At 42.3% G+C, this 60,453-nt stretch overlaps 1 protein-coding gene across 3 annotated transcripts; it reads right to left on the bottom strand.

Moving 5' to 3' along the window:
* Positions 1-26,526: 26,526 nt before the first annotated feature.
* Positions 26,527-58,566, bottom strand: LOC109896269 (sodium-coupled neutral amino acid transporter 4-like). 3 transcript variants are annotated; one of them, XM_031797440.1, is made up of 16 exons: positions 58,447-58,566; positions 44,827-45,051; positions 44,308-44,404; positions 43,907-44,022; positions 42,426-42,499; positions 42,218-42,310; positions 42,055-42,136; positions 41,808-41,890; positions 41,602-41,660; positions 39,204-39,452; positions 38,857-38,936; positions 38,646-38,746; positions 38,272-38,396; positions 31,257-31,401; positions 30,902-30,999; positions 26,527-30,540 (listed from the first exon to the last, which is right to left on the bottom strand). In XM_031797440.1, the coding sequence occupies exons 2-16, from the start codon at positions 44,937-44,939 to the stop codon at positions 30,436-30,438; spliced, it is 1,620 nt and encodes a 539-aa protein (XP_031653300.1). In that variant the 5' UTR covers positions 44,940-45,051; positions 58,447-58,566; the 3' UTR covers positions 26,527-30,435. The 3 variants fall into 3 exon arrangements, with proteins under 3 accessions (XP_031653300.1, XP_020346126.2, XP_031653301.1); XM_020490537.2 differs by lacking the exon at positions 58,447-58,566 and adding an exon at positions 48,591-48,712; XM_031797441.1 differs by lacking the exons at positions 44,308-44,404; positions 58,447-58,566 and having other exon boundaries at positions 44,827-44,940.
* Positions 58,567-60,453: the final 1,887 nt, after the last annotated feature.

Here is a 60,453-nt window from a genome sequence, read left to right as displayed (position 1 = left end):
TCCCCAGCCTCGCCATGGCCCCATGCTACATTAAAACATAATTAAGCTGATGCGTCCAGATACAGGCCGTGGGGCAGGCACCTCAGGAGTGGAAATTATCTTAAATTAATGTAACTTTTGACTGATACACAAGAGTGTGAAGTCTAAATGTTGTCAATGTCTGTCTATGGATTTGGATGGAATGCACCCAATTATATATTTCTATAGGACACTGTAGTTTAAATTATCATTTGGTTTGTCAACTCTGTACCCTGTTACTTTCCCAAATACCTGTATGAGTAGCTTAAAGCATTACTACCTCCTTAAAATTCTGCTGAGCATTCTAGCATTGTAGTGTGTTACTAAACCGAAAGCCTACTGTCAGCTGATTGGCTACAAGAGGTGTAGAGATATTTTATTTATCAACCATTTCCTGTTCACTTTCTCGGAAAGGAAGCGACCAACTTGAAAGCAAAGGACCAAAAAGGCATAGCAAAGGAGAACTACTTTAAGATTGTGCCTCTTTGTCTCTGCAATGCTAATATCACCGCAATAATTACATCCTGTTTCTTATATATACAGTTGAAGTCGGAAGTTTAAATACACTTCAACCACTCCACAAATATCTTGTTAACAAACTATTGCTTTGACAAGTCGGTTAGGACATCTACTTTGTGCATGACACAAGTAATTTTTCCAACAACGGTTTACAGAGAGATTATTTCATTTATAATTCACTGTATCACAATTCCAGTGGGTCAGAAGTTTACATACACTAAGTTGACTGTGCCTTTAAACAGCTTGGAAAATTCCAGAAAATTATGTCATGGCTTTAGAAGCTTCTGATAGGCCAATTGACATAATTTGAGTCAATTGGAGGTGTAACTGGGGATGTATTTCAAGGCCTACCTTCAAACCCAGTGACTCTTTGTTTGACATCATGGGAAATTCAAAAGAAACCAGCCAAGACCTCAAAAAATGTATTGTAGACCTCCACAAGTCTGGTTCATCCTTGGGAGCAATTTCCAAACACCTGAAGGTACCACGTTCATCTGTACAAACAATAGTACGCAAGTATAAACACCATGGGACAACGCAGCCGTCATACCGCTCAGGAAGGAGACGTGTTCTGAATGTACTTGAATGTACATTCAGAACACGAATGAATGTACTTTGGTGCGAAAAGTGCAAATAAATCCCAGAACAACAGCAAAGGACCTAGTGAAGATGCCCTAAAACCGCCCTAATAAAGCCAGACTACGGGTTGCAACCTCACATGGGGACAAAGATCGTACCTTTTGGAGAGATGTCCTCTGGTCTGATGAAACAAAAATAGAACTGTTTGGCCATAATGACCATTCTTATGTTTCGAGGAAAAAGGGGGTGGCTTGCAAGCCGAAGAACCTTGTCCCAACCGTGAAGCATGGGGGTGGCAGCATCATGTTATGGGAGTGCACTGCTACAGGAGGGACTGGTGCACTTCACAAAATAGATCGCATCATGAGGTAGGAAAATTATGTGGATATATTGAAGCAACATCTCAAGACATCAGTCAGGAAGTTAAAGCTTGGTCGCAAATGGCTATTGCAAATGCAAAATGACCCCAAGTATGCTTCCAAAGTTGTGGTAAAATGGCTTAAGGACAACAAAGTCAAGGTATTGGAGGGGCCATCACAAAGCCCTGACCTCAATCCCATAGAAAATTTGTGGGCAAAGGAGGCCTACAAACCTGACTCAGTTACACCAGCTATGTCAGGAGGAATGGGACAAAATGACCCAACTTATTGTGGGAAGCTTGTGGAAGGCTACCCGAAACGTTTGACCCAAGTTAACAATTTAAAGGCAATGATATCAAATACTAATTGAGTGTATGTAAACTTCTGACCCACTGGGAATGTGATGAAAGAAATAAAAGCTGAAATAAATCATTCTCTCTACTATTATTCTGACATTTCACATTCTTAAAATAAAGTGGTGATCCTAACTGACCTAAGACAGGGAATTGTTACTAGGATTAAATGTCATGAATTTAGAAAAAATTAGTTTAAATGTATTTGAATAAGGTGTATGTAAACTTCCAACTTCAACTGTATATACTGTATATGAGTTTATATATATATATATATATATATATATATATATATATATATATATATATATATATATATATACAGTATATCACAAAAGTGAGTACACCCCTCACATTTTTGTAAATATTTTAGTGTATCTTTTCATGTGACAACACTGAAGAAATGACACTTTGCTACAATGTACAATAGTGAGTGTACAGCTTGTATAACAGTGTAAATTTGCTGTCCTCTCAAAATAACTCAACACACAGCCATTAAAGTCTAAACTGCTGGCAACAAAAGTGAGTATACCCCTAGGTGAAAATGTCCAAATTGGGCCCAAAGTGTCAATATTTTGTGTGGCCACCATCATTTTCCAGCACTGCCTTAGCCCTCTTGGGCATGGAGTTCACCAGAGCTTCACAGGTTGCCACTGGAGTCCTCTTCCACTCCTCCATGACGACATCATGGAGCTGGTGGATGTTAGAGACCTTGCACTCCTCCACCTTCCGTTTGAGGATGCCCCACAGATGCTCAATAGGGTTTGGGTCTGGAGACATACTTGGCCAGTCCATCACCTTTACCCTCAGCTTCTTTAGCAAGGCAGTGGTCGTCTTGGAGGTGTGTTTAGGGTCGTTATCATGTTGGAATACTGCCCTGCAGCCGAGTCTCCGAAGGGAGGGGGATCATGCTCTGCTTCAGTATGTCACAGTACATGTTGGCATTCATGGTTCCCTCAATGAACTGTAGCTCCCCAGTGCCGGCAGCACTCATGCAGCCCCAGACCATGACACTCCAACCACCATGCTTGACTGTAGGCAAGACACACTTGTCTTTGTACTCCTCACCTGGTTGCCGCCACACAAGCTTGACACCATCTGAACCAAATAAGTTTATCTTGGTCTCATCAGACCACAGGACATGGTTCCAGTAATCCATGTCCTTAGTCTGCTTGTCTTCAGCAAACTGTTTGCGTGCTTTCTTGTGCATCATCTTTAAAAGAGGCTTCCTTCTGGGACGGCAGCCATGCAGACCAATTTGATGCAGTGTACGGCGTATGGTCTGAGCACTGACAGGCTGACCCCCACCCCTTCAACCTCTGCAGCAATGCTGGCAGCACTCATACGTCTATTTCCCAAAGACAACCTCTGGATATGACGCTGAGCACAAGCACTCAACCTCTTTGGTCGACCATGGCGAGGCCTGTTCTGAGTGGAACCTGTCCAGTTAAACCGCTGTATGGTCTTGGCCACCGTGCTGCAGCTCAGTTTCAGGGTCTTGGCAATCTTCTTATAGCCCAGGCCATCTTTATGTAGTGCAACAATTCAGCAAAAAAAGAAACGTCCCTTTTTCAGGACCCTGTCTTTAAAAGATAATTTGTAAAAATCAAAATATCTTCACAGATCTTCATTGTAAAGGGTTTAACACTGTTTCTCATGCTTGTTCAATGAACCGTAAACAATTAATGAACATGCAACTGTGGAACGGTCGTTAAGACACTAAGAGCTTACAAACGGTATGCAATTAAGCTCACAGTTATGAAAACTTAGGACACTAAAGAGGCCTTTCTACTGACTCTGAAAAACACCAAAAGAAAGATGCCCAGGGTCCCTGCTCATCTGCATGAACGTGCAAGGAGGCATGAGGACTGCAGATGTGGCCAGTGCAATAAATTGCAATGTCCGTACTGTGAGACGCCTAAGACAGCGCTACAGGGAGAGAGGACGGACAGCTGGTCGTCCTCGTAGTGGTCTACGAATAGTGATTTCTTTGCAGCAATTCAACCATGAAGGCTTGATTCAAACAGTCTCCTCTGAACAGTTGATGTTGAGATGTGTCTGTTACTTGAACTCTGTGAAGAATTTATTTGGGCAGCAGTTTCTGAGGCTGGTAACTCTAATGAATTTTTACTCTGCAGCAGAGGTGACTCTGGGTCTTCCTTTTCTGTGGCGGTCCTCATGAGAGCCAGTTTCATCATAGCACTTGATGGTTTTTGCGACTGCACTGAAGAATAGGGCTATCTTCTATATACCACCCCTACCTTGTCACAACACAACCAATTGGCTCAACTGCATTAAGAAGGAAATAAATTCCACAAATTAACTTTTAACAAGGCACACCTGTTAATTGAAATGCATTCCAGGTGACTACCTCATGAAGCTGGTTGAGAGAATGCCAAGTGTGTGCAAAGCTATCATCAAGGCAAAGGGTGGCTACTTTGAAGAATCTAAAATCTAAAATATTTGGTTATATTTGGTTAAAATATTTGGTCACTTTTTTTGGTTACTACCTGATTCCATATGTGGTATTTCATAGTTTTGATGTCTTCACTATTATCCTACAATGTTAAAAATAGTACAAAATAAATTAAAGCCTTGAATTAATAGGTGTGTCAAAACGTTTGACTGGTACTGTATATATATATATATATATACAGTATATTTTTTTATAATATGGATTTATATGAATGATTACACATTAATATCGTATAAATAAAACTGAAACTGTTAAAAGTATCTGCACGAAGTGCAAATATAGTATATTACTGTAAGATATGCTTTTGGTTTCATTTCATTCAGGAACATATTCGTGTCTGCTTGCAAGCTGAAAATATTTGTCTGTGCACGTTTAGTCTACCTGCCCCTCACCCAGGCGACTGTACTGATGTTACAAGCTTGATTCAGAAGATAGGCAAAGGGATTTTTTATTAGCAAGAGAAGAATGGTTTTACTTTTCAGTGCTAGTTAAGGATAATATGTGTCTAGTTATCACGTTTCACATAGGATTTATTAACTACCAAAAGGTAAGTGTATTTAAATATGCTGCTGCTCTGCACACACAAGCTTTTAGCTAGCTAGCTAGATCAAATGACATTCAACGTTCCTCCATAAAAACAGCTCCTCCCAGGTATAATTCTGTGGACCTAATTCAGATAATGCATGTCATAACAAGATGCCCGGCGCTTCAAGCCTCCTCCTCAACCCTTTCTCACTCTCTCCCCATCTGCAAAATTTCAGTTGCATCTTGCGCCATAAATTAGGCTACACTTGTCTGTCCATCACACATGTAAATAACTAGCTTGCCTGCTCTATCCGCACTTATTTGTGAAGTAATTGAATGAACTAAATGTAAAAAACTTGCTTTCACAGGTTGAAAAGGAACAGACAGGAAGCAGTTCAGGGGTTTGAACCAGTTCAGAACTTTCATTTGCTGCTTGGAATAGTAGAACGAAACGAAAAAAATGGTGGTTCTGTTCAGAACGAATCGATTGGGAAATCATTTTGGTTCCAACCCCTGGTTCACACAGAGCAAAATGGCATATCATTTATGTGCCACTTGTTGCAATGTTTGTTACCCTCATGGCAGCCAGTAGGGGTAGAACAGCCTTAAACCAGTCACACCCATGTCCAGGCCAAAGATAATTTCCCCATTGTCTTGGCAGAGGGCCCATTTCGTTATCATTTATCCACAAGGATACTAGATAAATAGTTATTCTCAATGCATCCGACGCATCCCCCTTTCCCCCCTATCTACACACGTATACACACTCACTGGCTTCGAAGTCCGATTGCTAACCTTGGCACATAGCTCGCTAGCATGAGAGCCCCCCCCTTCTCTGTTTCATAAAGACTTTTCATTTTCCCTGGGTTTAAATGAAGGATTTTCCTACTCCAAGCCTTTATCCACCTTCCCAAAACTCAGATTCTGAGAAGGTTCATCTAAGTAAGGGATATTTCAATTTGGATGCCTTTTGAAAGTAAATTAAAAACGAAAAAATCTGCCTGTCAGGTAAAGGGCATTTGTTGTGTCCAGAGGCAGTTTCAGGAGATTTACTGACATTTTTCATGGGTCACCACGTTTATGGGGTAACTGAGGATGTTACCACATAGTTGGTAGAGCAACTGAGAGCAGCTGAGGTTCCTTTACACTGCACACATCAAATAAAATACAATTTTATTGGTCACATACACATGGTTAGCAGATGTTAATCAAATCAAATCAAATCAAATCAAATTTATTTATATAGCCCTTCGTACATCAGCTGATATCTCAAAGTGCTGTACAGAAACCCAGCCTAAAACCCCAAACAGCAAGCAATGCAGGTGTAGAAGCACGGTGGCTAGGAAAAACTCCCTAGAAAGGCCAATACCTAGGAAGAAACCTAGAGAGGAACCAGGCTATGTGGGGTGGCCAGTCCTCTTCTGGCTGTGCCGGGTGGAGATTATAACAGAACATGGCCAAGATGTTCAAATGTTCATAAATGACCAGCATGGTCGAATAATAATAAGGCAGAACAGTTGAAACTGGAGCAGCAGCACAGTCAGGTGGAAGTTGAAACTGGAGCAGCAGCATGGCCAGGTGGAGCTGTGCGAGTGTAGCTAAATGCTTGTGCTTCTAGTTCCGACCATGCAGTAATATCTAACAAGTAATCTAACAATTTCACAACAACTACCTTAAACACACAAGTGTAAGGAATGAATAAGAATATTTACATATAAATATATAGATGAGCGATGGCCGAACGGCATAGGCAAAATGCAGTAGATGGTATAGAGTACAGTATATACATATGAGATGAGTAATGTAGGGTATACATTATATAAAGTGGCATTGTTTAAAGTGACTAGTGATACATTTATTACATCCAATTTTTAATTATTAAAGTGGATAGAGATTTGAGTCAGTATGTTGGCAGCAGCCACTCAATGTTAGTGATGGCTGTTTAACAGTCTGATGGCCTTGAGATAGAAGCTGTTTTTCAGTCTCTCAGTCCCAGCTTTGATGCACCTGTACCGACCTCACCTTCTGGATGATAACGGGGTGAACAGGCAGTGGCTCGGGTGGTTGTTGTCCTTGATTCACTTTTTGGCCTTCCTGTGACATTGGGTGGTGTAGGTGTCTTGGAGGGCAGGTAGTTTGCCCCCTGTAATGCGTTGTGCAGACCTCAGCCTTGCGGTTGTGGGAGGAGCAGTTGCCGTACCAGGCGGTGATACAGCCCGACAAGATGCTCTCGATTGTGCATCTGTAAAAGCTTGTGAGTGTTTTTGGTGACAAGCCAAATGTATTCAGACTCTTGAGGTTGAAAAGGCACTGTTGTGCCTTCTTCACCACACTGTCTGTGTGGGTGGACCCTTTCAGTTTGTCCGTGATGTGTACGCTGAGGAACTTTCCACCTTCTCCACTACTGTCCCGTCGATGTGGATAGGGGGGTGCTCCCCTGCTGTTTCCTGAAGTCCACGATCATCTGTTCAAAGACAGTTTTTTATCTACTTAATGCTGCAATATGTAACTTTTAGGGCGACCTGACCAAATTCACATAGAAATGGGAATTATAGATTTGTCATTCTCATTGATAGCTGGTAAAAGAAGTGGTAGATCTGTTCTATGTGCGCTATTTCTATGCTTCTCATTTTTACGTCTTTTCATTTCGGTTTTGTACACCAGCTTCAAACAGCTGAAAATGCAATATTTTTGGTTATTGAAAATATGTTTCACAGATGGTACAATGATTCTCTACACTATACTTGCTTGTTTTGTTACATAAACTGAAATTAGGCAAACTATTTGAATTTTAGCAACCAGGAAATGGCAGGGCAATTCCTGCATGGTGCACCTTTAAATAAGCTGGCCAATGAAACTGCTATTGCCTTTGAGGACACTGGAATGTACCCTTCAGTGTGAGGTCACATGTGAGGTCACAAAACTCTGCCCTAGTCAGTCTTGGAGTCCATTTAAGGACAATGGCAACAATAGTCTCATGGTCTGGCCATTTAGACCACACAACACACATACACTCCTGCTCTTTAAAGGCCCACTGCAGTGGAAAGTAAACTTTTCTGTAAAAATATGTCTTGACCTTGTCTATGATGTTGCACAATAGTTTGGAAATAATCATTTTAATGGATATGAGTTTTATTTTGTTTTCAAGTTGCCTTAAAAAGTTAAAGGTCATGTGTTATATCAAATGAAATGATATTGCTTTTCTAAAAATAAAGCTTACAACATGCAGTACATGCCAAGTAAGTGACTCATAAACATTTGCGATTTGAGTTTGATATATTCAAATGCATTCTCAGTGGTCCTAATGGTAGGAGACTGTTCCTTGTGTAACCGATGTGAAATGGCTAGCTAGTTAGCGGTGGTGCACGCTAATAGCGTTTCAATCGGTGATGTCACTTGCTCTGAGACCTTGAAGTAGTGGTTCTGCAAGGGACGCTGCTTTTGTGGAGCGATGGGTAACGATGCTTCGTGGGTGTCAGTTGTCTGTGTGTGCAGAGGGTCCCTGGTTCGAGCCCGGGTAGAGGCCAGGAGAGGGACGGAAGCTTTACTGTTACACTTGGAAGGCAGTATGAACCATGACTGGACACAGCAGTGAAATAAATATCATTGTTGGTGGCACCACATTAGGGACAAATTCTGTGGAACCTGATGACGTCATCCCATGAGTTATCTCAAAAGTAATTAAAGCCAGGGAAACAGATTGTAACAGATCTTTACTGAACAGTTAGTGCAAAACATCTGTAAAACATCCTAACTGAAAGATGAGACAAAATGACTTAAAAGTAAACGCTGAGTTCATATCTACTAATGAATCTATGTAACGTAACTTATCCATTCAAATCAAAATTGAAAATGTTCATATATAAAAAATACATTTTTATGGGATTGTATTCCTTTTCTACAACAGACATAGCATTGATTTAATTTGCAGGTGACCGAAGCAATGCTTTCCAAAACATGAACATTTCAGGGATGAGGTGATGTTGGGCATTTAGGATGTACTACCTTGAACACCGTTTGTCAAGTTTAGAGGGGAGAAAATAGGTTAGTGAGTGCCATTCCACATTGGACACACAAAGGGCTAGTAGCCATCAGACTGAAAGGCAAACATGTCGCCAAAGAGGAAGTGAGTTTTGTTTTGGTATCACACACACACACACACACACACACACACACACACACACACACACACACACACACACACACACACACACACACACACACACACACACACACACACACACACACACACACACACACGCCAGTTGATCCTGATCGGACATGATGTCTGTGCCGGCCAGGAGACACTGCGTAAACATTGCCTACATCAACACTGTCACAAAGAGTGGAAAACCAAAGCATGAGGGGGACCCACAACACCAACACTACTGTACTTTCTGTCATGTGGGATGACGGCTAAAATGAAGGGAGAATCATTTGACGCAGTGGAAAAGTTTTATTTTACAGAATGGACCATCAACTGGTTGTCGATACCTAACAGCAATACAGTAAAGAGTTTTAAAAACAATGTGTAGTATATTTATAATGTTAAGGTCTGTACATTAGGTCATGGACATTATAGAACACATTTAGACTTTTTGACTGTTGATTTCAGGGCTAAGCATCCTACATTCAATATTCATTTCCATCCTGTCCAATTTCTATGCTAATAGCTTTCATTTGCTTCCACCCATCTTATCTCTCCCAGCATGTGACCTAAACTAGGGTGATTTGAAAAGGTATACTTATGCAAGTTATTATTATTTTTTTTACAGTGGTTACTACAGTATCAGTTATGTTTGTGGACTGTCATGGTTTGCAACATGGTCTAGACCCTCACGTGGACATATATTAGGTTTTCGTCACAGTACAGGACAGTGTCCAGTCTGAAAAGTCTGACATCAATCTTCTACATGAATAATTCAATTCAGTCTCCCAGCGGCTACATCGTCCGTAGCATCTTTTTGATATGAAGCATTACCTTGGTAATCCTCTTAGTGGTGGGAAAGTGGTTTAGAGGTGCATTCTTTATAACAGCAGCACAAATGGGGGGGATCACTGCCCCGAGGGGCCTGGGTTCAGGGTAGGCCACTCCCTCTAAGGCTCTTCAAAACTTTCCATGAAGATTTCCTGGGATGGGATTGCCCGCCTGCATTGCAGTGAACCCGCTGACATCTCTGCACAGTGTGTGATGTGATGGGATGGAGAGGTCGGGGGAGGGAGCGAGGGGAGGTGGGGGCCGAGGTGATTGGGGGTGGTTTGGGTTCAATCTGGATGGGAAACTCAGGGAAATGGTGTTGCCGCGGGAATGCAGGGCTGTTTGAGCCATGCGGGCTGAGAGGATTAAGGGGATCAAGAGCGGGAAAGGTGGCCAGATACACACATACACATGCGTATACATACACACTAATCAGGGCACGTCAGTCACAACATTCTCTGCAGCCCACGCTGGGACACGATGAAAGACAGAGAGACAGAGAGAGATTTACAATGAGCATTGGTGTAGTGAGGGCTATACGCCGTTTACCCACTATTTTCCAGTGGGAATTGCATATTACTTCATAATCCCCACTGATGCGTATCAAAGTAGTATAGCGAAGGTATACACCATTTCAATTATGTAGTACAATAGCGAAATCATGCACAAAGTAGCCTACACAATCGCAAAGTATGTGAATATAGGCTATTCACATGCACGTTGCACATATTGCTAGTTTTAGCGGAATATCAGGCAGCAAGAGCACATAGCTCTCAACTGCTTGTTGACGCATGGAGCAGCTCACAGAATTGTAAGACATCAGTAGCCAGTTATGGACTTTAAACGTCACATCTTTAAAAAGTGTAATTTTGAGAAAACATAAAACAACTATAGGAAAATGTTTGGCAAAGTTAGAGTATACCCACTTCTCCAAGCACCACTATACCACTGACAATAACAGTCACCACACTCAATAACAGACAGACAGACAGACAGACAGACGGACGGACGGACGGACGGACGGACGGACGGACGGACGGACGGACGGACGGACGGACGGACGGACGGACGGACGGACGGACGGACGGACGGACGGACGGACGGACGGACGGACAGACAGACAGACAGACAGACAGACAGACAGACAGACAGACAGACAGACAGAGGCATTCAATGAGAGACAGAGAGACAGGCTTAAGATGACACTAGAAAGACAAGCTTAAGATGACACTAGAAAGACAGGCTTAAGATGACACTAGAAAGACAGGCTTAAGATGGCACTAGAAAGACAGGCTTAAGATGCCACTAGAAAGACAGGCTTAAGATGCCACTAGAAAGACAGGCTTAAGATGACACTAGAAAGACAGGCTTAAGATGCCACTAGAAAGACAGGCTTAAGATGACACTAGAAAGACAGGCTTAAGATGACACTAGAAAGACAGGCTTAAGATGACACTAGAAAGACAGGCTTAAGATGCCACTAGAAAGACAGGCTTAAGATGACACTAGAAAGACAGGCTTAAGATGACACTAGAAAGACAGGCTTAAGATGACACTAGAAAGACAGGCTTAAAATGACACTAGAAAGACAAGGTTGAGACAACACTAGAAAGACAAGGTTAAGATGCCACTAGAAAGACAGGCTTAAGACGACACTAGAAAGACAAGGTTAAGATGCCACTAGAAAGACAGGCTTAAGACGACACTAGAAAGACAAGGTTAAGACGACACTAGAAAGACAAGGTTAAGACGCCACTAGAAAGACAAGGTTGAGACGACACTAGAAAGACAAGGTTAAGACGCCACTAGAAAGACAAGGTTGAGACGACACTAGAAAGACAAGGTTAAGATGCCACTAGAAAGACAGGCTTAAGATGACACTAGAAAGACAGGCTTAAGATGACACTAGAAAGACAAGGTTAAGACGACACTAGAAAGACAGGCTTAAGATGACACTAGAAAGACAGGCTTAAGATGACACTATGAAGACAAGCTTAAGATAAGACTCAATTAAACCACTAATACATTGGCCTAACTCTTTGTAAGTGTTAGAGAAAGTACTCTGAGACTTACAAAGATCCAACAGCATACGCGGAGGTAATTAGACACACAAGTGGTACACTCAACAAGTGGTAGAGCATGAAAGAAACATCAACAGAGACACTGAGACAAGGCTGTGAAGAAGACATGCAGACTCGGTCTCCTTAAAGATGAGTGCACTGTTTTCCCTCTGCCACAGCAAGGGCAGTCAAAGTTCCTGTCTTCCAGTCGTTGTTGTGTGATTTTGGTCGCTTTGCTCAACGGCATTGTGCACCATGCCGGAAGTGCTGTGAAATACCATCTCCATGACCATTTCCTGTGGAGGACAGGACGTTAAGGGGACAGACATAAGGCATTATGACACAGTTTCCTGTCTGACATAGTGTCAGCATTGGAGAAGATAAGGAAATATGTTCCCAGTGTAGACTGTTTAAACCTCCCAGTGTAGACTGTTTCAACCTCCCAGTGTAGACTGTTTCAACCTCCCAGTGTAGACTGTTTCAACCTCCCAGTGTAGACTGTTTCAACCTCCCAGTGTAGACTGTTTCAACCTCCCAGTGTAGACTGCTTTAACCTCCCAGTGTAGACTGTTTAAACCTCCCAGTGTAGACTGTTTAAACCTCCCAGTGTAGACTGTTTAAACCTCACAGTGTAGACTGTTTAAACCTCCCAGTGTAGACTGTTTAAACTTCACAGTGTAGACTGTTTAAACCTCCCAGTGTAGAATGTTTGAATCTCCCAGTGTAGACTGTTTGAATCTCCCAGTGTAGACTGTTTGAACCTCCCAGTGTAGACTGTTTAAACCTCCCAGTGTAGACTGTTTAAACCTCCCAGTGTAGACTGTTTAAACCTCCCAGTGTAGACTGTTTAAACCTCCCAGTGTAGACTGTTTAAACCTCCCAGTGTAGACTGTTTAAACCTCTCAGTGTAGACTGTTTAAACCTCCCAGTGTAGACTGTTGAAACCTCCCAGTGTAGACTGTTTGAACCTCCCAGTGTAGACTGTTTGAACCTCCCAGTGTAGACTGTTTGAACCTCCCAGTGGAGACTGTTTCAACCTCCTAGTGTCTTCAGGTTGACCCATATAAGACATGTTCCCATATTTGTTGTTTCTTCTTCTCCTTGGTTTCTGACCTTTATGGTTTTCAACAGGTGATTCTGTGGACTTTACTCACAAGGCCATCACACTAGGAGCTCCTGACACACACAGACACTACACCCCGCCTCCTTTCCAGATGCCAGGTGGGACCTAAACCCACTTTCAGCCATATTTAAACTCTAATATAGCTATGTTATCCGCTTCTTTTTTTCCATTTTATTGTAGAAAGACTGATGAGCACGATACAGTAAAATTCAATGCAGAAATGTAATTGACAAAAGGGCCCAGGATTAAGAAAAAGAGGATTATGACTGCACTTTCATGGCTTACCATAGCTAGCATCTTTGAACTTCTACAGTGGACCACACTTTGATAAGAGTTTTGTTGGAATTTCATGATTGTTTCTTTACTCGAGGGTTCATTCTAAAACTGCACTTCTAATGCTGTTCAGTCATAAATTATTGTTGAGTCCTATCGATTCCAGCAGCATTTGCAGACTTGGTAGTGATGCTGTAGCTATTAGTTCAAAATCGAGGATACCATATGTGACTATTCATGTCCTGCCTTGAGGAAGACTATGAAAGTCAGAAAATTGTCTGGAAGAACCAAAGAGTACGGATTGCAACGACCATCAAGTGCTTCAAAAACCAAGACGAGCCAAGAGAACTGGGTTGACTTGAGTTGCGTGAACCTCTGGAGGGGTGAGAAAGAAGAGTTGGGTTACCAGGTGGCAAGGGGCCCGTCGGCACAGTTATGGAAGGGTCAGGAGAGGCTGTGGAATCTGATAGGGGTCAGGGACCCATGAAAACCTGGAGCTTTCTCTCCTCTCAGTCGCTTCTTCCTCAGACCCCACAGCCGCCTGGCTCTCTGACTGTCTGTTTCTGTGTCCAACGTTGATTATATAAATCTACGGTGTCCGTTCACCCACCCACTGAGATAGATCATATGAGACAGTGATACATACTGCCAATGATCTCTACCGCTGTGCCGGGGTTAGAAACAGTTTATTTGTGCAGTCTCATTATTACATAGGCACTCACATTCATTCAAGTTCTTGGTATGTGCTGTAGGAAAATAGGAACTTGTTCACACGCAAACGTAGCTGTCGTCATAAGTGATTGGATCGTTTTTCTCACAACAACATATTGAATGTTGTCTCCAAAAATGTGTTCAGGCATGACCTAGCAAGTATAGGGACCTACGTGCTGTTTTTCCTCCCCAAATAGCTACAACTTTAGCTACTTTCAAAGATGGATTCAGTTAAATTACAGTAGAGAGTGAAGATGAAAAGTCAAGTATATCTTTCAATTTTCCCTTTTGGGAAAAATGACAGTGGACTGTGGACAGTAATCGGTAGCGTCTGGGAACACGACAAACAGATTACCCTCATGTTATAACATTACGTTTCCGCCCACAGCATTATATAGAGATAGGCCTGGTTCCGCAGTCATCTAGTTGCTTTACTGCTACTTTCCTGGAAGATCCATGTGGCAGCACCAAGCATTGCATATCCTGTGAAAGAGCGTAATGCTATCCATCCTCCCTATTAACATTAACATTCCCCTTCAGCCTGTATAACCATAATGAACCAATCAGGCTAAACACACTAGCTATCAGTATTATGTCAAGGAAAAACATGCAACAACCTAATCACTGGTGTAGGATCACCTATGATCGACATGTAATGGTTATAAAGAAGGAGGGAATGTGTGCCCAGAAATGTCCATTTATTTAGCGGTGTAGATGCCTCTCATTGTATGTCTCTAGTCTAATTTATTTCCTGCAGTCCTTTCCCTCTGGTGCTCTCAGGTTTACACCTGGAGAGAACATCAATGGCCATTCTATCGCAACTCCGGATGACTCTGCGTTTTCTTTTTGAAAACATTGCTGTTACATTCCTCCCAAAAAACAAACAGTACCACCAAATAACAAGTGAACAGCTTTTGAAGTTCACACCTGAAAGAGACGGGTAGCTAAGGAGCACTTTTCAGGTAATGTTTGTCAATTCACGTCCGTCATCCTGATACCAATCCAATCATTGATTTTTATCTCAGATACTGTAGCTATTCATAAAGTAAGTCTTAAGAGTAGAGCGGTTGGCTTGAAAAGCTATGTGGTTGGTTCTGTTAGGAATGACCCATTGTGGTTCTGGTGGCTCAGTTGGTAGAGCATGGCACATTCAATGCCAGGATTGTGGGTTTGATTCCCATGGGGGACCAGTACAAAAATGTATGCACTGTAAAAAAAAAAAATGTAAATTGTCTTCCCGTAGGTGGCGTAGGTCACTCATATCCAGCACTAGTCTGTCAGACAGTGGGAATTACCTAAATGGATACTTCCTTTTGGGACAATGCTCTTTCCCTCCTAAGAGCTGGCAGGATCATACAAATACAATCCATTTCTATGGTATGAGTTGGTCACAGGATATACTGTCAAAGACCATTGTCCTGCCACATCATAACAACAAAGTGTACTGTACATAGTGGTCTGAAAAGTGTCTCGAAGACCATTCTGTGGGCAAGGGTCTCTTTCATCCTACAGCAGGACCTTTGGACTGAACCGTTGATTTAGGTGGGAGCAATCTGTGGCACGAGTTGGCTTATCACTGTGTTTGGAATGTCATTGGAAAAGGTCACGTTCTTTCAGGGCAATAACACCAGCGACTCAGAAAGGATCAAAGCTGTGTATCTTATCAACAGGAAGCAATAAACGGGATTCCACAATAAAACCCCAATAAAACCCATGGTAATATCATTTTCAGTGGCTTTCAAAGACTGAATGTGCCATGATGAATCTATTTCCTGTTTGTGACAAAAAGGGGCACCTACAGGCACCACTTGAAGAATGCTTCTGTGATGGTCCTTAGTGGAGATCAACTTCAGGATTCAAGGACTTTCTGTCCTGGTACATTAGGATCATACTGTGACCATCAACTGGCATGCTAACATTTCAGACAGACGCTGCCTATGTACAATATGTGTCAAGACTGTGGCATTGAATTGGCCAACTAAGCCAGGTTTCCAAGGCCATTGCCCAAACCTGCTTCATTCACGGTTCCATTTGAGTTGTATTTACATTTCAAAACATGGTAAGCTGGTTTGTTTGCCTTGACCTCCAAAGTCTGATGCATGTGAGACTCATTTAGCAACAGTCAAAAATGTAAACATTGCCTTCAATGTCATCACATTACATTTTCATACACAAATAACACTTTATTTCTACATATCTGTAGCCTATAGTCATGGAAGTGCTCTTAGGGTTGTTTAGCCCAGGGACGGGAAAATGCCTATGGGCTCTCATTACGCCTTAGCCTGTGTCTCTGTGATTGGACCATTTGTCAATCACATGTTGACCAGGTAACAAGGGTTTCTGAGAGGTCAGAATCATGGTCATTCTGAGTGGAGGGTCTTTTTTGGGTGGTGGTCAAAGGTTGCTCTCTCACACCAAGTGGCTGCTTCTCTCACCGTGTCGCCATTTACAGGGTCTTGACCACCACTTGTGTGTGACACAACAAATTCCAGCAAAGGACGTAGGAGCAGTAAACCATTCAACTCCACCAAAACAGATAAAACGGGGTATACTGAAATAGCTTATCTGTGTATAGGCTATAAGTAACTAAAATAGCTGATCATAACAACTGATTTCTCTAAAAGTTAATGATAACATTTCAACTTATATCTAAAATAGCTGATCATCACTGATATCTCTAAAATAGCTGATCATAACAACTGATATCTCTAAAAGTTAATGATAACATTTCAACTGTTATATCTAAAATAGCTGATCATCACTGATATCTCTAAAATAGCTGATCATCACTGATATCTCCAAAATAGCTGATCATCACTGATATCTCTAAAATAGCTGATCATCACCGATATCTCTAAAATGGCTGATCACAACAACTGATTTCTCTAAAAGTTAATGATAACATTTCAACTGTTATATCTAAAATAGCTGATCATCACCGATATCTCTAAAATAGCTGATCACAACAACTGATATCTCTAAAAGTTAATGATAACATTTCGTTATTTCCAAAATAGCTGATCATCACTGATATCTCCAAAATAGCTGATCATCACTGATATCTCTAAAATAGCTGATCATCACTGATATCTCTAAAACAGCTGATCATCACCGATATTGCTAAAATAGCTGATCATCACTGATGTCTCTAAAACATCTGACCATCACTGATATCTCTAAAATAGCTGATCATCACTGATATCTCTAAAATAGCTGATCATCACTGATATCTCCAAAATAGCTGATCATCACTGATATCTCTAAAATAGCTGATCATCACCGATATCTCTAAAATGGCTGATCACAACAACTGATTTCTCTAAAAGTTAATGATAACATTTCAACTGTTATATCTAAAATAGCTGATTATCACCGATATCTCTAAAATAGCTGATCACAACAACTGATATCTCTAAAAGTTAATGATAACATTTTGTTATATCTAAAATAGCTGATCATCACTGATATCTCTAAAATAGCTGATCATCACTGATATCTCCAAAATAGCTGATCATCACTGATATCTCTAAAACAGCTGATCATCACCGATATCTCTAAAATAGCTGATCACAACAACTGATTTCTCTAAAAGTTAATGATAACATTTCAACTGTTATATCTAAAATAGCTGATCATCACCGATATCTCTAAAATAGCTGATCACAACAACTGATTTCTCTAAAAGTTAATGATAACATTTCAACTGTTATATCTAAAATAGCTGATCATCACAGATATCTCTAAAATAGCTGATCACAACAACTGATTTCTCTAAAAGTTAATGATAACATTTCAACTGTTATATCTAAAATAGCTGATCATCACCGATATCTCTAAAATAGCTGATCAAAACGTTTCAGCAGTTATCTCTAACAGAACTAGAGAGGCGGGCCATCGTCACAACAGTTTTCCAAACTCAAACAAATAATCGTTGTCACACAACCCTACATCCGACTTTCAACCTTTGTGTAAACATTAACAGAAGTGGGAGAAACAGAACTACCCCAGTTAGTCTGTGATTGTGTCCATCAGGGTCATTAGTGCAAACCGTAGCAAAACTCATCGCAATGGAACATGTTTTGCAACGAAAATTAACGTTTTTTATTGGACAAGTTTAGGTTAGTGCCTCCCTGTTTCAGTCCGTTTTCTTCCACTTGGTGCCTAGGGAATACGACCCAGACGTTTCCCTTACATACGGTATGTTCCTAATGCAGGCTACACGAGGGTGGCAGGACTATGCGATCTGACCGAGGGCATCTCAAACATGGACACTGGATTATTAAAGGTGACAGTTTTCCTGGAATTCTCCCCACCGTGCAGGACTGTTAATCCTCATAAAATAAGGATCTTAGGGAGGGAAGGGAAGGAATGAGAAGAAATGAAGGTAGAGAAAGGGAGAGAAACTTTAGGGGGAAAATAAATAAATAGGCACAAAGGGTAAGAATGTCTAAAGTTAAAGTGGAAGAGGAGGAAGAGAGGGACATTGGGTAAGAGGATAAGGAAATTGGATGAGAGGAATATGGAGGGATGCGGTGTAAGACATATAGCTGTGGTTAAATATATGGGCACCCTTGCACAATTCACTATTTATTTTAAAACAAGTAGATTTTTTTAAATTTCACATACTTAATGTTTTTGTTTGATATACAACTGCACAGGGCCAAGAAAAAAAAAGAGTGATAAAATGGCCTGGACTAAACTATTAAAAATTCAAATGAATTTGGTTGGACGCAAGTGATTCTCATCTATGTGTAACTTATCTCCCCAGTGGTACATTTCAGGTGCCTACAGGGTAAAAATAGCCATTCAACCACTTTCTAAAAGACCAAACGGAACATTCTACTCCCTTGCACATCATTGTAAAGTGCAAGGATGCCAAAATATTTGACTGCAACTGTAACACATAAAGTGATTTATGAAGGGCGTGAGAGAATAGTGGAGAGGGAGTGGGTGAAAGTGGGAGTGGAAGAAAGAGAGAGAGGAGGGGAGGGGTTAAAGAGAGGAGGGGAGGGGTTAAAGAAAGGAGGGAGGGGTTACAGTGAGGAATTGAGGCGTTAAATAGAGAAGGGGAGGGGTTAAAGAGAGGCGGAATATGTGGAGGATGTGAAGAGAAAAGGAGAGGGTAGCCAAGCCTTTATTTACCTCGTCATGGCAGTCACACCACTGTGTAACATAACAAACTGATCCAGGTTAAGTTATTAAGAGTGCGCACAAGGTATAGAGTTGCCTGTGAATGCAGTAGCTATTAAATAAACACAGTCTTGGCAACAGCCAAAGATCTTCAACGTTGCAGGGATAATGATATGGGGATGAGGACGACACCCAAAATCCAATGTCTAGAAAGAAGAAATCCCCCAAAATAGGCACAATTCAATTCAGCAGCGTTGAATGTCAAAATGTCAGTGGAGTCTGTATGAAGTAATCCAAATAATTAGTCCACAAGAACATTGATGAACAATAAACAAGACTACTATTTAAGTAAATATGGGTGTGGTCAGTGGCCGGGCGGGGCCCAGTTAAGCCTACATACATACACGCTAAGTAATTATGGAACCTTGTGGTTATATGGATTGTATGGGACCATAAAAGCCATGCAATATAACTACAGGGGAGACTGTCTAAATTGCCTGGTATATGAAGTGAAAGGCCAGTCCTGTAATGGGCACTGTACTGTTTGAGATGACTAGTTTTAATGTCATGTTGTCTATGGTGAAAAGACAACGCAACTACACTGAGCTCCAAAGGTATTGAATGAATAGTGAGTAATGATGAATGAGAACGTTACAAATATCATACCCCCCAAAATGCTAACCTCCCCTGTTATTGTAATGTGGAAAGGTTAGCATGTCTTGGGGGTATGATATTTGTGCTTATATAACTTTCGCACTCTTCATTATTCATGATTAATTCAGGGTTATACATAATCATGGTAGCATCCACACTCACGAAGAAGTGTTTAGAAACATTCTATTCTTATTTACAATAAAAGTGACTCTGAAATGACACAATACATTATTTACCATTAATTTCTATTGGGCACAAAATAATCTGAAACACAACCAAAACAAACAGCAAATGCATCCAACAAGTTGGTAAAGTCAAAAGCGTGACATAGTAATTGAGTGCTAGGAATATGGGACCAAATACGAAACTTTTGACTACTTTAATATACATATAACTGCATTTATCCCAATACTTTTGGTCCCCTAAAATGGGGGGACTATGGTACAAAAAGTGCTGTAGTTTCTAAACGGGTTCAGCTGATATGAATGAAAATACCCTCAAATTAAAGCTGACAGTCAGCACTGTAGTTCAAATCAAATCAAATTGTATTTGTCACATGCGCTGAACAGATGTAGACCTTACATTGAAATTCTTACTTACAAGCCCTTAACCAACAATGCAGTTTTAATAAAAAATACCTAAAAAAAGAAAAAGATAAATGTAACAAATAATTAAAGAGCAGCAGTAAAATAACAATCGCGGGGCTATATACAGGGGGTACCGGTACAGAGTCAATGTGGAGGCTATATACAGGGGGTACCGGTACAGAGTCAATGTGGAGGCTATATACAGGGGGTACCGGTACAGAGTCAATGTGGAGGCTATATACAGGGGGTACCGGTACAGAGTCAATGTGGAGGCTATATACAGGGGGTACCGGTACAGAGTCAATGTGGAGGCTATATACAGGGGCTACCGGTACAGAGTCAATGTGGAGGCTATATACAGGGGGTACTGGTACAGAGTCAATGTGGAGGCTATATACAGGGGGTACCGGTACAGAGTCAATGTGGAGGCTATATACAGGGGGTACCGGTACAGAGTCAATGTGGAGGCTATATACAGGGGGTACCGGTACAGAGTCAAAGTGGAGGCTATATACAGGGGGTACCGGTACAGAGTCAATGTGGAGGCTATATACAGGGGGTACCGGTACAGAGTCAATGTGGAGGCTATATACAGGGGGTACCGGTACAGAGTCAATGTGGAGGCTATATACAGGGGGTACCGGTACAGAGTCAATGTGGAGGCTATATACAGGGGGTACCGGTACAGAGTCAATGTGGAGGCTATATACAGGGGCTACCGGTACAGAGTCAATGTGGAGGCTATATACAGGGGGTACTGGTACAGAGTCAATGTGGAGGCTATATACAGGGGGTACCGGTACAGAGTCAATGTGGAGGCTATATACAGGGGGTACCGGTACAGAGTCAATGTGGAGGCTATATACAGGGGGTACCGGTACAGAGTCAAAGTGGAGGCTATATACAGGGGGTACCGGTACAGAGTCAATGTGGAGGCTATATACAGGGGGTACCGGTACAGAGTCAATGTGGAGGCTATATACAGGGGGTACCGGTACAGAGTCAATGTGGAGGCTATATACAGGGGGTACCGGTAAAGAGTCAATGTGGAGGCTATATACAGGGGGTACCGGTACAGAGTCAATGTGGAGGCTATATACAGGGGGTACCGGTACAGAGTCAATGTGGAGGCTATATACAGGGGGTACCGGTACAGAGTCAATGTGGAGGCTATATACAGGGGGTACCGGTACAGAGTCAATGTGGAGGCTATATACAGGGGGTACCGGTACAGAGTCAATGTGGAGGCTATATACAGGGGGTACCGGTACAGAGTCAATGTGGAGGCTATATACAGGGGGTACCGGTACAGAGTCAATGTGGAGGCTATATACAGGGGGTACCGGTACAGAGTCAATGTGGAGGCTATATACAGGGGGTACCGGTACAGAGTCAATGTGGAGACTATATACAGGGGGTACCGGTACAGAGTCAATGTGCACCGGTTAGTCGAGGTAATTGAGGTAATATGAAAATTAAAGAGAGCCACACACTCTAGGAGCTCAGATGCAAAAATGTAATTACCAACATTTCGACAGCCAAGCTGTCTTCATCAGGGTATAATCACAAACACTGCGGGATGGCTCGTTTATAGTGTCAAAAGACACAGGTGTCTGTAATCATGGCCAAGAGTGGCCTAATATCATTGGTTAATTATCAAATATTAAAATGGCAAACAAAGAACAGCATACAAACAACAAATGGATAGCATATGATCATAAATTCATTTGACTACAAAAGCTTACAAACAATTACAATGGCAAAGTCACAATAATCACAAGAATGGCTTCAGATCAAAGTCTCCGTTAAGACGGAAGGGAGCAAGGGTCTTTATATTAAAGCTCCAGGCAGCCTCTCGTTTTAACAATAAATTATTAAGGTCACCCCCTCTCCTAGGGAGGGTGACATGTTCGATGCCAATATAACGCAGAGACGAAATCGAGTGGCCTGCCTCCAAGAAGTGGGCCGCAACTGGGTAAGTTTTTACACCTAATGGTGCTACGATGCTCTGAGATACGTACTTTTAATTTGTGCTTTGTTTTACCCACACCATTTTTACCACAAGGACAAGTTATAAGATAAATAACTGCCTTAGTGGAGCACGTGACAACCCCTTTGATTGGGATCTGTTTCCCTGTTTGGGGGTGTTTGAAGGATCTACATTTTTAAGTGCCATTGCATTGAGCACAGCCATTACATTTGTAATTTCCATCCAGTAGGGGCGCAAATAGACGTTGTTCAGGAATATCTTGGGGTGGTAAATCAGAGTTTACCAATTGGTCTCTGAGATTTCTGCCCCGTGAGAATACGATCAAGGGAAGGTCCAAAAACACATTACTGAGACTCACCGGATTTTAGGATGTGCCAATGTTTGTGAACAATTCCCTTAATTTGTTCAGAACAGATATGTTTGAATAGCGGGTAGTTAAAACGCAAGAATGCGTCTTTTTGCGAGACTGACCTTGAAAAAGGTCATGTCTTGTTTTGTTTTGAATTTTCTCAATGGCAATATTAATCTGATCATTTTTGTAGCCCCTCTCCTTGAACTTTCTTTGCGTCTCAGCCATATTTCTGTCGAAATCGGATTGTTTTTTGCAAATTCTTTTGAATCGACAGAATTGGCTATAGGGCAAACTCATTTTCAGGTGAAGTGGGTGACAACTATCAGCCCTCAATTGAGGTAATATGTACATGTAGGTAGAGTTCTTAAAGTGACTATGCATAGATAATAAACAGAGAGTAGCAGCAGCATAAAAGGGGGGCGGGTGGCAATGCAAATAGTCTGGGTAGCCGTTTGATTCGATGTTCAGGAGTCTTATGGCTTGGGGGTAGAAGCTATTGGACCCAGACTTGGCCCTCTGGTACCGCTTGCCATGCGGTAGCAGAGAGAACTGTCTATGACTAGGGTGGCTGGAGTCTTTGACAATTTTCAGGGCCTTCATCTGACATCGCCTGGTATAGAGGTCCTGGATGGCAGGAACTTTGGCCCCAGTTCCGTACGGGGTTGTAGGCACTACCCTTTGTAGTGCCTTGCGGTCGGAGGCCGAGCAGTTGCCATACCAGGCAGTGATGCAACCAGTCAGGATGCTCTCGATGGTGCTGCTGTAGAACCTTTTGAGGATCTGAGGACCCATGCCAAATCTTTTCAGTTTCCTGAGGGAGAATAGGTTTTGTTGTGCTCTCTTCACGACTGTCTTGGTGTGCTTGGACCATGTTAGTTAGTTTGTTGGTGATGTGGACACCAAGGAACTTGAAGCTCTCAATCTGCTCCACTACAGCCCTGTCGATGAGAATGGGGGCGTGCTCGGTCCTCCTTTTCCTGTAGTCCACAATCATCATTGTATCATTTCAAATCTAAAGTGCTGGAGTACAGAGCCATAACAACAAAAAATGTGTCACTGTCCAAAAATACTTTTGGAGCTCACTGTATGTGACTCACATGTACACAACCTCAAATAGCATCTGCATCAGCATGTGTCTTAGCTGTATACAGCATTTGAATTCCAACACACCATGGCCCAGTTTCCGGTGAATATGTCAGTTTGCCGGCTACAATCAATTCCTACTGATTCTTTGCCAGGAGATATTGATGTATGTGCTGTTGGTTAATGGGAAATGAAATCAGCAGGCATAGAGGCATTTATCCTCAACGGTAACACTTCACCTCATCACTTCTTGGTAAGGCCTGACATTGGTAGGCTGTCATTTTAAATAAGAATTTGTTCTTAACTGACTTGCCTAGTTAAATAAACTATGACATAACAGATGCCCTAAGCAGTCATGACAGCTGATGTCAGCTCATGGCAACTAACTTAACTCAGTTGTGACACAAACCGTTATTTTGCTAAGCTAGTTGGTTAAACTTACAGATAGTCAATTAGCTGACATCTGCCATAGTGTTAAAGATGCAGTCCGGCACCTGAAGCACAACAAATTCATAAAATATTGTATGAATATAACATATCATGTGAATTTGCAGGACATAACATATTATACATAACTGGATGACGTAGTACACAAAAAACGGAGACCCGTTTTGGCTCGTGAGCACCCCTTTAAAAACTACTAGCTGAAATTACACAAAAGTTCTGGAGAATCACTTTAAGTCATCTGTCATAAGAGTTAATGACTGCATATAATGCCTATTATGTCACTGCTATGACAGTGCTACACAAGCCTTACTACGGAGGATTCTGTACTCACCTCTTCAACAAACACACTATTGTGGTACAGCATATTTACTGTATATGGAATGATCTAGACCAGAGCCGTATATCAACAGAAATGGCATTAGCCTAGACCTTTCTGTTTTGAAATGGAATCTCTGAGACGAGGAATTACTGTATCACAGTGTCATAGAAGGACACAGAAGGAGGGTCAGTGCATCACTGTAAATGAGGTGAGTATGTGTCCTTGGTGGGACAGGGTGAGGATAAAGAGATAGAGGGAGAAAGAGAGAGGGGGGTGGTAGAGGCAGGGGATGATCCATAGGTGTTATGTAACCAGATCCACAGGGAACCACGCATAGGAGTGTGACCTGCATCCGGAGTGAGGCTATGAGCTGGTGCTCACACTCAGACACACAGACACACAGACACTCAGACACACAGACACACAGACACTCAGACACACAGACACTCAGACACACAGACACACACACACAACAAATTCAATAATACAAGAAAGTAGTATTCTATTTTTTACTGTTATATTTTACTACAAAATGTAGTGGTATGTCTTAATAGCCCAATTTCTTGGAATTTACTGATGGGTATTTCACCAAATTTCATAACATAAATAAAATAACATTTAAAGCATTCATAATGGTTAGTGGTTAGAGTGTTGGGCCAGTAACCAAAAGGTTGCTAGATCAAATCCCAGAGCTGACAAGGTCAAAATCTGTTATTCTGCCCCTGAACAAGGCAGTTAACCCACTGTTCCTAGGCCATCATTGTAAATAAGAATTTGTTCTTAATTGACTTACCTAGTTAAATAAAAAATAAAAACATGAACTGAATGCACTTGAGCTACTGTACAGCCAGTGCAGTTGGAATAGTGTCTTAATTAAAATTATGTTTTTGGTAAGGTGGAGGGTAGAGAACAACACCTCCTAGCTCCCACCTGACCACCAGTGTGTGACCTGTCCTGGAACATGACAAGCGGGTGCTAGATGTCAGGGCTGGATGTTAAATAGACAGGACAAAGGTATATTTCTGGACAGGCCAGAGTGCACTGTGTCATTACACCAGTAAAATTGCTCCCAAATGAAGAGTTATTATGCCCTGCGAGGCGTCGTAACACCAGCTGTGGGCAGGGAGAGAGGGGATATGGTGAGTAGATACAACCCCAAGCAAGTTCACACACGCACATGCACACGTCCATTAGCCATACTGCATATTTGTCGCGGAGCTTGAAAGATAATGATGAATTAACATTAACACTATAGCTGTAGAAGAGAAGGAATGAAATTAAATTCAAATGTTATCATAAGTTGAGGTTCAATCAAATGTCATTTAATTAGACCTCGTTGTCAAATGTTAAAAATATAACAATAATATTTCACATACTTACAAAGAGTTATGGTATGGTACTTGATTATACTAAACTGGTCAAGGAATTTATAAGATGCATTACTAAAGAAATCAAGTCGTATTTTTCAGTAGCTAATAATCAGAGCAATTTTTTTGTTGCATTTTTAGTTTATTCTGGGTACTACTTAAGCAATAAGGCCCGAGGGGGTGTGGTATATGGCCAATATACCACGGCTAAGGGCTGTTCTTATGCACGATGCAACATGGAGTGCCTGGATACAGCCCTTAGCAGTGGTATATTGGCCATATATCACAACCCCCCGAGGAGCCTTATTCAGTGGTATAAAGTACTTAAGTAAAAAATACTTTAAAGTACTACTTAAGTAGTTTTTTATCTGCTTTACTATTTATATTTTTGACAACTTTTACTTCACTACATTCCTAAAGAGAATTATGTACTTTTTACTCCATACATTTTCCCTGAAATCCAAAAGTACTTGTTACATTTTGAATGCTTAGCAGGACAGAAAATGGTCCAATTTGCACACTTATCAAGAGAACATCCCTGGTCATCCCTACTGCCTCTGATCTGGCGGACTCTAGGCACAACTCCTTGTTTTTACCTCATTTCAACAGCAGAGAGATCCAGCCAGGTTTATTTCACATTTTTATTGTTCATGTTACATGACATTGAAACAGCTTCTCTGATACAAAAATCCCCTTTGTTCAGGCAAATATACAATTTGAATGTTAGTTGATCCACAGGAAGCAGACACTGAACGGCAGGACACTGATGCTGACCCAGTGCTTCTTTCAGGCCAGGTTACAGATAAGGCAGGTGGTTTTGGGGTAACACATTACTTAAACCCTCTGGCATGAAGCCTACTTTACATTGTCAAATGCATGACACGCAGTTTGCATGCCAGTGTTTGGTCATTTAACGTATATTAAAGTCAACTGTCGTGACTACAGCATGTCATGCTACGACAGTCTTAGGTATGAGTGATATTGAGGGCATAGCGCTGAAATCCCCTCCCCAACCCAATTCTTGAGTGTCTGAGACCCCAACATCTGTGGTCTCGCTCTGGTCCTTCATTGGGAGAGAAAAAAAGGAGAATATCACTGTATGGCGGTCTTACATCTGGTGCCGTGCCTGACCCTAAGGTTTGTTCCCTAGATGAACTGAAGTTTGCAATTATTAAGGCAAAGGTTGGTTTCTGCATTCTCACTCAATAGTAAGGTTTTTGTCAATACACTTCATGAAGTGTATCTTCACATATAGTAACTGAGGCTCAGGAGGAATTTCAGCAAAGACCCAGCAGCCCTTATCGATGCGGACCACATCTCAAATGTGACTGTAGGGTGGTTCTTACCAAAAGCAAGTGATCTGAACGTCATTGATCTTTTGACAGCGCACCAACACGCATGGCATGAATCAAATACTTCAGCTCAACATAGGCAATATCTACCTAAGTCTCGCAAGACATCAACACTGACATTCTACTTGGACCCTGCAGCCCCTGTAGGACTGAGGAATCGGACAATATTACCGACAAACCATTCATTAATTCAAGGTCTACGTCCTCCAGATATGTAACTATAAAGAAATGACAAGGGGTAGAGATTTTCTACAAATGTACAAGCTTCCATAAAAGAAAGAAATATCATCATAGAGCAAAATCAAAAAGATTGAATACTAAAATAACAGTCAGATTGTAGAAGACTTCTGGTAAAATCCCTTACAACCCCCCCACACATAATTCAGTGAGTACCATATAATACGATTATTTACAAAGCATATACAAGTTGTCAGAAAAGACCATGTTTGTAATCCAAAACATACACATTACATAGCATTTCATTTGAAATATGAATTTGTTTCATGCATATGTAGATCCATAAAGGATCTGTAAATGTTGTCCATTCTGGCTGGATCCAATCAGAAAAAGCATCTGCTTTAACACCTTAGAAAACAGGTATTCTATGCTTCGAATGCAAACTGCTAATGTTTTTTCAGCACGGCACAATTTGCACAACATTTTGAAATTCCTTTATCGTGGTGTTAATGAATTAATTAGGGCATTTTAAGACACGATGGTCTGTTGAAATTATGTAAATTACAGTAACAATAGTCACAATTACAGTAATAAACACATACTGTTTATGTTAACTCTACTATCAGCAGCAATCTGGCATAAACAAATAGCTGGTATAAACATCACCAAATGACAAGCCTGCTAAGTAACAGTGGATGCATTTAATTTCTCTAATCTTTTCCACATTTGACATTATGACCCATATTGAACTTAAAGGGGCAATCAGCAGTTGAAGCAATAACAAAGTGTTATCCCCGGCTGTTCCGGAAAAAGCTGAAGGTTGAGATATAAGGATGCAAGGACTGACCTTCCATGATATAAAAATGATGGCTTTAACCATGTTTTGAGGCTATATATTGTTTACATTTACGTTGTTTACAAACATTGGAGTAAACTAATCATATATTTTGGGATCTGATGGGGTACGACGGTTATTTTAAATTTTTAAATTTTACCTTTATTTAACCAGGCAAGTCAGTTAAGAACATATTCTTATTTTCAATGACGGCCTGGGAACAATGGGTTAACTGCCTGTTCAGGGGCAGAACGACAGATTTGTACCTTGTCAGCTCGGGGGTTTGAACTCGCAACCTTCCGGTTACTAGTCCAACGCTCTAACCACTAGGCTACGCTGCCGTTAAACTAAGCTCTTGAGGCATTTATAAGTTATATTTTTCAAGAATCAATGGGTACAAATCGTTAATTTACAAGTAAAAAAATGTAGCAACTGCAGATTTCCCCTTTAAGATGTGAACTGCAAACACAGATAAAACAATGTATCTTGTGTCCCAGAAACAGCAGTCTGGAGGTTCAATCCATTGCTTATTTTACCCAGAATATTTTTTCCCACAATTGAATTTTGTCACAAGATATCGTTTTACACACTGGGATAGAAGAAAAACATTCTCATGGGTTATAGGATCGCTGTGCCAAGTCAAATAGCTAAATAACCTGTATGGTATACTGCCAGTAGACCTTTAACTCTCATAGAGTTCTGTTGTTGTTCCTCTTCACTGAAACTAGCGTTCACTAGTTGTATTTCATAGCACAGTTTACTTCACATGAAGTTTAGGAAGAGATGGAGTTACAAGTTGAAAATGATCTCAAGCCAACAACATGAGCTCATCTCCTGGTATTGTTCGCTGCAATTGACCCAAGGGCTCTGTAGTGTGACACATTGGACAAGAGTGAACAAGAAGGCAAAGAAAGAAACACGTAAACTGTCATTCAGTAGATCAGTAGACGTTTGGCCAAGTACCGGTACATTCAAAACTCGGCAACATTCAAATCTCTGCGACAATAACACAGAATGTAGTCTCTTGTTTGAAGCTCAGTCTACACGGCTGTTTCAGAATGGCTGACAGTGTGTGTTGATCATCGCGTTAAGTGTTGATTGGGAGAATGGACATGGCTGAAAATTTTAACTTGGAGTATGTGTCTGTCAATGTGTATGATTGCTAACGTCTGATCTCATGATTGCTGTCAAGGGATGTTTGAGAGCAACACACTAGCCACTGAGAAATTTGTGTGTGCACATAAACTGTGGTGATTTGATTGATTGTAAAAGTATAAAATACAATATAAACTACTTTACCAAACCTAATTTACAAATATCCCTCAGAAGAACCTTTTCCAGGCTCTAACTCGGAAAAAGATACTACACCTGTCATATGTACCGTTACATCGACTTTTCTTACTCCCCCTAGGTGTACAAAAATACATTTTGACAGTAAGCAAAATCTCCAAATAGTGTAGATGGCGTGCTGTATGTGTGTGTGTTCCTTGTGTGTCTGGATGTGTTAAAAATACATTAAAACTTGAAACATATGCTAAAAGTGCTCTTTGTTTTTGAACCCTTGTCCCACATCTCTCTCTCTCTCTCTCTAATATTCAAGTGTGCAGAGCCCATGGCGCTGAAGCCACGCCTGCAGTCACAACCAGCTCCAATAGTGGCAGCTCTCAGATCAGCTCTCGTTCTCTTTGGGTTCTCTTGACAGTTTAATGGTTGAGGTCCCTGCTCGTATTTTTCCTTTGCTCAGGTAATATCACAGAGTAGGGATGATGGGCAATCTAGACAACTACGGCAGGGCACGCAGCAACAGCCACAGCGTCTGACGTCTTTTCTCCCGTTTCTGACCATCCTCCTTGATTACTTCGTGTCCTTTCGGCGAGCCCCTGTTGTGGAGGATTCTACAGAACTAAACCATCCAACAACAACAAGAAAGAAAAAGAATAACGAACTTAAAAGAGTCTGTTTCAGTCGTAGAACGTAGTCCCCTCCAGTAATACTTTGTGGAAAGGGTTGGGGGTTGAGAAAAGCGAACCGCCCCTTTACAGTACGCTGATGTACTCAGTCTGTGGGCGATGTGTGGGGGCACCCCCCGGGCCCGGTGACCTTACCCCCAAGGCACAGTCAGGGGAGGGGGTTTGAGGTGAGAGGGGGTGGAGGTAAGGGGGGTCGTCTTAGTGACCACTGCCGGAGCCGGGAGGGTTGTGGATCCAGTCCATCACGATGAGCGACAGGCTGCTGAACATGAAGATGATGCCCACCACCAGGAAAATGGCCGCCTAAAAGACATCAGGAAAAATAATAATGACACTGTGAGAGGAGGTTGTGTGAAGTGTTCATATCTGTACATTCAGTGCAATCATTTTTTGGCAAGAATCTCAGTGGGCCTCAGTGGGAAACCCTGTTTTGGGGGACTGCTGTAAATCAGGGTTGTTGTGGATGGGGGTCAGTTCTAATAACAGCTATGGTGTGTCTGTGTGGGCATGTTGATGGGTGCTAATTTCGTCAGGCTATGTCATGTGTGTGTCATGTTGCGTGTGTCAGTCAGAGTGGCTGTTCTGTGTGTGAGTCACCGTATGTGATTTTGAGTTGAATGTTTGTGTGCGTGTGTTTGTGCACCATCGTTTCCTGCACAATTACCGAGATCTTCTGCACGGAGCGCATTGGCACAGACTTGACCAGGCGTAGATAGAAGGCAGCAGGGAGGATGAAGATGAGCATGGTGGCTGCAGAGGAGCCTGGCAGAGGGGAAACAGGAAGAAGAACACCATCAGTCATTTAGTATTTTCTGTCTAAACAAATGTCCTCACTTAGACAGAACTAGGCTCAGGAGGTGCGGGCGTTTGAGCCAGCCCAGCACTAACACACCTCATTCAATGAAATACCTCCACATCAAGACATCAATCAGTGTTAGTACTTGGTGGGAACAAAAGCCTGCACACCCCGTAGCTCTCCAGGAATGGATTGGGGACCACTGCTGTGGTTGAGGACTCACCGATGAAGCCGAAGATGTCTCTGATGGTGGGGACGAAGATGACCAGCAGGTTGTTGAACAGGAGGATGAAGGCGGCGATGAGCATGTGACGCACCCAGCTGAACTCCCGTTGGCTGAACAGCATCGTATTGATTGAGGAACGGATCTGCAACACAAACCTCTTTATAATGTCTGATCAACCATGACATACTGACGATCAGTTGACATTTAGGATACCACTTGTAAAGTGTTTTTTATGTGTTGATTAATACAGCAATTTTTTGTCTTTATTTCTCTTTCACACACACACACACACACACACACACACACACACACACACACACACACACACACACACACACACACACACACACACACACACACACACACACACAGTACACACAAACGCACACACACACAAACAATTACACACACATAGTCAAATTCAAGGGAGAGTAGGTAACAATATCGTCAGTCACGTCTGCAAACTAGTCTAAGCCCACAGGCCAATTCCCACAGTTGGCTGCTGACTGAAGTGTGTCAACTGCAGCAGGTGAGAGTCTAAGTAGGCAGCCAGGCAGAGAGGCAGGGAAGGAGGCCACCAGCTAAGAGGCTGAGAGCTGCACAGCTCAAGGCATTGAGTAAAAGACTTCACTGGGTGAGAGGTCATGGGCATCAGGTGAAAAGGCGGGGCTTAACGCGCCATTCAAAAGGCAGAGGATTAACTCCGGGAGAGCCACCTGCAACGGCACCTTGGTATTGCATCAGCCGATGACCAGAGAAGGCAGGACTGAAGGCAGCAGGATAGGCGTGTTTGTCACTTAACAATTTCCCTTTTTTCCCTTTACTGATATCCTCTCATTTGTTCTTATCACTAATGATACCTTTTGTCACTTAACAATTTCCCTTTTTTCCCTTTACTGATATCCTCTCATTTGTTCTTATCACTAATGATACTTTTCCTATGTACACATTTAGAGAGCAGAAAGACGAGACTGGCTTGGCTGGTTCATGTTTCAATCTAAATACTTGTTTGGTGAGGGTTGAGGGCGCGCTGCTCTCTTGAGTTGTGGATCTAGAGCCAAAATGGCCGACAGTGACACCTTGCTGAAAGAATGAAGGAGTGGCAGAGATTTACACCCTTATTTGTTTTAAGGGAGTGGCAGTAACTCTGCAAGGCAAAATTACCCCCCCCCTATTGATAATAAACAATCCCCTCTCCCAGCAGTCATGGCATAATTGGGCCGGTGAAAACCTGGCGCCTGGGCGTGACATTTCTACCCACCTGTACGCCAAGGCTCTGAACTATTCAGCGCCCAACAGAGATCCTGCCTTTGGAGTGCACCATGCAATATTTGCCTGCATCTCCCTCCCCCCACCTGCTATGACAGCTCTCACTGGGGTGAGATATGTGGCAAAGCGCCACCGCTGCTAAGGTACCCGGGTCTACCAGGCCAGCCAAAAGCTAGCAACATGGCCCAAAACCAGGGAGCCTCCTGGGCTCCAACCAAGTGAAAGATTCTGCAACCTTTTCAGCTACAGCTAGATATATGGCATAGTATTACTACGCCTTGGTTTGCCCCTGCTTTTTTCATAGGGGAGGAAGACATTAAACAGGGAAGAGCAAAAAGGTCAATCCAAGATTAAGAGAAACAATCACACCATAAAGTCAGGAATAAGATAGACAGGTTTTAACTTGAGATTTTTGAAATCCTCAATTGACTGACCATCAGAAATAAAACCCATGTTAATCCCTTTTCCACCACATTTAACAAGCCTATTCAACCAGTATCAAAGACAGGTGACAGGGTTCACTTTGTAAAGCCAGTCAGATGATCCTGAAAATATTGTATTACAGCAATAACAAGGGCAGATATATAATTAACTCACGAACTATAAGCTGCTTTTCCATGAAGTCACTGTGAAAAGACAGCATGCATGGCAGGCTACTTTTGGTCACAGCCAACTGGGCATTGTGCTTGTGCACCACAGGATTTGCCTTCTCTGACCTGCCCTCTAGTGGAAAACTCAGCAGCAACCTAACAACCCCATCACAATAATAACATCACTACAAGGCCAATGTAACCATCATAACTGACTGCAACACAAACAGAATCACTTCTTATTACAGAGCCATAAGCAGCAGAAAATACCAAGGTTAATAGATAGAAGGACCTATTTCCTGCGTTTATATTTCTCAGACAAGTGGTCCCACTGCTTTATTTAGAGATACGATCAAGAAAAGGTCAACCACCTTGAGATGAGGCCATAGAATATCACAACATAACAGATCATATCACACATCAACATTCAAAAACAATGTAGTAGGTCAATTAAAATGACTCATGAAAACCGGAATCATTACACTTAAGAACGCTTTAAGTGACTTTTTAAACATCAAAATGAACAGTTGACTTGAGGCAATTTAATTATTTCTGTTCCTGTTATTGAGGAGCCATGAAACAAAGAGAGCATGGGAACTGGACAAGTCTGCCTACCACATCTAAACACTGTTTCGTTAAAACCTGCTGGTTCGTGACCAAGTATCTTTACTGTTGCCTTTAGGTTCTTTACTGTTTGAGCCCACCCTTTCACCTCGCCCCTCCTACACAAGCCCAGCCCTCCTGCTTGTAATAAAGGACATAGTGCTTCAGAGACAAAGCAAACATTAATCTGAGTGCTGAAGGCTTCTCTGCCAAATGAAGGGCAAAGGACTCTCAAGGGAAGATCTCACATGTCACGTCTCGTGATTCAGAGGGCTGGACACCTGGCAACGTGATGCCAGCATGACTGGTTACTTTCATCTCACCTCTCCTATGTCTCCACAGCTATATCCTCCAAGATTGTTCGGTGAACTGAACTCACTGCCCTGTAAATGCTGAGGTGCACGTGATGCTTTGTTGAAGCCTGAGCAGCAGTCAAGGTGGGGAAAATCAATGGTTTGATGTTGCTGCTGGGTTATCTAGGCCTGGACTAATGTGTTTGGAAAAGATGCCATGCATATGCCCCACAGTTTTTCAGGTGTAACAGACCAGTAGCCAATGGCTACAGAGAACACGGCAGCAGACACATCGACATGGTTGCGTCCAAACATGTATTCCACATGCTGTACTTGCTTTATGTTCACATCGCCTCCCTTCATTTCTGTGCTTGACCACAGCCTACTCAAGGAGCCTTTCTGCTACGGGAGAGGCTGCACAGACACGCCTGGTGCCCTCTGATTCAGAGGAGTTGGGTTAAATGCGTTAGACACATTTTAGTTGAATGCATTCAGTTGTACAACTGACTAGGTATCCCCCCTTTCCCTAATGGATGATGTACACTACATGGCCAAAAGTATGTGGACACCCCTTCAAATGAGTGGATTCAGGTAATTCAGCCACATCCGTTGCTGATAGGTGTATAAAATCGAGCACATGGCCATGCAATCTCCATAGACAAACATTGGCTGCAGAATGGCCTTACTGAAGAGCTCAGTGACTTTCAACGTGGCACCTTCAAAGGATGCCACCTTTCCAACAAGTCAGTTTGTCAAATTTCTGCCCTGCTAGAGCTGCCCCGGTCAATTGTAAGTGCTGTTATTGTAAAGTGGAAACGTCTAGGAGCAACAACAGCTCAGCCGAGAAGTGGTAGGCCACACAAGCTCACAAAATGTGACCACCGAATGCTGAAGCGCGTAGTGCGTAAAAATCGTCTGTCCTCGGTTGCAACACTCAATACCGAGTTCCAAATTGCCTCTGGAAGCAACTTCAGCACATGAACTGTACGTTGGGAGCATCATGAAAGGGCCGAGCAGCTGCACACAAGCCTACGACCATCATGCACAATGCCAAGCGTTAACTGGAGTGGTGTAAAGCTTGCCGCCATTGGACTCTGGAGCCGTGGAAATGCGTTCTCTGTGATGAATCAGGCTTCCCCATCTGGCAGTCCGATGGACAAATCTGGGAAATCTTAATGCTACAGCATACAGTGACATTCTAGACGATTCTGTGCTTCCAACTTTGTTGCAACAGTTTGGGGAAGGCCCTTTCCTGTTTCAGCATGACAATGCCCCCGTGCACAAAGCGAGGTCCATACAGAAATGGTTTGTTGAGATTGGTGTGGAAGAACTTGACTGGCCTGCAGACCATCCTGACCTCAACACCATCAAACACCTTTGGGATGAATTGGAACGCCGACTGCAAGTCAGGCCTAATCGCCCAACATCAGTGCCCAACATCACCAATGCTCTCATGGCTGAATTAAAGCAAGTCCCAGCAGCAATGTTCCAACATCTAGTGGAAATCCTTCCCAGCAGAGCAGAGGCTGTTACAGCAGCAAAGGGGGGACCAACACATTATTAATGCCCATGATTTTGGAATGAGATGTTCGACGAGAAGGTGCCACATACTTTTGGCCATGAAGTGTATGTGACGCAGCTGAGAGTAATGTTGAGACAAAGGGGTTTGGTTCAGTTAGTCATCCTGATAAGCCTCTCCCAGATAGGTAATGCTGGCTACTTGGCAACAGCAGCAGCATGGCACTAGTTGAAACCTGTTAAAGAACGTGATGATTATGTCGATGGGCGAGGGAGAAATAACTTGTCTTATTGGTCACCATCTCCAATTTGTTCCATCAAACATGATTTTATTCCAAGTATGATAGAAGCCTAGACAATAAATAACTTCTAATGTTTGTAGTAACCATCTGGATATAATCTACGCTCAATGGGGAGAGTTTGTGCTGCAAGCATGCAACACAACAACACTGGGAACAGTGTCCTTCGCTTCCGCTTGCCACAGTAAGGAAAGGGTAGCTAGATAGCGTAGCCAATAACAGACCCTGGTGACAGCTGAAGCACATTTATTGTAGTTTTCACCAAAAATGTACAACTCCTGCATTAACGTCTGACGTTACATTCAAAAACATATATATACTCAGATAAAAACAAAATGATTTCAACTTTGGCAGACAAGTTTCAAATTCTCGCTGAAGTTTCTAGCCACAAGCATAAACTAGGTAGCTGGGAAGGGCTCATTGGGACTGAGTGAACCCAATCCATTCGTCTCTACTCGACTCTCAGTGCGCAAGAAACATAATTAATTTGGGCACTAGGCGTGTCCATATAGCCTCCCTTCTGACACTGCATTTTGGTGTCAGCTGCAGTAGTCAGTGAGTGCATTGTCTCTCCCTCCCTCTCTCTGTATCTCTCCCTCCCTCCCTCTCTCTAAGGGGGAGGTCACAGTGAGGGTTTTTCCACTGTCTGCTCAGGGCTTATCTCCTGTAAACTTCCACTGGGACTGTGAGATTCACTCGCACATTTCCATGACCAAAGAAGCGTTCACTCCCACAGTGAGAGAGCTGGTGAGTGTGAGTTTCTGTGTGTGTGTGTGGGAGAAATAGTGAGTGCGTGTAAGAGTGTGGGAGTATCAGTATAGCCCATAGACAAGGTGTGTGTGTGTACCACTGCAGCCCACAGACAAAACGGATACTCCCCCCACCTCTCTTTCTCTCTCCAAGCAGGGCTGACTTGAGCCATGGGGCTGACAGTTCTCCCCTACCCTCTGCTGGTGGCTCAGTGTAACAACATGACCAACACATACTCCATTAACCCTTCCACCCTAAAACGGTCTCTCCCATCACTCCTGCAAGCTACAGTGACTGTAGGTAAACAGTGGAATTTTGGTGCCGTTCCCCTGCATAGCACTTTGATTGCTTGGAGAAAAAAAACATTCCATAAATCTAATCTATTATTACAATCTTAATGTTCCTTGGGTCAACAAAGTCCTTTGAGAGGATCCATTCTAACGGGCACTGCTAAGTGCGAATGCATGGTTCATTGTAGGCTACAAAGGAGGACCATGACACTTCTGATACCCTCAGCCCTTTATGGGCTCCTGTGCCAGGCTAGGGCCAAGACAAATATAGCCCACAGCCATATAGGGGGGTCAGGTACGGCCATGCAAGGCCAACGCTCTCATTCAGTGACTCACACACCAGACAGGCAGGAAGGCAGGCAGGCCGCATGAACAGGATATTACATAATAACCAGTGGAACAGAAACACAGTATCAGACCTGAACTGACGCTACAAACTAAGGCTAAACTGTACAAACCAAGGCTAAACTGCAGCTTACACTTGAACAAAATAAGGATGGTAGCAAATGACTTTAAGGTATTTATTTGCAAGGACAGCATCTGGTGACAATGTGCAACTTAGAGCAGAGGGGGAAATGAGAGACAGGGGAGTTGTGAACATTACACTGTATTCCTTGGCAGCCAGGCTAAAGAGCTTGTGACGAACAAGACGTCTATTGTACCACTGCTTTTTCACATTGACATTTTAGTCATTTATCAGACGCTGTTATACAGAGAGACTTAAGTGAATACATTTCCGTGCTTTCACATGCTGAGCCTATTGATGTGTGTCCATCTATGTGTCTCCCAGAAGGAAGAGACTGAATATGTCTGGCATCATGTGGGGAGCAGTGTAGGGGTGTAATTGTTTCAAAGCTGTGTATGCATGTGCGTGTAAAGTTGTGTTTATGCTTGTATTTGTGTGTCTAAAGTATGATTGAAAATATGATTGGAGGAGGGACAGAGTGCTCTTGTAAGGAAGCTTACGACAGACAAACAGAGCTTTGAAAACCTGGGCTGGTTCTCATTTGGGACCTGGGGAGTTGGATTGACGGGATTGCTGAAAGTCAAATAATGAGTCAGCTAACATCACATCAGAACAGTTTGTGCTTTACCAAGTTCAGCAAGAAAACCAGCCGTGTCAACACACCCACTCACTCAGCCAATACAGAAAGAGACCCTCATGTTGGTATTAAAATATATAATGGATGTTTAGCTCATTTGGATAAAATGACCTAGGTGTTGAGCAGCGTGTGAATGTGTCTGCATTAATTGTAGGTGTGAGAATATGTGCATATGTTTTGTGTATGTGGGTGTGTGTGTGTCTGTGTGCATGCATGCGTGTGTGAGTCTCTGCTTGTGTGAGTATGGATGTGCCTGCGTGCATGCGTGCGTTTGAGCAGATGCCTCGTTGTACTTACAGGGAACAGGACAATGGGGACAGTCAGGGTGACAGCGGTCAGGACAGCCAGACGGACCAGCAGGAGCATGGTGTCAAACTTATACACCTTGGTGAAGGTGTGGAGCAACTCCGCCTCCACGTTTCCTGTGTTTGGGAGAAAGAAGGAATACGAGCTGTCAGAGACATACCAAGAAAGAGATATGGTAAACAAACACACAATGGTTATAGTAGCTTACTAGTGTATTTTAATACATACTACTGTCTCTTTTTCAAACATTTCACTTATAAAACACATTTAAACACTTATAAAACATCAACACATAACGGCAATAAAATCAGAAACAAAGTAATACAATTGCTGTAAATGTATCTTATTGTGTGTGTGTATCTTACCGTAGAAAGTGAGGTAGCCGAACAGAGCTGAGAACATGTACATGACCAGCATGGCAAGAATAGACAGGTTGGACACGTTCTGCATCTTTCTCCGGGAGCGACTGGGGAAGACGCAAGTTGAGATGTGAGTTGTATGGAGAAAATGTACCGCAGCAATTTATATGAGTGCCTATGCAAACGTGTCTTTTGTAATTCACTTGGATGCACTTACTCTTTGAGTTCACTGTAGATGGGTAGAATTTCAGGGTGGCACACAAAGGAGAAGGCTAGGATGGGAACAGTGTAAGCAGTCTGAAATGACAGGAGAAGAGATTGTGGATGAAACACAGGCCCAGATACACACTCACAGCAGCTAACTATGTTTGGTTTGATTTCATGTACGTTAATAATTGCGTTCTTCTAAACCTTGATTAATTCTGTTTTTGGGAATGTTTTTCAGAGGATATTCCAAAACACAGAATTATGACATGAAGCATCCCGACTCACCACATATACACACACACACATGTATGCACACACCCCACCCACATACAGTAGCTCCACACCTCACCAACTCACCTGAGAGTTGAACACAAAGTACTTGGGCGTGCACATCTCCTCCACGTCGTCGGGGTGTGGTTCGAAGCGGACCCCTGAGGTGTGGTGGTCGTCCAGGTAGGAGGCGGGGGACATGTCAGCTCTGGAGAAGTCCATGAGGACGGTGCCGTTGTGCAGGGCGTGGGGCCCCAGGGCTGTTCCATTCATACTGTGGTTGGTATGGTACATGAAGGGCATCGGGCAGGGGAGGTTGTACTTCTTATAGATCAGCTGAGAGGTATAGAGGAGACAGAGGGGTGAGATGGGGACAGAGAGGTGAGATGCGGACAGAGAGGTGAGATGGGGACAGAGGGGTGAGATGGGGACAGAGGGGTGAGATGGGGACAGAGGGGTGAGATGGGGACAGAGGGGTGAGATGCGGACAGAGGGGTGAGATGCGGACAGAGAGGTGAGATGGGGACAGGGGTAAAGAGGGGGGATAGGAGTGAGATGGGACAGAGGGGTAAAGAGGGGGGAGAGGAGTGAGATGGGACAGAGGGGTGAGATGGGGACAGGGGTAAAGAGGGGGGAGAGGAGTGAGATGGGACAGAGGGGTAAAGAGGGGGGAGAGGAGTGAGATGGGGACAAACGGGTGAGATGGGGACAGAGAGGTGAGATGGGGACAGAGAGGTGAGATGGGGACAAACGGGTGAGATGGGGACAGAGAGGTGAGATGGGGACAGAGAGGTGAGATGGGGACAAACGGGTGAGATGGGGACAGAGAGGTGAGATGGGGACAGAGAGGTGAGATGGGGACAAACGGGTGAGATGGGGACAGAGAGGTGAGATGGGGACAAACGGGTGAGATGGGGACAGAGAGGTGAGATGGGGACAGAGAGGTGAGATGGGGACAGAGAGGTGAGATGGGGACAGAGGGGTGAGATGGGGACAGGGGTAAAGAGGGGGGAGAGGAGTGAGATGGGACAGAGGGGTGAGATGGGGACAGGGGTAAATTGGGGGGAGAGGAGTGAGATGGGACAGAGAGGTGAGATGGGGACAGGGGTAAAGAGGGGGGAGAGGAGTGAGATGCGGACAGAGGGGTGAGATGCGGACAGAGGGGTGAGATGCGGACAGAGGGGTGAGATGCGGACAGAGGGGTGAGATGCGGACAGAGGGGTGAGATGGGGACAGGGGTAAAGAGGGGGGAGAGGAGTGAGATGGGGACAGGGGTAAAGAGGGGGGAGAGGAGTGAGATGGGACAGAGGGGTAAAGAGGGGGGAGAGGAGTGAGATGGGGACAAACGGGTGAGATGGGGACAGAGAGGTGAGATGGGGACAAACGGGTGAGATGGGGACAAACGGGTGAGATGGGGACAAACGGGTGAGATGGGGACAGAGAGGTGAGATGGGGACAGAGAGGTGAGATTGGGACAGAGAGGTGAGATGGGGACAGAGAGGTGAGATGGGGACAAACGGGTGAGATGGGGACAGAGAGGTGAGATGGGGACAAAGGGGTGAGATGGGGACAGAGAGGTGAGATGGGGACAGGGGTAAAGAGGGGGGAGAGGAGTGAGATGGGACAGAGGGGTAAAGAGGGGGGAGAGGAGTGAGATGGGGACAAAGGGGTGAGATGGGGACGATTAGCAAACATAGAAATGCATTATATTACATAGGCAGCATTCCATTATATTGCAGAGCAATGAGTTCCTTCCATCCTGTAATATTTCATTCTGTCTTCAAAGAAACAGACGCTGAACGCTAAACTATGTAATTTCAGGGTTACTAACTACATAGGATGTCTCTCTGATAGCTACTATGGTATAAACCCTCTGTAAAGCTGAGTGTGGCCGTACACACAGATTTATTTCATTAATGATGATACAGACTGTATCAGGGTTTAATATGATACAGCACTAGAGAGCAAGTGGGCCAAAGTGTAGTTTAAGATATCAAAAGAAGGCTATTGATAAACTCATCTCTAATCTCATGTACGGTAACTAACCAGCTGAACACCACCCCAGGCATATTCTAAATGTTACTAGGAACTACCATGGCATGCAAATCACCCACATTGCCTGTGAGAGCAAAGCCAGCATTGGCATAATACCCTACAAACTGTCAGGATGACATTTAAGGAGGATAAAGTAGGTATGTTCAAGGCGCCGTGTGCCAAGAATACAAAAGCAATGTAGGCGAAATGTACTATTTTGGCAACAAGTATGTTCTGTCTGCATTGAAACATGACTGGACAGAAAAAGAATGTCAGGAGTTGATAAAAAGCAGGAGTTGTTGCCATATTGACAGAAGGTGAAATGTAGCCGTCTTATCTCACATCTGATGCTACTTTATATAATATCAACACCATCATCCGTCATTGTTCAGTCATTGAGAGGGCTAAAAATGCTAAACTAGCGGAGCAAGAGGAGGCAGGTTAAACTTACCACTCCCAGGAAAAACACCATGCAGGATAGGGAGAATCCACTGGTGTAGCCAAGGTAGCCTAGACACAAGAAAGAGAATTAGAGAGAAACTCATGTACTATCAAGCAAATACTCACACACATTTATGTAAACAAAATATACAAAGACTCACTATGAAACACACTCGCAACCGCACACCCACACACACACCCTCACGCACCACTTACCCAGGTTTTTGAGTATGCAGAGAGGCAGGATGATACCGATGGACACAAACACAACCAGGTAGTTTCCGTTCATGTACCATTCACTGTAAACAACGCAGAGAACAGGTCTCACACACAGAGCATCAATCCATCCATCTATCTATCGATACACCAACCAAACTGTGTAGTGTGTTGTGCCACCTGTGTCAAATGAACTACAAATAATAGATTTGATGAAATAGTTAACCAATGACAGACAGACACCTACCCAGAGCTCTGCTCTAGTCCCATGAAGGCACGGATCACTTCTGGCAGCTCATACTTTACAATGAAGAGGTAGCTGGACATGGCTGTGTGCAAACAAACACAAATGTACATTTCAATATAGAATCATAACACTACAATGAATGCAACATTAGCTGTTCACTTACCACCAATATTTTGAAGGGTTATCGATCCAAACGCAGCCATTTTCCCCGGCCAGCCAAAAGCTCGCTCTCCCAACTTTTCATAGATGAGAGAGCCTGTCAGAACAACGACAATGTGCTGATGAGTGATATTCAAAGATACAGAGGGAAAAAAGCAGAAAGGCGAGGACAGATAGACAGACATGCCCATGAGTTAAAAAATGACACCTACCTCCTTCTTTTGCAGTCATTAGCAGCAAGTGAACGGAGTACAACGACAAGATGGCCACACCCAAGAGAAGGACTCTACGTTGGGATAGAAACCAGTCAGACATTAGCATTGGGCTATACCATACGGAAATCTTACACAAATCACAATGAACAACACTTGGAGGGGAATCAACCGGGTTTCAAAACACCCTACATAATAACTTTCACTAGTTTCTCCACCTAGTCACTCTCACTCTGTTTTCCCCATGACCTATTTAGGGAGGTAAACTTAGCTTTAGAACTGCAGTCGTATTTAACTTGGGGGGGGGGAGGGGTCCGGATGCTTTCTCTGGCATGCATTTATTGCCTATTTGAGAAGACCATGTTCCAATGCCTAAAGCACATGTCAAAGACACTATCATGCCATGTCAATATATGTGCCAGCTCAGACAAAATAGTGGTAGATTAATGCGTGTCAGTGCTTAGAGACCAGACTAAACTCTGAGCTATTATATAAGTCAATAAAGTAACTTGGGAGTTATGTATGGGATGTATGGGTTTCCTGCATCGGCTGAACATGATCAGCCTTAAATCCTTACACTTAGAGGTCACAAAGGGCCTTCGCCACCAAGGAGCCTCTAACCCAATCATCCAGCATTCAATGGGCTCCAACGTATTAAACTAACTGTTTAATTACATGTTGTTTTTGAATTGAGAGTTGCACCTCTACCCCTCACTGTACTATTGTTGGTCAGAGACAGGCAAGAGGGTGAATGACTGTATCAAATGGGTGTTATGTGATACCACCTTACAGAATGTCAGGGAGTCCCAGAATAGATGGTGCGGAAGTAAGATGTCGCAAATGATGAGGGGGACTGACGTTAGGGGACTCCCTGTTAAACTCTTTATAATCATCACGTAAGTAGGTTCCTAATCTACTTCCTTGTCTCCTGTCCTTCAATCACTTTCAGGGATATATTTTTGCTTAGTGAAAGTACTCAGTCACCAAATTCTTTCTTGGTAAAGCCCAGCCATATACAGTAGAAACAGGACTGAAATAAAGCATCACCATCCTGTTTTGGACATTTGAGAAACCTGGTTAAAGGGACTAACTGAACAGACTTATGGACCTTAGACACAATCCGGGGAAGCTGGGAATGGATTGGGTGATGGGGTTCCGAGGCGGGGCTGTGACATGGTTGTTCACGCTACCTTTGCATAAATGCTGGGGATGGCATGTCACAAAAAGGTCCTGACTTCGAGCCAGAGTTAGTGTCTGTGTCTGCCTATTCTCGAATACATACCCCACCACTCACCCTGTTGTCAAACCCCACTTGCTATACCAAGGACTCTGAAGTTATTTCAGTCCTATCAGTAACACTATACGATGCAGACAGAATACTTGACTTTATTAGCTGGTGCTTTAATCACTTGACTGTTGCAGAAACCAAACATTGACCCCATTCCACATGGTCTCTATGGCAGAAGTTAACACACACTTACACAAAAAGCACAATGCCAGTGTTGGCCATGGCGTAGGAGAGACCCAGGATGCCGCTGCCCATGATCGCATTACTCAGGTTGAAGACCGACATACCAAAGGAGGTATGTCCTGGGTGCTGAGAGAGAAAACGTTAGAGAGAGAGGGTAAGAGAGATCACGATGAGTTCAACTGATCGTAAACAAGAACATTTCACACACACACACACACGTGTATGCACCACCCGTCATACACACACACGTAACTATCAGTTCCTAGGAAAGGGTTCCTCGGAATGAAAGTTTGAATAAAAACAGACAGCTTTTGAGGAAATGGTCAAGGTTGTTGCTAAGAGATACAGTGTCTATAAGCAAGAGCAAACAGGCATGTGTTGTCATCGATAGTTCATCATCAGTCTTCTTACGTATTCTTCCTGATACTCCTCGTACTTCTTCTTCTTCATAATCCCATTAGTGAGAAACTTGTGGCTCTCTGCGTCTCCATCCTCATCCAGGAAGTGACTGCAGATGTACAATCATTGAATCAATCTCTAGTTTAAAATACTTCTTTATGGCTAGTTTATGACAGCTATGTTTGGACTTTATGAGTGGTTACAGGGTCAGTTAAGCTAGTTCCAGCTTCTATATGTTCATTTACATTTTTGGGGTGATTGAAGAAATGAGATTACAGTGTAGCTAATCTGTTGGTGGTTTACAGTGAAGCTATGAGCTGAGAGATTCTCCTAACCAGTGTATTGAATAGCATTGTGTACATTAGACAATGATAGGTAGGAGACAATAAATGTATGATAAAGAACATAATTTCTGAACCGTTTGGCAAAGAACACATTCTAGTTGCAACAACTAAGGAAATGTGCTTTCTTTCCTGTTTTCTATCTGTAGAAAGTCTCAGATAAAATAATTGATACAGTATTGAACCACACCTGTTGATGGTGGCCTTCTCTGAGTCGATGGGCTCTGTGAAGCGGTCGTCCAAACTGTCTGTGCTGTCATCGTCTGCCTCCGTGCAGACTTTCTTCAGCTCCATGCGGTCCATGGTTACGGCTATAGTGGTGCGGGGCTGGGGAAAGGGTCACGGTCCAAAGCAGAGCAGTTGTACTCGGTAGGTTGGCGTGCTTTAGCTCAGCTTTACACTATAGGGCAAATACCTGCAGAAAACGGCAAAGGGAGAGATAGTAAATATTCAGAGAGCTGCTGATGTGGCAGGAAGCCCTTATAACCAGCAAACATACAACCAATCATTCAATGTTGTCTAAACGTTGACTAAAAGTTGCGGGCCTCAACTAGCCATCATTTCTTTGTAATTACACGTTGACTAGCCCCCTATAAAGTGACAATATCCCTAATAAGATACAAAGTAGTACATGTCCAGTCAAAAAGGTCATGGCCGCAAGTTCTCTGATTTGACTGTCTAACCTGTCAACAATAAGCTAGTTACTATTAATGTTATGAAGATACATTCAATGAGTTGTATCTGACTGGCCAGAACTCTAGGGCCTTGACAAAACACTTCAAGGGGAAGAAAAGGTGTCGTTCTACACACACCTTTCTGTGTCACATTCCCCTGAACCCGCAGCACCATTTTATCTCCCCATTCGATACATGTTGGCTGCTCACACACTTCAGTGAACTATGGCGTCGTTCATAAACGTTCATAAACAATGTTCCTGTCACGCATTGGAATCTTGACGTTCCATGCTGACTGGTTTTGGATACCTTTTGTACTCTGCTATACACTGACAGTTAACAAAATGGCCTCTAACTGTATCAAGTTCAAAAGGATTTTGTAGTCGATGTAGATAAGTAATTGTAGTCTTTTTTTGCTTAACAGACTGTAAAATCCCATATCAATTGTGACCTCAATTTGACATAAAATGTATTTTAATAGAATAGCACACATTATTTTCCCCTAAAAGAACCTCTAAGTAAGTAACCCTTTCAGACACAAGTCCATGTTATTTTGCTGCTGTGCAGTTTCCTTTATGATGCTATAACCACATTCAATATAAAACGTGGTGGTTATAGCAAGTCTCAACATTATGTCAAAAACACGCCTGAATCCTAAATTCAGGTCAAAGAGGTCGGCTTATGAGGCAGGCAAGTTTTCCAACCAAATGTTCCTAACCTCTGGGAGAGCACGCTACAAAGACCTGTCTGTATTGCTGTCCACGGTAAACCCAATTCAATTGAACGCACCGAGTGCACTGAAGTAGTGGGCCAGCAGGAGGCATGTGTTCTTATTTCCATTCTATTGAACATTTGATTGCTGCTATTACATAACAACAAGATGGGGCACTGGGGAGCGCACACAGAGTTCTGCTAAATGATTTTAACAGCCAATTACCCACAGTGCTGTTCTTCCCATACAAAGGCTTCTTTGACAGGAATGGGTAAAAACAGCCGAGCAGCCAGGGCCCTTGTCCATCCAGGTTCCCAAAAGTCGCACCCTGCTCCCTCCCCTGTCCTACCGACCAACACCCCAGTAAAAACACAATGGTGAAACACATCTAAACCTTAGTAACACACATGGATGTACAATGTTGTGACAAAGCCATAAACAAATAGCTATGGAACATAACCTCATCCACCAATCCAAGTCCATGAATGAACATTTCAGCGCTGCCCATCAAAAAACAAGCATTGTAAAAACTCTTTGAAAGGAAGTTTTAGTGCTAGAAAATACATTTCAGTCACATGCTATTTCAACTCTGGCTATTTCAACTCTGGCTATTTACACTCTGGCTATTTACACTCTGGCTATTTACACTCTTGCCCCAGACATTGAAAGGCATTACTGAAACTGGGCCAAGTATAAAATCCATCATCCTCACATGAGCGCGCCACGTTAACAGTCAATAAAACATTACGTAAATGAGCCTATGCACAGTAGGTCCTCCATGTTGTACCCAGTCAGGACAGAGATCCATGGCCTTCAGGACTGAAACAGGTCATGTAAGGAGTTCCATGTTTCCCTTTAACTCCATTCTGTGGAGAAGTCATAGACAGACTGAACCTGTATCTTACCACACACCTCTATTGTTGTGACTGCTGTCACCTACCCTGTATGGAAACGCATAGCCAAGCAAATCATTAGCTGTTGGTGAAGCATTTTTCTACATACTGCTGTGTGTCCTAGTACATTTCCTATGTCTCTTCTAGATAGACAGATTGACTGGTAGGCCTCTATCTTCGTATTGGTAGATATTTGTATCTTTGTGATCGAAAGTGTGCATTGCATACAAATACAATCAATCATGGTCCCAACTGTACACCTCCCCAGTGTGCTACCCTCGAGGAAATAAGAAGGAACCTGCTCAACCAGACTTCACCCCTCCACCCAGGCAGCTAAGCACTCCACTGCTCCCCGTGCATATACCTTGTGTTATGCTATGACTAAGCTACCTATAGCCATGGACCCAGCCCCAGCAAAATCCTTGAACCTTTGCCTTTCATGCACATCTGAAATGTATGCTTTACCCACTGTAGTTAAAACCACTGCTACTTTTGCATTTGATTGTTTGAAACACGTTTTATATTGAATAACAACAACTGAGTGAATGTGATTTAAAGTTGTTACAGTGTGTTTGTCAATGTGTCTGTGTGTGCATTTGCTGTTTGATAAAACCAATGTGATAAATGCACGCAAGTACAGACGTAGGATTTTAATTTGAGACCATTTTTGTTCCACAGGAAAAGAATCCTGCAGCAACAGGAAATGTAAATTATTACGTGGATTATAATTAATGGACATTTTGTGTAGGGGTTGATACCTTTTTCGTTAGGGCAAGTCTGAAATTTTAAAGTGAAAATCACAAACTTTAGAAGCTGTTTTAAACCTCAAATACACTACAAGTTTCCATGTCCTGCTGTTAAGGAAAATTCCTGCAACACAGGATGATCAAATTAAGATACGGCACCTGTATGCCAAATCGTTTATTGCATTATCAAACACAATATTTGATACCAAGCCTTGTACATTGTGCAAATAAAGAACCTTCTTGAAAATGACTAACGCCTAAATCTAATGTAGTGTGCTTGCATACAACAAGGCTACAACACTTTTAATAGAAAAGTCAGTTCTGTGACAACAAACACTGATCAAAACTTGAGATTCTTCTTATCCAATTTGCCAACAGCGTGACATCAATCAACTGAATGGGAAAAACATGAACTTAATTTGTTTTATCTGTCCAGAAGTAGCAGAAAAGGAGTCTGTGCAACTTACATAACACTCAACTCCAAGTTTAAGGACACAACAAAACTACAGTACCAGAGGATCCCATTCTTACTGGAGGTACACAACACATCATTAGCTCAAAGATTAGCTCTGTCTAACTCAAACTACCACTCAAGTTATGCAAGTCCCACTTCAGCAGTGGCTTGGTTATCTCAATAACGCAACAAAACATCTAATAAACCCACAAACAAATGCTCAAAGGAAACCAACGGATTACTTCAACCAATGAAATACCTCCCACAATCTCAAAAGCACAAAACAAACTAATTCGGCTAGGTGCATCTAGTTTCTCAAGAAAACTGGAAAATTCTCCACTTTTTTCTACAAGATTTTTTATTTTCTCAGCAGTTACAACTTAGTGCCTATTTGAATAAAAAACTTAGACCAAGGTAACTAAAGTTCCCCGACATGAGAAGCAGATAAATCATGTGGAAAAGGAGATATACTCACTCATTCAGAGATGACAGAGAGGGGGTCCGAAGGGTTATTTTTTGCTTGTTTGAGGGGAGAATGAGGACAGTGCTAGTGAGCAGCCAGGAGAGGCAATAGCTGCTGCTTTTTTGTAACCCAGGTGAGAGGAAGGCTTTTAAAGAGCAGGGGAAGGACCCACCCTGGCCAATCACGTCAGGAGCCTAAAGCCAAAGAATGCCCCGCCCCTCCCCCTTTCCCCTAGTGAATAAAAAAGAAGCAAGAGAGAGAAAGGCAGAGGAATTAATCAGTAGAAGAAGAGAGGGAGGGGTTAGAGAGAGAGAGGGACAGCACACAGACATCCTAAAAGCTCGGCCAAGATTGCACAGTGAGCGTTGTTGCATCAACTGCTGTTTGTTCTGTGATGGCCCGCCAAGCACACACCCCGGGTGGTCATCCCTGGGTGCAAATGGTACCGTCCTCATGCTGCGGTCACTGTCCTACCCTGTCCTGCCCTCAACCACACACCCCTCCCTTCCCACTAACCCTACCCCCTACTACCATGGGTTGACTCAGCGTACCGTTAAGCATTCAGAACCTGCCAGAGACAACTGGCATCCACTGGGGAGGTTGTGACACTGCCCGCCAATCAGGGGCCACAGCTGAGTGTGCCGCTAAGCGCAAGGTCACACTCCGCTGAAGGATGGGGTCTTAACAGTTCAATTTTGTAATCCCCCTCATACACACGTACACACACACACACATTATACACAGAGAAACTTCAAATCAGACACATGAAATGCTTCTTTTGAGTCACAACCCACCACATTTTCTGAAATAAAATAAATATTACTGAAAGTGTTGTCTAGTCCACAGCCATTACAGCAGAGAGTATTTGTCTGGTCCACACCTGTTACAGCAGAGAGTATTGTCTGGTCCACACCTGTTACAGCAGAGAGTATTGTCTTGTCCACACCTGTTACAGCAGAGAGTATTGTCTAGTCCACACCTGTTACAGCAGAGAGTATTGTCTAGTCCACACCTGTTACGGCAGAGAGTATTGTCTAGTCCACACCTGTTACAGCAGAGAGTATTGTCTGGTCCACACCTGTTACAGCAGAGAGTATTGTCTGGTCCACACCTGTTACAGCAGAGAGTATTGTCTGGTCTACACCTGTTACAGCAGAGAGTATTGTCTGGTCCACACCTGTTATAGCAGAGAGTATTGTCTGATCCACACAAGACATCTGCAGAAGCAGAGCAGTGCAGTCACATAACATCACTCACACATACAGATCTAAAATCTCCACAGAATAACCTAAATAGCATGTTGTATATTCACATGTACTATTTGTAACTAGTTACAAGTTAAGAGACAAAACAAACCAATTTTGCAAGTAAGTTATCTCAAACATTCAAAGACTGAGTCAGTCAGGACGATCCAAAGCTGGAAGATATGTCAACTCCATTTATACCTCAACCATCATTCACGGAAAATGATCTACTACTAAGCATCAAAAGCCTGAAAACACAAACAAAAATACTCTTCTATGCTACCATTGCAATGCATCACCACTGTGGCAAATTACATGGAAAATATCCAGCCTATTCAGAGGTGAGTGCAATTGATAAAAAGAAGCTCAGAAATTCAATCAGAGCTCAATCAGAGTGAAATTTTAACGAGAAGGTAAGAGAAATGAATACAGGGAGAATTAAATGAAAATGTTAATTTGTGTGACAGTCCTACTGACCATGCCTGATATCTTCACAGATCTTCACAGACTTCCTTCTGGCTATGGGAGCATTCCTTAAAAGGTGTCACACTTCTGGAGTGCAACGGTTTCACACCAAACGGTCTAAAATCTTTGAGCCAATCATTAGCGGTTCTAGACCAGCCCAGGTCACACAGGAGAAGCGACTGACTGGAACAAGCATGCTCCAGCCACTACTCAAACGCACAAGGTGTGCTTGGTCATTACAACACAAATTCTAAACTACAACACAAAAAGCCTTGACATCAACTTTATTAAGACAATAACTACTACATTGGCTGAAGCAAAGCTCAACATTATAGAAGCCAGTGAAACATTCTAACCAAACATTGTTTTATCATGGCATTTGTCATGTCATATTACATCTCTCACACACAAGATGCATATTTACTCGACCTCGCATGGATTGACCACGGAAATAACAACAGCTTAGCCCTCCGACCAGTTGCACTCCTTACCCCAGCTATGTCCCCATGTCAAAACATTCCCATCTTCAAACACTCCTTTTTCAAATGTGGATATAAATGAAACCTTCCTGTAATTATTGTTCCAGTAAACATTTCTTATTGACATTGAGGAACTTACGGAACACTTTGCATTGGGCTCATCTGTATATTAGAGGCCATCTTCAATCAAATCAATGTCCTATTCTGAAAATCTCAAGCATCTACCTGGAGGATTATACAGTACCAAGCATTGTGGATAACGGGCTATAAATAAGAGACAATGTTTTCCTGCTGTATATCAGAAGTTTCAGCTACATGGGCTGAACTTTTTATGGTATTTTTTACAGTAATTTGAACTCTCTCTCCCTCTGTGAAGACCAAGAGCCAGATCCCTGCATTAACTGCATTACTGGAAGTACTTCAACTGTGGTCTCCCAAAAACCCACTGGACTGGAGGCAAATACGCCCCCTCCAACTTATTCACTTTTTACGAGGGTCTCTGACGTCGGCAGAGTAGGATCTGGCCTGTAGATGCCCTATAGTTGGGTTATCTCTGCAGCAGGAGACCCACATGTTGGGTTAACAGCGGTTGTCAATTACAGGTCAAGGGGCCTCCTGACAGGTCAAGGGGCCTCTCTTATCTTCCAAAACAAAAACACCAAACCAGTCCACTGGCACCAGAAGGTAACTGGAACAGCTGAAACACCATGTCACCGCAATAATACAGGGTCTTGTCCCAAGAAAGACGCATGCACTCTCACAAACTGTACACAGCACTCCAGTCACCAGACTCTTGCCAGCGCAGTCGTTCAGCTAGCCTCATTCCAGCAGCCTCCACAGTTCTCTAACCAATTATAGAAAGCAGGAATTTTAAGGCAACCAAAATAAGTCGGTACTCCAGACGCCATGTGACGTGCTGCAAATAGCTCCGGTAGGTGGTGAATGAATGGCCAGATGACATATCACCAGGACGGTAATGGAAAGTGCCGCTTTTGTTACATCAAACAAACCAACATCTCTTTCCGTCCAACATCAACATTGCTGGAAGAATGTCTGGGCCCTTACATCATAACAGTTTAGAATGTGTTGAGAGACACATTTTGATCTTTGCTATGTAACTCTATGCTTACGTCTGGTGAACCATTAGAAGCCATTAGCCTGTGCACTAACACTGGCATTCAAAAGCAAAGAGGATATAACACAACGCTCCTTCTGGTAATCCCTCAAATGCTGAAAGGTCAATAAGGAATGAATACAGTGCAAGAGATACACCAGCCCTTCCACACACTTGTTACAAATACAACAAGTGTAGACCTTACCATGTAATGCTTACTTACAAGCCTACCCAACAATGTAGTTCTGAGAAAAACAGGGGTTAAGAATATATATTTTTTAAATAACAATAACGAGGTTACATACAGGGGGTACCGGTACCGAGTCAATGTGGGGGGGAACAGGTTAGTCAAGGTAATTGAGGTAACATACACATTTAGGTTGGGGTAAAGTGACTATGCATTGATAATAAACAGTGAGTAGCAGCAGCGTAAAAAAAAAGGGGGGTCAATACTAATAGTCCGGGTACAACATGATGTCAAAAAAGACTCAGGTTACAGTGATCAGCTGACACCTCAGGGAAGTTTAGGAGAAAGTCAAGTGTATCCTGCATGTGGGACTACTCCGAAACTCACAGAGTAGAGTTACATCCGTGAAGATTCTTCAATGGCATTGTCGAAGAGGTTTACAACCAGTCAAAGCACATATCAAGAAGCACCAAGCAGAGACACATCACATTCCCTTTTTTTCAGTATGACTCGGCCGGGGATTACATTAATATCTCCACAAGGTTGGTGGTATTAATGTGTTCTAACCACCCTGTCAGTCAAGCTGATACCCACAAATCAACTATTTAGATGTTGTCTGCACATGCAAGTTAATCATCAGTGGCATGTGCCTCTCTTTCTCTCTCACAGACGTGTCACATTCTACATGTCCACTCTCCGAGGCTCCCTGCCACAATTTCAGCTCCACCATAAATGCCTTGAGTGTTATGGGAGCCCAGTTTAAGATGGGGTTGACTCGTGTAGCCTACCTGGATGCATCTGATCCACTGCTTATCTACACTAGCTAGTTACTATTGTTGGCTGTGTGAGAATGGTTTCGGAATGTCGGAAACTCAAAATTGCAGATGCAGCATTTACGCAATTCAAAAAGAAAAGGTTGCTTCATAACACTGCTGCTATTCACCTGTCTGGTATCAGTAAATACCCAAAGGTATCCATCCAAAAACGTGCAAGGTGTTTGGTTAGGCCTTTGCCAATATCATCTAACAAGTAGGTGTGTTCGCTAGCATTCCCACAGGTCAGAGCATGTGAGCTGGCGTCGATGGAGATGAACATGTGGGTTGAGGGTAAAGCTCCAAAACATGCAAATATTTCCATGAGGATCTTCATACACATTGACTACAGCCAAATAGTGCATTTGTTAAGAACCAAGTTAGCATTGAGAGCACAAGCTATCTTAAAGAACCCATGTTAGCATTAAGCACAAGTTAGCCCAAAGAACACAAGTTAGCATTGAGAGAGCAAGATTGCCTCAAGAACACAGGTTAGCACTGAGAACACAGGTTAACAACGAGAAAACAATTTAGCACTGAGAACACAGGTTATCCTTGAGAACACAGGGTTGGATTCATCTATGGGGTTTGACTTAGAGCATAGCTGGGCTGGAGTGGGAGAAATTATCTGATAGAGGATGAGAGACTCCCATCAGGCCAAAGTCCACATAGCAACAGGACTAAATATAAGTCATTCCTCAGAACCTCACATCTCTACACTAGCTGTGACATGCCTGCCATGCTTTTACCACTTCATGCAACACTTACACCTGAATCTATCAAACCAATACAGTGCTGTAGAAGTGCACAAGGCAAACTGTTCAAGAGAACATCTGGTTTAGTCTAAAAGATCTTGGCAACCCATGTGAAAGTATCAATATTGTTCAAGTTCATTCTCTCAGTGAAATCTGCTAAACATGAAACACACGAGAATCTGACTGCCGATAGGTACTTATCAAAGTAGGAGGCCAATCCTTCTCTTGCTAGAACAAATGGCGTACCGTCGGTGTACTCGTAGAATCGCAATGGTCGGCAGTGGCCAACAACTTGACTTTGAGCCAATCAGAGAGCACAAACCTACACATGGTGAAGCCGAAAGGAGTGACAATAAAAAGGGAAAAAGGAGAGCTAATCCACCCTTTATAATCAGAATTGTTCTACCTAAAACAATAAAGCTGCATAAAACATAGAAAATCTATAGCAAGTGTTTACATCTTTTACGTCTAGGTAAGGAGTTTTGTGCTTTTTCTGGTAGGTTTGATAATGTGTACTAGCATATTAGTTAGCTAGCTGGCTAACGTCAGCTTGCTTAGTGAGCAATGCCGTCACACACACTTCATAGAAACAAATGGGGTGGTAAGTGCAGCACAATACACACAACACTAACCAAGCATGCTACCTAGCCACAGTAGCTAGTAAAATTATAATTAAATCACAAGGTATTTGTTTCCATGAAGCAGCAGCTGCCTGTAGCTGTTGAGAGTCAATGCAGTATCTTTACTTTACCTAGCTAGCACATCATGCTAACCATTTAGCTAACGTTAGCCAGCTAGCTAAAACTGTATATATGGGCTGTATGCGATTATGGAGAGTACATAAAAAAATAAAAAAAGTTGTCTTGCTAGCTAGCTGTGGCCATCTAGCTAGTGTCAACAAGGACTTTTTTACAACCATAGCAACATTAGCGCATCTAGCTCGCTAACATTGACTAGACAAAGCAACACACACAGACATGCATTGCCAAACAACTCTACTGCCACCTTCTGGTATGGTGTATTTTAATAAGGCTGAGTGGCTGACGACTTCAAGGTCTTTGCTGTCTGAACATAGAAGAGATTGGCTGCCAACACTGTTGAGAGGTGCTAAGTACTGTCGGCAGGCAAACGTTTGACAATCCTACTAGTGTGTCTGAGCCATTGTACTTCAGAATTGGAGTTGGGCTTGGTCAAAGAAAATAGAGGCCATCAATGTACAAAGGTACAGTATGAGTTACAGTCGCAAGCATGTACTGTACTAATCATAGGAGGTAGGTTGCACCTTAATTGGGGAGGACGGGCTCATAATAATGGCTGGAGCAGAATAAGTGGAATGGTATCAAATACATATGGTCTCCATGCGACTATGTACATACGTATGACTCAGCGACCTTGTTGTACATACTTCTTTGCTCATGCCTTAGCATCAATACAGGCATTTCTCATGCTGTACATAATTTTGTAAAAATAATAATGAATGTACATACTCATGACGATCTTGTCAAGAGTGCGGTGATATGTATTGGTCTTGTCAGCACAAGAGCCTGATGTATGAGGCCCTGCTATTACTACGGTATAATCAAATACAACAATGTGTGACCAGGTTTGTGGTGAAGAGGATCACCCAAAGCATGGTCCCTGCATGTTTGAGCTGGACCTCTGCAGTAAGATCTATTTTGTTGGCCTGCTGGGATTCAGGCTGTAGTCGTTGTTGCTTCCTGGTACTGTACATGGTCCGTCCTAACTTTGTTTGTGAACACTTTCCCCAGGTCCCCCATGTTCTGATGGTCTTATCAGTCCCTATTGATCTGTCCATGGCTTTTGTTGGCTGATGACGAAGTTGCACTGCTTGACGTAGGCCCACATCTGAGTGGCCTTGAATTTGCTAGGGGAGGAGGGTGCTCCCGGGGACAGGTAAGGCCCTGCATGTCATTAGCCGCTTGCTCATAATTGCGCAATATCCGAGCCAGTACGTGCTGGCACCTGAGACATTTGAAACCGAGACTCATTTTTAAAAATAATTTATTTCACCTTTATTTAATTTCTTAGGGATAGCCCCCCCCCCTTTTTTTGTTGCCTAAATGACATACCCAAATCTAACTGCCTGTAGCTCAGACGCTGAAGCAAGGATATTCATATTCTTGGTACCATTTGAAAGGAAACACTTTGAAGTTTGTGAAACTGTGAACTGAATGTAGGAGAATACAACACAATAGATCTGGTAGAAGAAAATACAAAGAAAAAAACAACCAGTCTTTTTCTACCACCATCTTTGAAATGCAAGAGAAAGATCATAGTTAGAGCCATCACTCTGGTTGTAAATATGCAGTAGGATGTGGTATTACATTAATCAATGCAGGTTAGTCTCATAGAGATAAGATCAATTATTAAGAGACCTGGTTCAAAGCCATTTCACAAAAATGAAAGCTAGTCTAAGAAATATTTCTTACCATCACTAGTGCAGGGCGTATTTAAGTTCCATATTCTTATTGTTCAAACTATTTAGTCATTGCATTATGCAATAGTAGTGGTAAGAATAGCCAGCCCTCACATTGTATGCCCTTCTCAGATTTCAAAAGGACATAGTGACAGTGTTTTGGAAAATCACCCCGAAATCCTTTGATTCCTTGGTGGAATAATAGTGGATTAGTGTTAATAGTAGCTGCCATGCACCACGCACCTCAAACACGACTTTGCGACCGGCTTAAGGGTAAGTTTGCTCTGTTCCACACAGTCTCAATTGCATCAGCCGTCATTGCTCGAACATGAACAGCTCTGGGCTTTTTGACCTACATCTGTTCGGTCATTCAAGACCCTACATCACACACCTCATACTGACCAATCAAAAGAGCATGCCCATTTCTCTACCCCCACTGACATGTGTGTGCAGAGAAAAAGTGGCAGGGCCTGCCCCTGCATTTGAACACACCTGCACACTGCTGACATGAAAGTCTTTGACATAGAATGAACCCATTTTCTATTAGACCGTAAACAATCAAAGGTGTACAGTGTTCTCTGTAATAGCCTAGGCTTCTGTCTGTCACCGCATGGTTACATCAGTAGATTAGCTGTGAAATCAAGATATCAAATGTGAAAAGTATTTCTCACATTTGTAAGTAATTTCCCATCTTTGTCTCTATAATTTGTGTTACCATTTGTGAGAATAAATAAAAAACACCACATCTTTACACTTTATTAATAATAGTCCCTTTGACAGGTGTCAAAAGAGGCTCCACAGAGATAGAGATAGTTTACCCATATTACAAATTGACCTTATTTTATGGATACCTAGAAAATAGTCTGTGGACACAGTCAGCAACCCAAGATGTGGGTTGGATTTTACCAAGCAACAATTTAGTAATTGCATTGTAAAGTACAAAATAATGGGAACTGTATGACCCCTTTTTGTATGCTCTATATAACAGACCTGTACTTTCACCATGATACATTCGGAAGTTAGACATTTTGTTAAAGCTTCATGTCTAACTTCCTGAACCTTCATGCCATAAAAACATTTCACTAAACTGAAATTTTGCTCAAATACTAACCTATACGTGTGCTGCACTTTTAAACATCAGCACTTGTCTTCATATGTGCGAAACATTACCATTTAGGGACACACTTGAGGTCAGGTCATCTGAATTTGGTTGCCCAACTCAAACAATACATATAAGTCTTTCCCTGAATCACTTACTTTATTAGTATTTATGATATATGTCTGAACCTCTGTTATGGTAGGCTCACTGGGTTAATAATGTATGCTACAACCTTAACTCCATGCTGGTACAGAGAGGAGTGTTTTTAAACCACATGGATTTGAGAACCCTGCACTTTTACAATATATCTAGGTTTACATCTTCAAATAAAAAAGTAGCAAATAGAGAAGTGAAATTCAATCTGAATATTATCTGAGCCTATCCCTATCAACGACATAAAGAAAAAGTCTAAGGGTTAAAATGACTTAACCCTTTAGGAATCTTCCAGATATACGCTCCTCCCCAATCAACGAAAGAAGGTAGAATCTGTCTGTAGGCTAAACCATACACTCCAAAATACCTTTCTCGTTTATTTCACATGTCCAGATATTTCTACTATATTTATAATTGTAAAACTATTAAAAACACACATATACAGAAATTATATTCAAAAATAACTATTAAACCTATGTAAACTTTATAACTCCGACAGTGTCGTTGTGAAGGTTATTGAATGGTAAAAATAATAATTTCCACGTTCCTTTGTAGTATGCGAAATGCACACGCAGGGCAGTTGCAAACATTGGAAGAAACTGCATTGTGTTTCTTATCCAAAACACATCAAAATATTTCATGCATTTGGCTAGTAAGTGAATTACACATGTAATATCACTTACTGGCGTTATAATAATAATTAACGGTCTACAATAGAATATTGGCCATTCATGTAAACTACACGACACATTCGACACGTGTTATTTTCGCGAAAAAAAAATATTATTTAACATTCAGGCTACACCAAACACAGAAAATATACTCCAGGGCTAATACCTAAGAACGTGTTTTAAATATCCCATAGTTCCTTTAAACGACACATTTATTGGCTAAACAAATTACCTGAGAGATTAAACGGCAATTTTCAGCCTTGGATAATTACTCTTGTGGATGTTTTGTCAATAATGTCAACATTAACCATTAGCTTTCCAGTGCGAATTGAAATGGGATACAGTGTTTCAAAATTCCGACGTTGACAAACAAGTATGCAATACCTACACAACTATTGGAGAACATATACAGGCTAAACATAGGAAAAAAGCTTAAATGGGGACCTACCTACCTAAATTTTAATTGTTCGGGGCTTCAGAGGTGGAGGACAAGTAAGCGTAGTGAACACCAGTAAGGGAGACCCTTCCCATTTAACAACCGAGGGACACAGTGGAAATTTCCACCATGTGATGGCAACTCTTCAAGCATCATGTTTCACTACCAAGACACCCTCCGACTGAACGCAACCAATTGACTGTTGTATCTCACAGTCCTCGATAGGCAATGGCAGAACATAAAAGTTGTATGTTGTATGATGGACAGTGACTGGGGTCGACTAAAATATGTCAAACGTAGGCAATATGAAGAGCACAATTGATTTTGGAGCGCCTTCACGTTGGTGTAATTCATTTGTTGACACTACACATTCTGTTTGTAGAGTAGACGTACTCAAGGAGTGGGCACGGTTACCATTGTTTGCGCGCGCTGCATAAAATTGTGGATGCATTTTCATTCAACACGTTCACTTTCAAATAAATTTCAGTTAGATAACTGATTTTAAGAAAGTAATTACTTATATGAAATAATTGAACATTGCAACAACCAACAGTGTTTTTCTAAAGATGTCTTGTCTTCGTAATCCTAGAGCATTAGGGAAAGTGTTTTGCAGTTTATCACTGTAGGGCAAGCTATGTTAAAAATGAAGACAATGAGTTTATCATAGATTACATTTTCATAACCCAGGTATCATAATAATGCATTAAAAACAATTGCCACCTAGTCAGTCACCATCATTTCAGGTAAAATATTGATATAGGACAAGTAGCTTAATTATGTTGGCCTTTTGCATTTTGGTAGGCCGTAATTGTAAATAAGAATTTGTTGTTAATAACTGACTTGCCGAGTTAAAATAAAGGTTATATAAAAAAAATATTAAATAAATATGCTCACTCCACTTAACAACAATTTATGAATGGTTTAATATATGTGTAATATATACAGCCACAGAGATCTCATAAAGACATGGTGCTAACTTTTGTATTTATTTTTTAGCTACATAAATTGCCTAACAACCTACTACAGATGTAGGATCATCAACTCTTCTTCTAGTGTATTTGAGGTTTAAAAACGCTTCTGAAGTTTGCAATTTCCACTTTGAAATTTCAGATTTGATTTTCCCTTACAAATTTTTTTATCAACCTCTACAAAGAGTTATATGAATTATAATCCACATATTTCTAATTTCCTGTTGCTGCAGGATTATGTTCCTGCTGTAGCAAACTGGCTAAAATTAAGATCCTACAACTGTATGCAATTGTCTGTTTAAAAAAAAAATATTGTTACAAGGTAATAACACCCCATATAGTGTCCTCATAGTTGGTGAGCTGAATAGAAAATGTTCTATACAGTAGCAAGTCAGATGCGAGGACGTCAATGGAGCCAATGTAATCAAAGAACTGAGTGAGCTGTATAAATTGGATACATAAAATAACCAGCTCAACTGGCTATACTTTGCTTGTCTCAGCAGCTCATAAAATCAGCTTTAACATTCTCAAAGCTGTGAGTCAGCAACGAACCGATAGAGCAAGCCTGCTAAGCAAACTAAAAACTATATAATACATTACCAAAAAATGAGAAAATCGCCATTCATGCACTGAAGATGATATTGACACAAATTATTTTCCTGCAATTAACAACAGATTTAAAACTTTGGCATGACAAGGTTTCATCAATAACTCCACAAACCAATCAAAAGGGACATATTCAACCCCACTTGGTTTCCTGATAAGTTAAAAACAACTTCCTGTTCAGCGAGAAAGCAGTCATACTAATAACAAATGAGTATGTAGAATTATTTTCGTTTTGCACTATATATATTTTTTTCAAGTGCAAAATAGTCATATTCTGGACTTTCAAAATAGTCATATTCTGGACTTTCAAAATAGTCATCTTCTGGACTTTCCCTGAATAATGGCTGATTAAACAAGACCTGGCTAATGAAATAGTCAATATGACATTTATTTTTTTATTTCACCTTTATTTAACCAGGTAGGCTATTTGCAACTGCGACCTGGCCAAG

Source organism: Oncorhynchus kisutch, linkage group LG19 (genome assembly GCF_002021735.2).
Source record: "Oncorhynchus kisutch isolate 150728-3 linkage group LG19, Okis_V2, whole genome shotgun sequence".
Taxonomy (NCBI): domain Eukaryota; kingdom Metazoa; phylum Chordata; class Actinopteri; order Salmoniformes; family Salmonidae; genus Oncorhynchus; species Oncorhynchus kisutch.
Note: the sequence above shows the minus strand (reverse complement) of the source record. Positions and strands in the feature narration are given on the sequence as shown.

Bases quoted from the DNA above. Each gene is read 5' to 3' on its own strand.
- LOC109896269 (XM_031797440.1), bottom strand. From the start codon at position 44,939: ATGGACCGCATGGAGCTGAAGAAAGTCTGCACGGAGGCAGACGATGAC. The intron at 31,000-31,256 runs GTGAGTCCTCAA...CCCCTCTGCCAG, and splicing joins AGACATCTTCGGCTTCATCG to GCTCCTCTGCAGCCACCATG. The intron at 30,541-30,901 runs GTAATTGTGCAG...GATGTCTTTTAG, and splicing joins GCTCCGTGCAGAAGATCTCG to GCGGCCATTTTCCTGGTGGT.